The sequence below is a fragment of the Macrobrachium rosenbergii genome, chromosome 3 (assembly GCF_040412425.1).
Source record: "Macrobrachium rosenbergii isolate ZJJX-2024 chromosome 3, ASM4041242v1, whole genome shotgun sequence".
NCBI lineage: Eukaryota > Metazoa > Arthropoda > Malacostraca > Decapoda > Palaemonidae > Macrobrachium > Macrobrachium rosenbergii.
In genome coordinates, this window is record NC_089743.1 from 10,476,518 (window position 1) to 10,540,227 (window position 63,710).

At 40.4% G+C, this 63,710-nt stretch overlaps 1 protein-coding gene across 1 annotated transcript; it reads right to left on the minus strand.

The window, feature by feature from the left end:
- Positions 1-7,342: 7,342 nt before the first annotated feature.
- LOC136852589 (solute carrier family 35 member E1 homolog) lies at positions 7,343-55,227 on the minus strand. Its single transcript, XM_067127437.1, has 6 exons — positions 54,852-55,227; positions 42,847-42,917; positions 28,121-28,258; positions 10,929-11,054; positions 10,366-10,611; positions 7,343-10,235 (listed from the first exon to the last, which is right to left on the minus strand). Exons 1-6 carry the CDS (start codon positions 55,177-55,179, stop codon positions 9,882-9,884), a joined length of 1,263 nt encoding a protein of 420 aa, XP_066983538.1. The 5' UTR covers positions 55,180-55,227; the 3' UTR covers positions 7,343-9,881.
- Positions 55,228-63,710: the final 8,483 nt, after the last annotated feature.

A 63,710-nucleotide genomic window follows, 5' to 3' on the forward strand; every position in this document is an offset into this window, starting at 1 on the left:
AAATGAAACTTTTTTTCATGTTGTTAACTAAAAAGGTATAGTACATAAAAATATGAAACTTGCAAGGATGAAATTTTAAATTATTCTTCCAAGAACTTAGATTCTTTCAGATTGTTGGTGGTAACACTGAAATAAGAGGGAGAAAGGAAAGAGCAAGCAATATCATTCAAAAAAATCATGTAAATTGAAAAAGCCAATTATACAATAGTTTAATGAGACCACTGAGTCAATATACAGACACACAGGAGGCTAACAGGTATATAACTTGATCAGTAAGCTTCCATGTAACAGAATGCTCATATGTGAAAAGGAAAGAACAAAGCCAAGCGAAGTGAGGTCAGATGAATATTACATAAAAAATATATGCATATAAATCAAATAAACTCATTAAAAATGAGCAGGGGAGAAATAAATGCCCAGTAACCAAATATGAAGGCCTAAGAGCATGGCACTTTCAAGATCTATTGTCTACAACCTCCCAGCATCAGCAATCATAACACTGTCAGGAAGATTGTTCCAGATTTTATGCTAAAGAAACAAAGATCTCTGGCATGAGCAGTGTGACTTTGTGGCACTTCAACAAAATGTAAAAGATCTGTGAAAGTGATGTTTAAGTACATTTATTTTCACTCGTACACAAAAAAAGTCATTTGAAAAGTAAAACACGCTCTAGTTTCAAATGGAAGTGTCCCATATTTTTTAAATACTGTACTAGGAAAACTGAATGAAACCTTCTACAATCCCTGTAAAACGTTTGGGATTAGTTTTAAACCTCTAGCAACAAACAGCAGATTTGGTGAGAGATGACTCAGAATAACAGATAACAGCATGGGGAATATCAGCAAAAGATTATTTATCCTCAGAGGCCTTGTGAAGCTTCTCTGCTTTTTCTTTGGGTTGATCAGAAATTTCCCCATTAGCTAACAAGGAGGAAAGATATACGGCTCATTTCCAAAAAGATATTTCGACTTACAAGTAGTCCACTCTAGGAGAGCTGATGCAGATTTTTTTATTATTATTCATAAGATCCTAAGAGACAACTTCAGCAGTGCACAAAAGATACAAAGCCTTGAATCCTCAACCCTTAAAAGCCAAAAAAATATACTTTGCAGTGTTCTTACTGCATCAGAAATGTTAACCAGACATGTACTTATGGCATTATATTTTCAATTCTTGTAATGATATGAATGAGTGAATATTCATGATAATTCTTGTGATAAAAATCCTAATGCAAAGAAGGAATAATTATATGACAATAAATATGGCAAGGATGGAGTTCGATGCCCTGTTGACGTTTTTTTACTTCGGCTTTTATTGCTGACCATACACAAAATGTTGAAATCCACTGGAAAGTTATATCCACTTTATGAAAAAGGAGCTTGACCCTGTATGAGGTTGCATGAGTGACTACTAGTATGTGTTAATTGTTTCTACATAAAAATTAAAAGATGAAATTATTTTATTTTAATCTTATCTGTTATGCAATTATGGTTTTACTATACAGTAATTAGATCATGTGCTTGAATAGTTTATGCTGATAACAATGAAAGGAAAATGATTGTACATGTGAGCAATTTTCTGGTAAAACAAAAATAATTTCCAACTAAAAATCATACTTTCAGTAGTACTTTATGATAATTATAATGCCATTTCACAATCAAATTTGTAAAAAATTTAATAAAAATTTCTAAAATATTTAGTTTATTGCAGTTATTTACCCAAAATGTTAACAAAATAAAAAAAAGGTAATCACAACATCTATTATTATTAATATTATTCAAATAATTAACTGTATATATGTGGAACAAGCCCACAGGGGCCAATGACTTGAAATTCAAGCTTCCAAAGAATAAGGTGTTCATTTGAAAGTTAACAAGAAATACAGAAAGAAGAGACCAGTTATTAGAAAAGAAAAAGTGAATTTACAAATTAATAAATGAATAGATAAAAATGTAAGTAAATGATTAAAATACAAGATTTGCTTTAGCGTAGTAATGCATTGCATTTTTGCTTGAACTTTTGGGGTTCCAGTTGCACAACATCTCCAGGGAGATTGTTCCACAGTCCAACAGTATAAGGAACAAAAGACCTCTGAAACTGAGAAGTCTGACAGCAAGGCACATTTACTGCATATTGATGCTGCTGTTTAGCAAATCTGGTTGCTCTCAGCAGGAAAATAGGATCAGGGATCAGTTGTGAATGTGAAAGATATCTGTATATATTAACTTATGAAAAACTGACAAACAAGAGACCATCTATCAATAGTCCAAGTCATAATTGCTAATGTTGGTAAACAGAAACCTACCACCAAGAACCACTCTATCTAAAAGTTATAAAGGAAGGGCAAATTACCTAAAACACATTGCACCAATTTTATCACTTTTATAAATATATGATGCCTTACATACAATACCTAACTTCCAATTGGCATTTGCTGGCACTTTTATTAGATGTTTCTCAAAAGCAAGATGTAAGTCAAAAGTTACATGAAGTACTGTATAGTTACAGCTTTAGATTCATTCAGCAGAGTCCCATCCACCTGAAATGGAGGATGTGGTGGAAAATCTGTACAAGATCTACTAATCAATAGTGTTTTGATTTTAAAGGGGTTCAGCTTCTTACCCCACCAACTACACCATTCACTAATCAAGGCCATGCCACGACTGAGACTACGGCCAGCTTCATTCCTCATAAGTGGAGACTTTACTAAACCTACAAGAGTTGCATCATCGGCATACTGAATAATCTTGTTTTCCAGAACAGTAACCATATCACTAATACACTAAAAATAACAGCAGACCAAGAACACTATCCTGTTGAACTCCAGATACAATAGGTCTTGGCTCACTAAAGATCCCTTCAACAGCAACTTGCTGTTGGCTACCTGTAAGGAAATCTTGAAATAATCTTAAAATATATTCACCCACTCCAAGATTCTGAAGTTTATAAATAAGTTTTTATGCAGCTTGGATAAGCACAGGGAGAATAGAAATTGGCCTGTCGTTACTGCAGTTTGCAGATATGCCACTCTTTGGAACAGACACTGTATTACTCAGCTTGCGCTCGTCTGCAAAGATAGTATGTCGACCTAAAAATCTATAGAATCTACTAATCTTGGGTGAGACAGCACACTAGAGACCTTTTTAAAATACAGAGGGAAGGAACCATAAGATCTTCCCAAAACCCAAGATTATCAGAATTTTCCTAACATTGCTATTCTCCTTGCATTTTAATACATTTTTATCTATTTATTAATTTATATTTTCTTTTTAGTAAGTGAGATCTCTTCTTTCTGTATCTCCCTTTACCTTCTCTTACTTTCTAACGAGCACCATAATCTTTAGAAGCTTGAATTTCAAGTCAATGGCCTCTGTGGGTTTGTTCCACATGAATAGGGCTAATAATAATAATAATAATAATAAAAGGATTTTGACAAAGGAAAAATCTATTTCTGGAGAGGGGCCCGTGTCACCCGGTGAAATAGTCCATTCAGCACTTATTTCTAGGTAATTCCGTTGCTAGATACCAGAGAAAGCTAAATGAAATGCTGGAGTTACTACCCCCAGAGCGAGCTCCACTAGATGGAGTCGTGTATGGAAAAGGGTGAACTACAAAAACACGGAACCTTATCCTATAGAGATTCCCAATGTCAAAAGTCCCAACGAGAGAGGTGCCGATACAAGCCCATGCACTACTCGCGGACTGTATACAAGGCAACACTAGCCGCATTCCATGTTAGCACCCACCTCACTAGAATGAAGTTTATCAAGGGAGGGAGAGAATGAAAAACAGGGGTGGGTCACCGGGTGACACGGGCCCCTCTCCAGAAATAGATTTTTCCTTTGTCAAAATCCTTTTTCTGGATCGGGGTCCCGTGTCACCTGGTGAAATAGTAACAGAGAAATAAACATCATTCTTATGCTATTAAAGACTTAAATAGAAACGTTGAAAACTAGGAGAATTCTACCCTGAACATTAGTAAGGTCCTCTAAGTTCATGTAATGAAAATAATGTAAGTGGTCACCGTCTAAGATCATGAGCTTAGAATAGCACCTGAATAGGCTTGTATTAAGAAAATACTTCCTGCCTAATAGCAGACCCAATGACAGTATAATTATTATTATTATTATTATTATTATTATTATTAAAATAAAATAATAATAATAATTAATAATAAAATAATGATAATAATAGAGCAAAATACAAATTTTGTGAGATTAGGTTCAGGATGACAGTTATCAGGGAGAGGGACATCCTCAGCTTAATGCTTAGCTTCAAAAGCTCAATGAAGCAGTTCAGCCTTTTCCCTAGGGCCAGTAACCAACCTGCCATCATGTGGTGGAATGGGAGACGAGCCTGACCCAAAGATGGGTGATGCCAATTTGGTCCACCAAAGATGAGGCCGTGTAATTCTGTACTGGAATTATTGTAATTTCTCTCAGCTATATGGTAAATTCTATTCGCAGCACAGCAAGACTCAACGAAAGTCAGTATTAGTACTAGTATTATTTAATCAAGCCGCTGTATGCACTTAATCGGTTACTGGGTAATGCTATACATGCTCGTGACCATTCCACACCTGTTGGTTGAGTGCTCCAGTCTTGGGGCCTGAGAATGCATTTTTTTTGGTCTACTGGGACGAAGAGGATAGTTACCTTCCATCCAGAGTTTTTGGAGAGGATTCTTGCCTATGAATACAGTGATATATTTTGGTTTACCAAGGAGATGGCTTTCTCCAAGATGTGAATTACCATGAATTTGAGCATTTTCACAGTATCTCAAAATTGACTCAGTGGTCTGGTTGAACTTACCAATAATATAATTTTTAAATTTTTACCAAAAAAAAACTACAATGTAAGGTACGGAAGATTATACACCACTATGTGAAGTTTGCATAGAATGAAAGAATGGTTTGTTAAACATTATCAAAATTCAAATTCATTTCAAATTAGTTATAGCAAATAACTATTTTTGGACACTGACAACCACTTTTGTACCATGCTAGTCTACAGAAACCAGTCACAATAAATCATTTTAAAACCCTATGGCTGATAAGGTCTGGTAATCAGCCCTTGCTCTGTACTTAGAGGTTGATCCCAATGAGCACTGTCATGTGTTGAATAGCTAGTGGTTCGCTGGGTTCTCGTGGGCTTTGGTAGCTTTCCTTTTATTTTACCTCATCAAATTGAAACATTAGATTTTCCTTCTTTTCTTAATAGTGCAAATTTACCATCAATGTCTTCACTGGTGTACTGAACACACGGAAAAGAATTTTAAAGATTATGGATGAATGCAAAATTGTCTTTCATGCTGAGCTTCAAGTTTTATCTAACATATCCTTCAGCCTGACTTATGCCATATCACTGCTGGGTACCTAAGTCTAAGATCATATTTAGTGCATTAAAATTCTGTAAAAATTTATAATTGCATAAACTGAAAAATTTCTCTATGGGGATTTGTTTCCAAAATGATACTTGTTAGCTGAAAATTAACCAGTCATAATCAACTTTTTTAACTGTAATTGTTGATTTGCATTTTGGAACTGGGAAATGTGGGTTACTCATTAAATACATGTGGGTCAAATTAGTCTAATCCCTCTGAAGCCAAGATAAAATTACTTCAATGCTGTGCTTTTATAAAATGAATGCCAAACTGCAGCATTAGGTATATAACAGTAGGTTTTCAATCCATAAGTCATTATTCCACAAACCTTGTCATATATTAAAAATGATGGAATAGTTATACTGTATTTAATCTGGTAATAACAGCTGCAGCTTATACTGTACTTATGTTTTGTAAACTGTAAGCTGCATTTCCTCATGCACTTTACAAGCTTTCTTCTGTTCCTATTTTTGTTTTTTCCATCCTTTTGTCTCTATTTCTTTAGCTAGTTTGCCATTTTGCTTGTAGTGATAACAATTTTGTTCTAATTTTGCCATGTCTGTTGTATTTCCTTTAGTCTTAGTTGTTTTACTTTCGTATTTTGTTTTATTATTACACTGAAATATTTTATATATATAAGCATACACAGTTTATGTTTATTAAGAACAGCTCTGCATCTGCCTGAGTTGGAAGCCTCTAGATTCAAAAACATTTCCAAAGCGTGTTGATTTAGCCATAAATTTTTAAAACACGAATCCTAATTGGGTGTGCACTCCAATGCTTTAGATAAAAGAAAATAATGAACAGGAAAAAAAAAGAGTATGGCCTAGTTCCAATGGCAAAAATTCAATAGCTGTGTGGCACTGGGACAGAAACAGTTACTGAGCTAAGAAACACTAAGATTGCTGTCTACTAAGGACAAATGTGAGAACTCAAGGCTTGGGAGGTGGTATGAAATCACCTAAAATTAACATGATGTTTTCTTTTCTCTCAATGGAACAGTGGCCAAAACAGTACAGGCAGTCCCCGGTTAACGGCGGGTTCATTTAACAGCGATCCGGTTTTATGGGGCTTGTCTAGCGACGAAAATCGGCAAGTTTCGGTGCCGAAAATCGCCGATTTCCGCTTATCGGCGCCAATAATTGGGTATTGGCGCCGATACATACCTAACAGAGGCGCCGATAACCCCCGAAGATCACTGAAAAAGTGCCGAAATCGCCGATTTTCAGTTAGCGGCGATTTTCGGTTATCATCACACCCTAGGAAACGGAACCCCACCGATAACCAGGGACTGCCTGTAACTGTAAAAGACAGCCAAGCAACCTTGCTCATTAGAATCTTGATTATTGGCAGTCTTGTCCAGATGGAAAATCAAACATGAAGTACCCTAAATACGAGAGCAGTATTCCTGACAAGGGAAGATAATGCCAATGTAGAGCTTTTGTAATTGGGATGAGGTAATCTTGAATGCTGAAGTGTAGTTTCTGGTTTGTTTTGGAGCATTTTTGATCTCCTGAATTGCAATATCTCTACATGACAAATTTCAAGCTACTTCTGCTCCTAAAACTGTAAATGAAGAAAAGGTTCAGTTAAGCTGTTCAACAGGAGAGCAGGATTTGTGGATGTGCTCTGTGGAGTATCATATGATGAAGCATTCTCACTGATAACATATGCTGTATCCGACTTTCTAAATCTCTTTTGTTATTTGTTATGGAGCACCACAATGTACGATGACTTTCGATTTTCTTGTATTTCTTATCAGAAATAATCATAATATACAAGAACAATAATACACAAAATAAGAATCAAATTAAGGAAATTATGAGAATGTCAGTAAAGAGAAAAAGTCAATGTTAATAATTTGGACTGACATATAGTAGTTGAAATTTTTTACCAAATATCCATCATTATGCACCATCAACAGCTTTTAAAAAAGGGAAGCCTACACGGAAGTACATCATTAAATAAAATCTTTGTATTATTACTTATAATACAATCACAGTTGAAAAATCTCTAAAATAGAAAGATTAACAAAATGGCAATTCTATAAATAAAAATACGAACTTAAATTAAAATAAATAACTGCTAAACATACTGCTTTCAGCAGCTGCATGGTGGGCTATCATAGGCGCCATAGTGTACATACATGTGAATATACATGCTATATATAACCAAAATCCTTTCAATAATACCTAGTGCCAAAGACAAGTATGAATTGTAACAACAATACCAAGATTTACTCATATGGCAATGGTTTATGCAGCAAGGTATTGTATGGGAGAAACTTCCTAAGAATAACCTGTAGACTAATAAAAGACAATACAGCATAATGAATAATGCATTTATAATGCAATGCAATAATTTCAAATGTTGTATGTTGTGCAGTCTGACAATCATGCACTTAGTAGGGTTTCTGAACATCAAAGAGGATGTAAAGAAACTGTGACTCTTAGATGACACTTCTTTACGGATATTAATAAAAAACAGCTGAAGCCCTGTATCTATGGTTATCCAGTTTTTTTTTTATACTACCTGTACTATCATTATACTAATCATTATGCTATTGGATTCAATTTGAATCTTCATAGAAGAAATATGAAAAATATGGTCTTCATTGTCTAAATCTGAATGCCATTTATCCAAGTATCTTTTTAAAGTTAAACCTGGACACAGTTTTGACAATAATTTTATGATTAACGAAGCATAAGTAACTTTCAGTCTCCTAACAGACAGAACATTCACCATTATTTTTTCAAACGCATTCTTAAAAGATCACAACACCTTTTTTATGTTGCTACAAAACTATTACCACTGCCACATACTAAAATTATATGAAAAATAATCACAACTGTACACTAACATGAAAACATATGAGAAAGAGCAAATATCTCATAAAAATAGCACAGATATAATACAACATAGTATGAGGTAAAATTAAGATTCGATACCACCTGTCATTATCAAACTGAGTTGGGTAAATCAACGCAATAAAAAATCAGAGATTAGAAAAGTTCTTTGTTTTGCATATAAATAAACTTGCACAGTCCTTCGTCAGAGTAAAGTTACTGAAGCCCACTTAACCCCCACCAAAATGTCAGTGACAAAAGCGTTTCAGAGAGCTTTACCAAGACAAAAAGGGTGAAGGTTCAGCAAAAATTCTAAATTCATTCATTCTAACCGATATCGGCTAAATTACTTAACAACTTGAAGACTGTAAGGTCCAACTGATAACTTCTTAAAAATACTAACACTGCTAAGCCTAACTGTGCTACCAACTCTAATACTGATGTTTAATGGCTTGCAAGAAAGGTTTAAAATCATGTTTGAATACAGTACATTTCAAAAAACATTTCAACGTGATCCTGCAAACAAAAAATTCAAATTAGTTCATTTTTGGCAAAATTGTTGGAATACAATGAACCTATTTGCACCCTTCACAAGGTATAGTGTTCTTTATTACTTTATGAGGCTAGATTACACTGGCTGTGTCTGCACCTGTATCAGACAAAAACTTTGTAAAAATGATACTAAAAGTACATATAGGCAAAATTCCATAATACTTCTTGCCTAGAAATACCATATTCTATTAATGTGGAAGTTTGTAGTTAAATTTTCCTAATCAGTCCTACCTAATACCTATACACACTAAAGAAAAACACAGGCATAAGTACCTGAAATTTAATCAGTGTCATTAATTGTCCTCAGTGTAATACACTATTTTATATAATGTTAATAAGCCATATAATGCACAGTGGGTTTATTTCATAAGATGATAAACTAGCAGAACCAACTCTCAGCTATGACCAGGTGGACCGACTTCCAAAGTTTGGTATTCGTCTTAGAATAAAGTCATATACTTTAAACCAAATAAAGAACTGTACACCTTATATACTGAAGTGTTTGGGGCACTGCCAACGACTGATTAAATTGATATTGTATTGTACTTTGTCACAGACAGAAGTAACATTTGTTCAAACCAAAAATGCAGTAAGGAAGTTCTAAAAGCATGAATAAAGTTCTAAAAAATGAAGCACAAGTTTACCTAATAAAAGCTGAAGGGCAATAAAACAGTAAGCTTTGTCTCAGAAAAATCATTCTGGACCAGAAGACTAAAGGACTAAACCGTGTGAGAGATAGTTTACTGAAAAGGGATTTCCACATTATGTGTCACTTACTGGCCTTGAAACTTTAGGCAATGGCCACCTAAAGAGATCAAACCATCAAGCAAGCAATTACTGTTTAAGGTAACTGTAAATATTTCTTTTTATAATGTCTAAGAGCGCATCTTGCTACTTGCCTGACTTTATTGAGGCTTGATTATATATGACAGGTCTTGAAAACTTTTATGTTACAAACTCTTCCAGATCTGGAAGCAAATATTACACTACCCATAAACCACCAAGGTGAAGTTCCTAAATTTCTATCAAGTAAACTAATATCACTATTCATTATAAATCAGTATAAAAATAGACCATTTTTCCTAAAAACAGTTTAAAATTTCATATAGAATCTATTCTTCCATAAGATCTAGTTGTATGTCCATTACTAGTAATGCTGTTAGCATTGGAAGAAAGAACACCATTTTGTGTGCTATAAGTACTACTCTGTGAAATACCATTGGCACCTTCATGTATCCTAGGATACGGACCAACTCTGGATGAGGTGATGTGATTAAAGGCATATGCTGGATGAAATGGAGGAAGCTGGAGAGGACTAATGTCATACTGTGAGTTGTACATGGGAACCACAGTTCCATTGGCTTCAGGAGCATAGCTAGAAGCCCTGGTGCTCATCACTTGACTCAGTGGTGCCATTGCTGCCCTCTTCCTGGCCACATTAGCATCATATTTGGCCTGAAAATGAAACTCCTATATTTAGATCAAGATATAATTGAACATTAAACCCAAACAAAATTCAAATGACATTCTAATATTTCAAAAATAAAATCTAGAAATTACAACAAATGCAGTATACAGTACTTACTTTGTTATAACCAAGGACCCCAATCACTGCTAAAAACATCCCCAAAACATTTGAAAACGTAATTGGATTACGCAAAAACAAGAGTGATATGGAAATGATGCAGATCCTCTTTGTTGCACTCGCAACTGCATAAGTGAGTGGTGTGACATGATGCAGAATTGTAAAAGCTACGAAGTTCTGTAGCCAGTTTAGAAACCCATCCAAGAGGAGAAGTAAAATAGTATCAGTTGGGGCTCTCCTAACAAACTGAAAATACAATAAGATTTTAAAATTAATAAGTGTAAACTAAACATAGAAATGAAATTCCACTGGCAAAACACTGTAACTCAAAAGGCTTATACATAAAACACTGATGTGCAATGAATTTTGGATGAGAAACATTGCATTTCTACATTCACATAAATATGGCAAGTTGCTACCAAAGAGAGAAAATATCCTATTACTGACTTGCATAGAAATTAAAATGTATACTTTCTCATAAATCGCACAAGAAATAACTGTATACAGAAATATATCATGTATGTGAAGTGAGCTTTCTCATAAAACTTTGAAAATATGCTTACCACGGCTTCATCATTAATAATATCATAACCTTCGGTAAATACCCACACAGGTGTAAACATAATGAGGGCGAGAAATCCCAGGAGATGAAGAAGACGTAAATGGTGAAGTCCAGTATCATTTAAAGCCTGCAAGAAAATTTGAAAGCTCTGCTATAAGCATGGAATGAAAAATAAAACTATCAGACAATACCTAACAGATTTCTAAAAATTGTTTTCAAAATAAAACACATTTTCCTCCATACCCTTGATTCATACAATAACTTTACTCTGTATGAATGGTTCCCTGCCACACCAGCTTCAAAGATCTTGCAAAGAGAAAAGTCCCACTGTACATGCCCAGCTCATGCTTTAGCTGTGGCTGCAGTAACAAGATGAAATCACCAAGTGCAAAGCCTTATGCAAAACAATCATACACTTGCTTCTGAATACAGAGGAACCACTGATTCCCCCCACTACAATCTCTCTGTAGGACCCATCACCTTTGCTCTTACTAATACATTTAGGTAAGATACGGCTGAAATTCCCTGAACACTAACATACTTAATGGGAAGTATGTATACCTTAAGCAAAACAGAAAATACCTTACTACTAAGGAAGTAAAAGTAATATATAGTAATGAACAGTTGAGACAAATAGTGAACCAAATTTAACCATTAGTATGCACATTACTAGTAAAAACAGAAAAATATTCAGCAAGTAAACAAACAAACCTTCATAAGCTAAAGAGGAGCAAAATATTCTACATAGCTCCTAGATTAAACTAATGCAAAAACTGAGAAAACCTAGCAAAAATTACATAATGGATTAAAATGAATATTATGAGCCAGCAAAGGGTGATTGGAAATGCACATACAGACTTTTCTCCTTCCAAGGTCTTTCAAGTTGGTGTGACTAGGAACCATACAATAGATTTTGGGCTATTTTATCATTAGTGGGTTCATCAAAATGAAGTTTTCACAATATAAAACTAATATTTTGTCTATTTTATCATTAGTGGGTTCATCAAAATGAAGTTTTCACAATAAAACTAATATTGTAATACTTACCTGAACACCTGAATTAGCCCTGGTCACTGACCAGCCCAAACTATACCCCCATAATTTTACCCACAAATGGGTAATTAACTGGCAGTGTTACCAACGCTACCGGAAAAATCTTGTCAAATGAGTTACTTGAGGTGCTGTTGACAACGCAACGCTGCTGCAAATACCGGCTGACAGAGGCCGACGTCCCCAACTGAGTCACTCACTATCAAAAATTGAAGTGGGGAGGAGGGTGGGAATCATTCAGGTGTTCAGTTAAGTATTACAATATTAGTTTTATTATGAAAACTTCATATAGCAATACACTCCCTAAACACATGAATTAGCCCAATTAACAAAATTTTAATGGAGGTGGGATCAATCTAATTCAGCCCAACCTGTCAACAGAGAATAAGCAGGCAACTCATTACCAACCTACTATGTGTAAATGTATGTCACCATATCAATCAATGTTTTCGGTGAAGAGACTTGCTGGAGGGAGACCCATCTAGGTTGCGGCGCCCCCCTTTTTAAAACCACAGAGATGGTAGCTCACTGATCTGCTCTGCATAGGATATGGCTCACTGATCTGCTCTGCATAGGATATCTGTTTAGTCATACACTCACTATACCAATCAATGCTCTCGGTGAAGAGACATGCTGGGGAGTACTTTGATCGTCAGTCAGGTCAGTACTGTCTCGGTCCGTCGACCTCCCATGTGGCTCTTCAGAACCTCTCATGTATGGAGGAGTACAATGAACCTCCCATGTGGCTACTCAGAGCCTCTCATGTATGGAGGAGTATGATGAACCTCCCATGTGGCTATTCAGAGCCTCTCATGTATGGAGGGGAATGAAGCAGTGTGCCAAGCCACTGATCCTCCGAATAAGGCCCGAAGATCGACGAGTGAAGAAGTATCTCAACGCCGACGAAAGAGCCTAGCCTACTAGAGAATCTCCTTGGACTCTCGTAGGGAAATTATCAAAGACTAAGATACTTAAAATCATACTAAATCTAGTTTCGCGTGATTACACTATTACAGCACTGCTGCCTAAGATTCTAAAGGCTAAAAGGAATTCCTCCATCTGGTTAACCTAAGAACCTCCGCACTAAGAGAATACCACCTCAGCTAAATGAACACACCCTAGATAATAGAGTTAGCCACTATGCATGGACTAAGAGAATAGCCCTCCGATGAGGCGAATTGAACGTCTCTTAAGTAAAAGGAAGTAAACATTGAGATGGACTTCCAAGTAGCCGCCTCCAGAATGGAAGACATTGAACCATTCCTTAGAAAGGAAGAGGAAGATGAAGTGGCCATACTCTGAATACTGTGCGCCGGGGTAAACAGAGCTTGAAGACAACGACAAAGAACCCAGAGAAGCCTGGGAAATCATATTTCTCAGAAAGTAACTAATTGTATTTTTTGACAGCGGACAGGAAGGATTCTGTGGAGAGACGAGAAGTGTACGCACACACGGATGGAGCTTCTCAGCCTTTGATTAATAGACTTTTAATGCTCGCACCGGACATAAGGACATCTCCGCTGGATCACGGTAACGAACTCTTGCCAATAAAGAACCCTAAACAAATGAGGCAGAGGGTTAACCTCTGACTCTGACTTTGCCACAAATTCTGAAAGAAGAGACCAATACATATCATTTCCCACCTAGGAGACCAGCCTAGAAACTGCCTGAAGCTCGCCCACCTTTCTAGCTGTAGTTATAGCCGTAAGAAAAAAAAAACACCTTAATCAGTTGTCTTAATGTTAGAACTTCTGACAAATCCCACGGAGGAGCCCAAATCGGCAAGACAGGACGTTTAATCTTAAAGGAACGTAATAAATCATGGATGATCTTACTACTAGAAATTTTTGGGAAGATGGAAACTACATATACTGCTAAGCATTGAGTGGTAGCCAGCAATCACCAACCACGAAAGAACCTTGACTTTCCGAAGGAATAAAAGAAAATCAGCTATTGTGGCTATGGAAGGTCTAGAGATGGAATGACCTTCCTTACAACACCAACTTCTTACGGGTTGATACATTGTCCAGCTGACCTGGTAAAAGATAATGGTACGGGTTGACTTTCTCAAGGAGCTGAAAGAAAGCTGTCTAGACACAGCTTTAAAGAGTCCAGAAAGCATACACCTGCATGTGATTCCAATTTTGTAACGTCGCAACGGTGCCTATCGACATGGGGTCCACCACTGGTGAGAAATAAACCGGAAGACGATGGTCTAATCACGTTGCGAAAAAGTCCACAGATGCTGGCCACTTCCGGAGAACCTGACATACTACTTCCAGAGCCAAAGTCCACTCTCCCCCCAATACCTGACAAGAGCGACTTAACGACTCGGCCAGTACCCTGAGATTCCTCAATGCAAGTTGGGGAAGAAGAGACACCTTCCATTCTTCGCACCTTCTCAGAACTCTGTGTGTTATAGTATTGAGTTCTGTTGATCTTGATCTCCCCTGAGTTTTTCATATACGGAGTTACGTTGTCACAAAACAGAGCCACTACTCTGTTGCACACTAGGACTGAAAAACACCAGAGGGCTTCCTTTACAGTCCTGAGTTCCCAAAGATTATTGACTCCTCTCATTCCTGATTCCTCCAGAGGCCTGAAGCCTGGGTTTCCTCCAAGGACGCTCCCCAACCTTGACCTGAGGCATCTGAGTACAGATGAACATCAGGAATAGGGGAGCTGATAGACCTTCCAGTGTCAGAAGCACTTCTTCTGAACACCACAGAAGGTCCGACAGGCATGAATCACTCCAGACTATAAGTGTGTTCTCGTTGTGGAAGTCCCAGCGATTCTTGAGACATACCTGAAGAGAAACGCATCGGAGACGAGGCCCTGGAATTAAAAGAGACAGAGAAGACATTCTCCCTAAGAGGCTTCTCCAAACTGGTAACGGCTGTTCCCTGTTGGACAGGAACACCTCTACTCCCTGAAGGACCGACTGGATCCTCTCCAGGGTTGGGAAAAAAAACCTCAAAGGAAGAGAGAGAATCCTCATCCCTGAAAGGTCATAGATTGTGTTGGGACCAGGCAACTCATGGCAAAGATTAGATGAATTCCTAGTATCTTGCATAGATTCAATAAGAAGTCCCTTGCCCTTACTAGCCCCTCTAAAGATGAGGCAAGGATCAGCCAAGGGTTAGATACTTCAACATTCTGTACCCTCGACGATGCATAATTGCCGGCATTGGAGACATGAGTTAGAAGCAACAAAGCTCGTCATACTGGCCACATCACCTGAACCATGAACAGCCACACGAATCATAGCCTCCTGTGACACTACTGCTGATGACGACAACATGAAATTGACCATGGAGGAGACATCTTCCTCTCTAAAAAGACTGTTGCAGAGCGCAAAAAGGCTCCCCCAACAGAACCCTCTTATGTATGTCCGGATAGTGAGGCAGAAGAATTTTTAAAAAGAAGTCCCTCCTTTTCTTGCCAAAGAACGTTGTACAGCCAGCTGAAATGTTAGTCTGGTATGCCAACCCCATCGAAACCAAAGTGATGAGGTTGTCAAAAGTACAGGATCGGAGGATGTATATCCAACTTGTTTGAGAAACCCCCATCAACCCAGACAACATCCACAGAGAGTGGGACAAGGCCTCAGACTGGCTGCGAAAAATGTCCTCCAAAATACAAGCCTCACGAGATGTAACTGCTACCAAACGATTTGACGAAGGAACCCGAGAGAGAAGAGCCTCAACAGATTCGTTGAGAGGAACTCTGACACTGGCAAAAGGGTTACCCGCTACCCTATAGAACCCCTTCCAATTAGGAAGCAAGGTTGAATCCTGTCTACCTGACCCAATAAGAGAAGATAACCTAGAGTCCGCCTCCCTCAACACCCGCCCGACTCGGCCAAACCAGACCGGTTTACTTGATGTTTGGGAGACTACTGGTTTAGTTGTATACAACAATTCAAACATTGCTTGGTTTGGTTGTATAGGTTCCTCAGGAGCCTGGACTGTGAATAGAGAGAATGGATAAAGACCACCATCCGCTTATACTCGCTTTCATTCGCTGGAGAAAAAAAAAATCTATATCTGGTACCGGCTCCTCTTATTCAAAAGAGCATTCTCTGTCAGACTGGTCTAACTGAACCAGGACAGGAAAAGAGACAGACTGACTACCTGCAAGAGCTGCATCTGATACCTGGAACTCGCTACACCAGGATGTGTGAGACCAACACCTGACATACCTGACCCCGTCATACCTGAGCCAACCGTAACCCAGTTGTGCAAACCCTGTACCAACTACAGCCGATGACAAAACTCTTGAGTCAGACACTTTCGACAGCACAAACCCCGCATCACCCAGCGACGATGACGTAACACCTGGGCCGACCACACCTGGGCGACAAACGCCCACCCCTGCGAGCAGAGAGGCTGCAACACCCGATCCACCCAACGCCAGATGAACCAATGCTGCACCAGGATGGGTATCTGGAGCTGAAGTCACACTGATTAAGGGAGAGGGAGGAAGAACTCTCTGATGACCCGGAACCAAAGCTGAACCCACGAACACCTTAGGAGGAGGAACAGATATAGCCGCAGGAAAAGTTGAGAAAGAAGTAGAAGAAGGAGAGAAAAGTAAGCAGCCACACTCGGAATAACCACTGGAGCACCTACAGCCGACGTTGGACAGGTGGAGAACACACCAACTGGTCCAGTACTCAAAGGCATTTCTCAGGACAAGCTACAAGCTGCGGAACCAATGGGGACCGAAGAAAGAAAATTACCAGCCACTCTAGTGAAAAGGAGAGGCCGAGGACACCATCGCTACTGATACACTCAACGATGACGCAGATGAAACGCCAAATGCTGTAGCATCCACAAGAACTGCGGTGGACACATTACGTTTTAAATCCAGTAAAGGAAGAAAATACGGAGTTGTGGGAGACTCCACAACCCCATGTGAAGCATCTAGACCAGAAGCCTGAGAAAACTACAGGACCTGTGTAAGGTGCTAAAGGAGACAGCCCGCAAAGAAGGCAAGAGCACAAAAAAGTTCTTAATTTAGCGACGCAGAATAACTGCCCACGAAATTTTGCATCATGAGAAGAATAGCAGCTGTGTTGTGATCCCAGAAGACTGATATTTAGGAATTAGGAAGTGCTTTGCCAGGGATTTATTGCATGTGTTAGACGTGAACAGTTAGGTAAGTGTGTTGTTCAAAAACAGTTACGGCAGAGGAAGTGTACAATTCCTGTGTTAGTGAAATGTAGTTTGAAAATTTGTTTGTTAAAATACGTGTGACAACATCTAGCAGCTCGGAGCATGCGCCTGCCATCGTCTCACTCCCACAATTCAAAGACCGTAATATCCAGTTCAGATTTACTTTTAATGTAAATCTGCTGGCTGTACACCTTACCTCAAACCCGAAGAGAGAGAGAGCTGCTGAAAACTCCAGCATTACAGGATTGCACCAATGAAAATTCTTTGCTCTGCTGACTTAACAGCAAAGAAAACAGGATGAGCAAAAGAAGACTCCGAAGAGAGACCCGATAAAGAAGATTGTGTAAAGACATTGGAAGAAAGCTAAGAAGAAATTGAAAAAAAAAAAAAAGGAAAACTCAGAAGCAGAAGAGGCCATGGTTTTTTTTTTTTTTTTTTTTTTTAGAAAGAAAACTAGACCGACTCTGTTCCCCCTTAATAATCCTGACAGACATCACTAGCAAACTCAGGAAAATTCTTCAAGACGTGATCTGAATATTGGTCCCTGGGAGGGCAAGACCTTTAGAAGCTTCTCATCAGCAACAAAATCTCCAGAGATGCTGGTGAAGAGACAGGAACTGCAAACATATCGTGTGGTTGATGGCCAGAAGCTCCCTCAGACAGCAGAGCTAGCACAACTCAAACAACCTCTCCTGAGATGTCTGAGAATCAGACAAAACAGAGGGAAGGAGGGAGATCTGTCCTTCTATCACTTCATTCTGGAATGTATCTGGCTACAACTCAAACAATTCTGAGTTAAGGGACCAATCTGTCTCTATCACTTCATTCTGGAATGTATCTGGCTGACAGCTCTATTGAGTGAGCTACTGCTCACTCGTGCACCTGCATTGTCAACTGATGCAGTGGGAGGGATACCAGACCCCCTGCTTGTTGACATATGCCACTACTGTAGTGTTGTCGCCCATCAACACCAACGAGTGTCCCATCACTCGATCCTGGAACTCTTGGAGGGCCAGGCCAGGAAGGCCACTTTGAGTTCCAGGATGTAGATGTGAAGGTGCTTGTTGTCTCGGTTCCACACACCCGAAGTCAGCAACTCCTCCAGGTGTACGCCCCATCCCTCAGTCGATGCATCTGAGAACAGAAGCATGTCGGGAGGGGGAATATATAGGGATAGTCCTATTACAAGGTTCCTGTCATCCATCCACCAGTCTAAGTCCTGTCTCTCTTCTTCCGATAGAGGAATGACAAGGACTGAGGATCTCGAGACTGGGACCAGAACTCCGTTCTCCACTGGACAGAACAAAGGTGAAGGCGCCCATGAGGGACCAGCTTCTCCAAGGACAACAGGTGACCAAAGATGACTTGCCAATGCCGAGCTGGCTGCTCCCATCAAGACAGGAACAGCTGTGTTGCTTTCCTGAACCTGCTAATACTAGAGTCTGAGTGAAAGACTCTTGCTGCTATCATGTCTACCAGGATGCCCAGGTACTTTATCCTCTGCTTGGGGATTAGATCGGGCTTCTCGAGATTTAGTACAATCCGTAGACTGTAGCAAAACTCGAGAAGTCGATCCCTGTCCTGGAGCAACAGCGAGCAGGAGCCCACCAGGATGAGCCAATCGACGAGATACCTCAAAAGATGTATCCTGTGCGAATGGGCCCAAGCTGACACTGATGCGTGAACACTTGCGTGAACACCTGGGGAGCAGTCAAGAGCCCAAAGCAGAGTACCCTGAACTGGAATACTGCTTCCCTAAGGATAAAGTGTAGGTACTTGGTGCGAGAGGATGGATGATGGGTATTTGAAAATACGTATCCTTCAGGTCCACCATAAGCATGAAGTTGTTCTTCCTGATGGAAGTGAGCACTGAGCATGCTGCTTCCATCGTGAACCGAATCTGGCGAACGAATCGGTTCAAGGGAGAGAGGTCTATGACCAGTCTCCAACCCCCCGAGGCTTTCTCTACAAGAAAGATGCAGCCTGGGGACCGATCCAACATGACTTCTACAGCATTCTTCTTCAGCAGTGCTTGCACCTCTTCCCTGAGTGCAAGATCCTTCAGTGAGCCGGGAACATAGGTAAGGAGACGGACCGGGTTGTTGGTAAGGGGTAGTCGAAACTGAAAGGGAAGTAGATAGCACTCCCGAAGGACATCTACTACCCAGGTCTTGCTGCATGTAGCTGCCATGATGCCCAATGGCTCAACAGGCAACCCCCCCCCGCAAAACCAATGGTGGCAGCTGGAGGAAATCCACCCTTAGTGTCCTCCCTTCCCCTTCTTCTTACCTTTGCCCTCTTTTCCTGACTGGAAAGAGGGTTGAAAGGGGCACAGCTGCGAACCCTTCTTGGCAAAGTAGAAGAAGGCTGGGTGTTCCTGCCAGTGCCCTTCAAAGCCTGGCTCTTCACAGGGGCTAAGGAAGTGCTAGCCTGACCCGAGGGTCTAGCCACAGTGGCACACAAAGGCCCGAAGATGCCTGGTGGACAAGGCGGTCATTGTCTTCAGCATGTCTCTTGTCCACCACAGTGTCTACCAACTCTGGGAAAGAGAGAGGCAGAACCCAGCCACAGTCTGTTCCTGAGGGTCAGTGTCAACTCAGGATCAGGTTTGCTGTCTGGTGGGCCAGGTAGGAGACAGCCCTACCTCCAGGCTGGCACAGTCTCCCGAACACTGAGTCCTCTTCAGGGATGATCGGACCCAAAGAGGCGGCAACCTTGGATGCTGTGAACGACCACAGATCCAGCCAGGAGACTGCCTGGAGAGCTGCCATAGTGGTGGCCTCCAGGTATACTGCCTCTTGCTGCGAGAGGGAGACCCCTTCTGTGCTGCAGCAAGAGACCCTGGCCTAGATGAACCAGGTCCAGGTCAACCTATTTAGTCAGCAGAGACCCTTCCGAGGGCATGTACAAGCGTTTCTGTCGAGGCAGAGGAGGAGGAGGAAAGAGCTTCTCTGAGCGGTCTGATCAAAGTGAATTCTCCTGCCCAGAGACCAGGTTATTCACTTGATCGAGTATCCCCTCAGCAAGAGCAGACCATGGCAGCCCCACCAAAGCTTTTGGTTCCTTTTTTGGACCCCAAAAAGATTCGAGGTGCAAAGGACGACCCACAGAAGAGGCCATGGTCCCTTCCCCAAGATCACTGTGCTGACGAATCAACATGATGGCCACTACAAAAGTCCTCTGTATCTCAGGGTGTCCACATCCTGGGGAAGAGGACCCTTGAGTCCTTCCAGGGTGCAGTCCTCCTGATCTACTCTCTCCCCAGGAGGGAGAACCCAGCAGACCACTTGGGCGTTCAACCGAGTTGGTCAGAGAGCCAAACCCAGGATGTAGGCCTTCATAGCAGGACTCCAATTAGAAGGGGTATTATCAGATTCCCTCCTGTCTGACTCACGCCTCCCGGTGAAACACCAGGAGATTGAGGGGACAAGTGAGGGGGATCAAGCACTCCTACCTGTCCTAGCGAAAGAACCAGCAGGAGAGGCAGGCTGTGGGCGGTCACCAACCCACAGTGGCGATGGCGGCATGGGTCTAGGAGAGCACCTACGTCTTGGCGAGGTGTTGTCCCAAAGAGAGCAGAGAGGTTTGCACGAGCATACCCAATCACCTTCCTCCAGCGAGTGGGGCTGATCACGCGAACGTGAGGGGGGCTGGCCGGAGTCAAGTGCTCGAGCACTATCTGACGTGAACTTGAGCAGTCCTCCTGATGAGAAGAAGACCGAACAGGGGACCTCCTCGCTGCATCTCTGAGGGCTCAGACTCTTGAGTCTGAAGCACCGGGTTGGGAACCTGTCCAAGCACTCAAAGCAGTACTGGCAGGAAGTGTCGAGACACCTGCATGCTTCAGCACTTTCTCTCGCTCTGTGCCTAAACCAGACCGGAGCACCCCCTCGAGTAGGACGCTTTGACAAGGTGAGGGGTTAAGGGACCCTGGCCTTTGGGCCCAGGTCCTGACGAATCATCCTTCATAGTTTTTTGGTTTGAATGGCGTGAACATTTCCACATTCGCAAAATTTTACTGCTTGGGTGATTCCCGCTGTACGTCCATTTTTTGCCATTATCGGTGCTTTAACGGAGCTTATGGTGCCGTAACTTGAGTTTTGGCGCTGTAGCTTGATGCTGCATCAAGTTACAGCGCCGTAAGCACCAACTTGATGTCTATTCTTGCCGTTAGCGCCATCAACGGCACTTATGCAACCATATTGTAAAACGCCGCTAACAGCACTGACAAAGCACCGTAAGATCTAATCGCTACTAACTTTCTCTACCAAGAACATCACCTTGCAAGGCCTCTTAGAAATAGAGGATGACGATTATGAAGCATTTGGTAGACACTTTGCACAAAAAGCTAACACAAATCATTACATTATGGCAATTCAACACCATCTAAACCCTCTTGCTTTTTGCTGTAGGCTGCTAGCAAATGTAGAGCATTATAAAAACTGCTGCACAAATTTTAAGTGAAGAATCTGCCTAGATTTTAGTTCTTAAAAGGGTCACATAATTTGTCACCAAAATTTTCATTTGAAATCATGTGTTGTATTTTTCAGTTCAAAAATTTTCAGATCAAATTAAGTGCTTTTGCACTGTACCAAATTCATTTATAAATCATGTAGACAACAAGATGTAGCTGAAGTATTAAGCATGACTCCTGTACAAGTTCATGTTAGTAAAAAAGCACAGATGCTAACAGATATTCCAGTGTATGGCATCACAAGAGCAAAAGTTTAGATGAATACAGCACAGTCCTCCCAACATGTGAAATATCCCAACAAGGTTTCCAAAGATGGAGAACTTTAATCGAAGTGATGAACCACATTCCTCCTCAACCTAACAAGAGCTTAATTTTGTACACACATTCCAAGATATAAGCTCTTCCACACTGCATATATCAGGGTACAGAGAGCTAACTCAAAAAGTACTGTATAATTTAATAACATACTAAATGTAGAGGCACCCTAAATGCAAACCTCAATGAGGGTAACACCAAAAGGTTCTGGAAACTCGAAGGTTAATCATACATTACATCACCATAGTGCCTTTCACTATAATACTACAATCCAGCTTAATGAGGGGTCTTACAAAACTTATGTAAGAAGTATGTCATAACTAGAATTTAGGAAAACTAACAAGAATTTAGGAAAACTTAAGTTATTACAAACACCACTACAAATCAAGAAAAGGTTACCAATAATACACTTATGTTTGATGCTAATGAAAAAATAAGCAGAGTGAAAAGATACATGAACTTCATGGAAACTAAACACTCAAATGTAATATTTTCAAAAAATAATTAAATACTATACCCTACAATAATAAGGATATAAGCTAGAAATGAAAACAATGAAATTAAATTCACCAAAACACTATGAAGATACCTTCAACCAAATGATGTAGATATTAACCATCAACAGCAGTCGTATAAGGGATAACATGTGCACTTACAAAAAATAACTATAGTGTCATGGCATTCACAGCAATTCCAGTCAGCAGAGAAATCGGTCCAGTACAAAATAAATATGGATACAGAGAAATTAAGACACCAGCCATTAATGTGGGGCAAATAAATAAACCCAGGGGAAAATTGTTAGTAAATAAGTGAATCTGAAATCCTTTGTAGTGCCCACATGTGCAGGCCTACAAACACCTGCAATCAAAATCTCCCCTAACTAACCCACAAGAGAAACCATGAGGTTGAGAGAAACACAACTTCTCTCGTACGTCTTTTGTACATATATCTCCATTGTCATTATTGTCACGATCTACGTATTATTACCATTGTATATAATGTTATGCCACCTTTCCAACCATATATGTATGACCTTCAGTCAAATGTTCTGTATCAGTTCGTATGTATATTTCTGTCTGTGAACAAACACAGATCCTTGAATTTAGTCCCTTTCTCGACCTGTCAGAGGTCGGGAACTACATTACGGCTCGCACAAGCTATTGACTTGTGTGAAAGTTTTGTAAATAAATCAGTATAACTGTATTCTCCACATCTTACTCATACCTCGCCTCACATTGGTGACCCCAGAGAAAGGCCCGACCAAGCAAGCAGCAACAATCCCAATGTCATCAGCGAAAACCACGCAGCCGCCTCCATACGCCTACCGCCCTTCACGTCCCACAACCCAGAGGCATGGTTCTTCAGGGCAGAAAAGATTTTTTGCACAAAGAAAATCACCTCAGTGACACGCAGAGCAGACACCATCCTCGAATTCCTGCCGGACGACATCTTAAGAGCAGACAGCAGGATGGCTCGAAGAACTGGATGCCCCAGTCACCTATGACCTACTGAAGGACCAGCTAGTCATCCTTCAGCATGCTGCCTGCCCAGAGAGCCAAGAAGTTCCTAAACCACATGGAGGCCCCAGCAGGAGACAAGTGGCCGTCGCACGTGTACAGTACAGGCAACTATGGCGGTTAATCATACTGCCCACCAAGGGCGGCCAACCCTAGTCATCCTTGGACCTCATGAGGGAGGTACTCCTCACAGAACTACCCTGCCAGACAGTAGCAGCCATGCCAAAAGCCCCCACCATGCCCATAGAAGAGCTCCTGATCATGGTCGATGAAATACATATGGCCCACAGAGCAGCGGACCCCTCACAACCACCAGCAGCAGCAGCAGTAGCAGCACCACATTGGACCAAACAGACAGACAAGGAATCAGTCAGTGAAACAGAAGAACAAGCCATTCCCATATACAAAAGAAGCTTCCCCAAACAATTCAGCAAAGGGAAGCGTGACCAGAAGAAACAAGAACCTCCAGAGGGCATGTGTTTTTTCAACTGGAGGTTTGGAAACAAGGCCCGAAAATGTAACAATAGCTGCCTATTCTCAAAAAACATGCAGTAGGGTCAGACACGCGACCCATCCATACTAACGTCAGTGGTGAGCAGACTGGTTGCCTCGTAAGAGAAGCTGCACTGCTCACCGCTGTCTTTCTTCCGGTACAAAAGAAAAGGATCAACATGCTTCTTTCTACAAGGCGAAAGACCTGACACGGAGTTCTCAGTGGACATCGGAGCATGCAGATCATTCATCCCAGCCAGCCCGAATGAACGACTCAACCCCTCCCCCCAACCTCCACATATCACTGACCAGTGGAGCACCACTGACAATGTACAGAAGGCAGGAGATGAAAATTGCTTTCAACAGGAAAGAATACGACTGGTCCTTCACCATGGCAGACGTGACGATGGCATTATTAGGAGCGGGTTTCCTAACAGCACACAACCTACTTGTCGATGTAGAAGCTAAACAGCTGACCCCAAGAACAGCACCAATATCATCTCCTCAAAAGCCAAGCAGACATACCACAACCAAACCATCAACAAGTCAACGAGACCAACAAATATGCCCCATCACAACCCACGTCCCACCACCAGAAATGCAAGAACTTCTATGTGAATACGAAGATGTATTCAAGGAAGACCTGAAGCACGACTTAATAAAACCAGCAAAACATAGCATCCAGCACTACATAGAGACTGAAGGTCCCCCGATCCACTCAAGGTTCACACGGCTGGTCCCAGAGAAGCTCACCTATGCGAAGAAGGTATTCAAAGAAATGGAAGAACCAGGATTATGCCAAAAAGCCCCCAGCCCATGAGCATCACCCCCTACACATGGCACCGAAGTCGGAAAGAACATGGCGCCCCTGCAAAGACTACCAACGGCTAAACATCAAAACAAAACCAGACTGATACCCACTACCAAATATAGCAGACATAACCAACCAGATGAACAGAGCAAAAATCTTCACAAAAATAGATCTGCTAAAAGGGTATTTCCAAGTCCCGGTGGCAAAAGAAGATATCAAGAAAACTGCAATCATTACCCCCTTCGGCACCTAAACATTCAATTATAGCTGTTTCAGCCTCCGTAACTCGAGACTGATGGAGGAACTGTTCAGGGATCTTCCATTCTGCATGGTCTATGTCGACGACATACTAATCTTCAGCCCAAACTTAAAACAATTTCTCAAAGATGTTAAGAAAGTGCTACAAAGGCTAAAAGAAAACGGACTCAGTACAGGAAGACAAGTGTGAATGGGCAAAGAAAACAGAGTTTCTGGGACACCAGAAACCCTACCAGAAAAAGTGAAAGCAATATCAGACCTCCCAAACCAACAACAGTGAAATCAGTACAAGAATTCTCAGGCTTAACAAATTATTACCATCACTTTACTCCTAACATTGCCGAAATAATGAGCCCCATATATGAACATCTTAAAGGAAATAAAAACTAACTTAGGCAGGAAATCAAGATAAAACATTTATTCTAGCAAAAGAAGCAATACCCCCTGCAACAACACTAATCTTCCCTTTACCCCATAGGTCCCTCACTCTGAGAACCGACACAAGCAATATGGCAGTGGGAGCCATGCTCAAGCAGGACACTGATGATGGTCATTGCCTGCTGGCCTTCTTCAGCAAAAAGCTAACAGCAGCGGAAAAGAAGTATTCAACGCCTGGCAGGGAGCTCCTTGCAGTCTACAAAGCAGTCCGTCACTTCCGCCACATGCCCAAGGGACGACAGCTCGTGGTGCAGATGGACCATCAACCACAGGTGCATGCTTTCACAAAGTCAGCAGACACATGGTCAGTGCGACAACAATGGCACCTGTCAGCGATAGCTGAGCACTCCTGCACCATCAAGTACCTGAAGGGTTCAGCGAACACCATGGCAGACGCACTATCAAGAAACTGCGCCAACACCATCCAGCTTGGGATAGCCTATCTTGAGATAGCAAAAGCGCAGATGGACAACGTGGGCCTGCAGCAACTGTGGCGGATCAACCCTGCCCTCATATGGAGTGACCTGTCAATCAACAGCAGAACGACGACCATCACCAGCAAAATGAGTACTGGGCGCCCTTATCCATACTCGCCAAAAGGTCTAAGAAGGAGAGCCTTCAACTTCGCTCACAACGGACCAATCAACTGCCCGAACCATAGCAGACCAATACATCTGGCAAGGAATGAGGAAAGATGTAAAAATGTGGACAAGGGAATGCAGCCCATGCCAGATGTCAAAAGTCACAAGACATCGAAAGAGGGATAGAATAGTTCAAAACAACAAACTGCAGGACTCACCCACATACACGTCGATATAGTGGAACCCCTACCCTCCTCAGAGAGGTACAGATATTACCATTATAGACAGGAACACCAGGTGGCCAGAAGCAATACCAATACAACAGCACACGGCAGAGAGCTGTGTAAAAGCCCTCGTAGATTAGGTCAGTGGGCACGGAGTCCCCCCAGATCATCACCAGCGACAGAGGAGCCAACTTCACTCCCGCCCTGTGGAATGCCCTCGCCAACAGTCTGGGGACAAAAATAACGCATATGACAGTCTACAACCCCGAAGCAAATGGCATCATCATTGGGAGGCTGCACCAGTTGCTAAAAACATCACTCACTGCAAGATGCCAGGGCAAAAGTTGGAGGAAGGAACTACCTTGGGTCCTACTGAGGCTGCAAACGATGCCACACACAGCGTTCAATGGATCTCCAGCAGAAGTCCTGTACAGCCAAGCACTGACGTTGCCAGCAGACGTCCTCCAAGAACAAACAAATCCAACATTGCCATCCAAGACCCAAAAAATGACAGAATAATGCCAGCAAAGACAACCTACCATGCAAACAGAAAGGTGTACATCTCCAATGATCTGCAGAATGTAAAATGCATTCATATGGGTAAATGCACACAACCTACTCAGGACCACACTGCATTCTCCAGAGATGACCCAAGGCATACCATATGATAGCAGACAGAGGAACAATGTGGGCTTTCATTGGTCATCTGAAACCCGCATACTGTACACATAAGACACCGTCCTACGGCCATAAGCCTCTCCTTGGGGGATAGTCCTGTGGCACCCACATGTGAGGGCCTACACACACCTACAATCAAAATCTCCTTTATCCCACAATGATTAACCTGTGAGAGAAACCATGTGGTCAAGAAAAACACAACTTCTCTCATATGTCTTTTGTACATATATCTCCATTCTCATTATTGTCACGATCTATTTACAGTAGTAGTACTGTATTACCATTGCACAGTATTTTATGCCTTGCACAGTATTTTATGCCAGCTTTCCAACCATGTATGTATGGTCTTGAGTCAAATGTTCTGCATCAGTTCATATGTATATTTCTGTCTGTAAACAAACACAGATGCTTGAATTTAATCCCTTTCTTAACCTGTCAGAGGTCAGGAGCTACACTGCGGCTCACACGAGCTACTGACCTGTGTGAAAGTTTTGTAAATAAATCAGTAACACTGTATTCTCCGTATCTTACTCATACCTCTCCTCGCAACTTTATAGCAAAATTTAGAAGTGAAGACACCAACTGCTTACCAGATAGACAGGGAGTGAGGTAAACCATTACTGTACTATAAGCACTAATCTAAATGAATGCATACCTGATTAAGTGAGTTCTTTTTGGAGTAAGCTCAATGTACCTGCTGAATCACAGATAGGCTAATGTAAACTGATTGGTTTGTATCAAAGCAATATTTCAAGATTAACAACCCCAATTTTGGATTATTTTCAACAATAGTCCAAACTACAGGCAGGCAGTCCCTGGTTATTGGTGGGCTCAGTTATTGGCGATCCGGTTTTACAGGGCTTGTCTAGCGACGAAAACCACCGATTTCCACTTATCAGTGCCAATCTCCAGTTATCAGTGCCGATACCCGGTTATTGGCGCCGACAAGTGCCAAAAATTGCCGATTTTCAGTTATCCGCAATTTTCGCTTATCGTCACGCCGTCTGAATGGAACCCCCGCCAATAACCGGGGACTGCCTGTTTATGTACTTCAAATCCATGATCTGTATAAGAGAAATCCTGAGTCATGAAATAAAAAACGTATTGTAAATACTTATATGCAAATACATTTAGTTTAACAATAAACATACCTTAGCAGTACAGTTCTGTTATCTTACCTTTTTTGAAAATATATGTTGTAATGAAAACCCACAAGTAGCTACCAGTGCAGCAACGAGTCCAATAACGTCGAAAGAAAGCTCAGTTATGGTCGCAATAGCAACTCCCAAGATGATAGGGACTAATGAAAAATAAACCTGAAATTATCCATATACAATTTATTAAATACATACTGTAGTATGACAGACTCTAAAATTCAAGAAAAATAACAAACTGCCGCTATTCCTTTCTATTGGACAAAAATATTTTACTCATTTTCATGAAACAAACTAAAACAACAAATGCTAATTATAATATTATGTGACATCATTTGAAAATCCCCAACAATATTTTCAGTAATATATAAGAATATAATAAATAAGCAGAGAAAACATATTGAGTGATGAACTCATATAAATCAACTTACAATAACACATTCCAAAAAGTTGCAAATACTTATTATACCTTGTAAAGCACAAACCACTGTAGAACTTACTCCCCTAACAAATGTTGAAACAGGCTACTGTACTCTAAAACTATATACAGTAGTTAGAACACAAAAGTGTTTTCATGAACACCCAATACATACATATTGTATATGCCTAATATTCATGTCTAGAATGTTCCCAAGTTCACAGTCTCTTGTCTGTCAGGCGAAGAAGGCAGTCTCACTATGCATGCACTATCTGGACTCTAAACTATATCTCAATCACTTTTCTTGCATTTCATGCATGCTAAACTGTATGTGAGGAGATTTGTGGGGCTGGGAGGAGGGCACTTTTTACATGGTTGATAGGTAAAAACTTTAATGATATAAAGACACTGTTCATATTTTATCACATTCATAAGTCATACAGTTCCCTGGATACCTGTTTAGGCAGGAGGCCAAGATGCTGAATACTGTATCCAAGAATGTTTGCATATACCTGTAGGACCCAGTAGAGCACTCAGGAAATGGAAAGTCAGGAAACAAGTTTCTTGTAACTCAAAGGTTTGTATGTATTAAGGCTGCAATCCATGTCGTGTAAAGAAATTCACTTGTATCTGGTAAATCTTTCAGACTTGGGCATTGTAGCCATTACCCCAAGAAGTATGCATATCTAGAAGTACTGTGAACGAGAAGTAAGATACTTTAAGAGGAGCTGAAAGACGATGACTGCCAAATTCTTCCCCCAAAGGTCAAATGGGCCAATGCAGCTACTTGTCCTAGCAAATACCTTTGAGAGAATGCTTTGACCCTCATGAGTTTGCATCTTTACTTGGCCCTGTAGAAAGGATGATTCTGGGAGGGTCACCCCTGGAGTCTATAGTACACTGCAGGCAAAGCCTGACAGCCAAAAACTAGAGAGTAGGAGATCCCCTTTGTTATTTGTGACAAAAGAAATGGAAGGATTAGCAAAGAGTGCTCTCAAAGGATCCTGGCTACTTGTCAACTGAATCTGCTATGAAGCCAGGTGCAACAGCAGCCCCACTGTGACAACTTCTAGCTTGCATACACTTTTTTAAGGAGTAGGTATATACAGTATTTTGCTGACCTACCCCAAAAATCCAAATGCCAGTAGAAAGGCTGTCTTCAGTGTGAAGTCCAGCAAAAGAGCTTCCTAAAGTGGCTCAGATATGAGCCACTTTATGACTTAAGGACATAGGCCTGATACCAATGAAGATATCTGAGTAACCCATGAGGAATCTTTCTTTTGACTAGCTGGATAAGCCTCTTCAACTCAACTCAAAAACTCAACAAGCTCAAATACCAGTAAGAAGGAAGTTCTTTATCCTTTGATGGCAAAGATAGTCATCTTCCTATACTGATGAAAGGAATTGGGAAGTTTGCAAAGATACAGTAGGAGTAAACCAAATCAACACCCCTCTTACTACACCAATTACAGAAATAGCTCCATTTGGCTTGGTAGAGGTTGTTAGTCAAGACTCAGCAAGATTTTATGATGGCTACAATAGCCTCCTCTGAAAAACCTCAACCTCTGCAGCCTTGCTGGATACACCTCATGTATGAATACAAAAGGCATCAAAGTTGCTGTGGTACCTCTAGTGTGGCTGCTCAAGAATTTTTTCACAGGTTAGGAGACTCCTGGGGCTGTCCTGCCCAATGGACATTAGATCCATGAACCACTCCTAATAGGGGAAGCCATCAGAGTCATCTTCATATTCCTGCAGGCTCAGAGCTTCTCTAACACCAACCTAATGACACAAACAAGGAAAAGGTGTAAATGTCCAACTCATCTCAATTATGCACTTTCATGATTGTCATGAACAGATCTACTAACATGTGCCATACAAATGCCAAAAAGCCTTGCAGATCTTGGAGATCGGTGACACTTCAATAATAGGACCTGCTTTCCCTTGGTGAGACTGTCATCTACTGGGTGTCTTTCCAAGAACCAGGTTTGATTTTTTCCAACTGACAAGGAGTCTCATAACTTAACAATCTTGACAAAACAGGGCCAGACGTCGTCACCAGGATATCTCCAAAGTCTTGTGCCAATTCAATGGGCCCTGGCTGTCACTAGTTCCAGGTTTGGTATAGATCACAAAACACATGCCAGTCAGTGACACAACTCAAAACTGGAATACCTTCCCCTCTCATATGAAACAAAGGTATTTCAACAAGGCCAGGTGAACGGGGACCAAGAGATAAGCATCACCGGCTGAGTAAGGACATAAAAATATGCATCACTGAGGCCCATAGATGCTGGAAAGTCCATATTCTTGATGAATCACTTCACTGAGTCAACCTTCTCCATCCTCCTGGGTTATGTTGCATAAACTGCTCAGAAGGCTGATGCTGATGATCAGTGACAATTTTTCAGTTGCCTTCAACACCAAGAACAAACAAATGAAGAAACCAGGTGATCTGTTTTGCACCTCCTTAACACTTATTTCTGCAAAACTGACCTCATCTTGTCTAAAGCCTAAAACCTCTCAGAGTTGCAGCATGTTCACAGAAATGGGTCAGTAAACTGACTCTAATGACCTCTACTACCAATGGCTCTGAACAAATCTGCCACAATGTTCATGAGATCCTAAACATCAAAGGGAGGGAAGAGATGAGTGCAAGATTTGGTCTCCACATTCTGCTTATTCATAGGCACAACATCCATAACACAACCAGTCTGACGTGCAATATGGATGCAAGACTGAGAAAAAGCAAAATTCCCCTAGCCCGTGCAATACCTCCTATTGAAGCGCTCCGTGAGAAACTTTTCTATCATGTCTATCTTGTTTGTGAAAAGGTGACAAGGAACCGAGAGAGAGAGAGAGAGAGAAAACATATGCTTGGCTATCACCTCCATAGCCAAAGAGGGATGACAAGCTTGCAGGAACAGCCTTAGATTTTATACAAGTGCAAGAGCCACTGATCAGGAAACTAACAGGTGAGCAGCCAAGGGTTGGTAATACCCTTGCCAATTCCTCATCTCTCCATCCTAAATCTTACTTCTGTGACACTATCTGAGATAGCTGTGGTCATAGGCGGGGTGAACACGCAGTTGGTGGAGTCATCTCTACTGGACTTGCTCAGTGTTAGGCAGCTGAGGCTTGTTTCTTGGACACTGAGATCTGAGGTCCTTAGGAATCTCACAACAGATTTCTGAGAACAAGGCCTCAACCTCCAAAACTAAAGTTGCCTCTTTGTCCTCTGCATAGATGGCCGGAGAGAAACTGTTTTCCTCTCCAGTGCTGCAAGTGCCAAACTGATCTCTAGTGTCATGATTATCTCCTCGATATCAAATCAGACATTTGGTAAAAATGTCATTGGAGGTAAGCAATCCAGGAGAGATGACACTTGATAGCCATCCCTAAAGCAATGAACTAGTTATCTGCTTCTTATTGGCAGGACAACAGACAAAGAATTGTTCTCCCTCAATAAATCAAGTCAAACTAGTGGACTACTTCTAATACATCTCGAGGATCAAAGGCAGTATCACACTCTGGTCACTGTCTTCTCTAGTGTGTGAGCGCAATTGGTTACTGTCAGTGGTGTTTCAAGTCAGATGCTAGGAATCAAGATCTCTCTATGGATGAGAGGAACTGCTGCTGGTCTTTTCACTAGAAGATGACAGCTGGATAGGATGCCTGTTAAGATCACTACAGGCAGTTCCTGCTTACCAGTGGCACCGGTGTTAACGGCTATCTGGTTTTACAGCGCTAGTCTAGCGACACTGTTAACTGGGTTTTGGCGCTGATCTCCGGTTAGCGGTGCCCAATCTACAGTTAGCGGTGCCCGATCTCCAGTTAACGGTGCTGATATCCGGTTAACAGCGCTGTTAAGCGGGTTATAATTGCTACTATCGCTGATTTCCGATTAGCGGCGCTCAGCCGGGAATGGAACCCCCACCGTTAACCAGGGACTACCTGTACTAGCATTATTCTCGGCAGAAGGTCAGGCAAGACTCAGTTCTGATGAATCTTTCAAAGTCAAAGAGGCTGAAGATAAATCTCCTAACAATATTTCCAAATAATGGTGATAATTTTTTTGATGGTATCAAATTGTGTCCTCTTCTTTGCATAGCAAAACTTTAATCTGATAACTGCTCACCATACTTTTCACGGGTAAGGGCAGGCAAAAACACCTAGCTACTACAACAGTTGCTGCAAGAAGTGAAGATCTCTGTCAAGAGAGCATAAAAGCATGACAGTCCTTACCTATGAGACCTTCACAAAAATGCTGAATTATAAAGAAGGATACAGTGAATACACACAACAAATAAGACGCATCAATTCACAGAACATACAAAAGTAACAACAATATCACTACTGCACAGGAAAAAGCTTTTAGAAACAGGAGTATCATAACTCACTGGACCATACAAAAATAATAAGTGCTATATAATTATGCTCAGCAACCAATGTAAATGGTACACTTAGTTCAGGTAGTGTACAGTAAAACAAAAATGAAAGCAAAAAATACAAAAACATACCACCTAAAATAATGAAACAGATCATTAATTCTAGGAAGCCAAGCCTTGAAAATGCTGGTAAAATAAAAGTAAATTTAAGTACCAATATCATCACAAACTGACCAAAATTCCCAAAAATACAGCAGTAAAAACACACTAAAATTATTCTTTGGCACAGTATAGTAAACAAAAATGGGGTACAGAAAGCAGTTAGCCCAAACAACTCACTCCAGAGAGCTGAGTAGTAGTTAACAGTTTAGCTAGTTAGCAGCAACACAGAACTTATAAAACCTTCACCAAAAAAGTACCGGAGGATGGAAACATAAGAAATTATGAACAGACACTCTAAAATTGAGCAAACACTAACAAAAAAAGCTGAATTCCCAGATGACTGCTACATTTCATATGAGGAAAAAATGGAAAATGATTAGTGACAAGCACTGGTATAGTGATCCTGCTGCACACTAAATACCTGGGGAAAAGTGAACAGAGCTACTACTGTAATAGCATTGCAGCTTCACAAAAAATTATGTAGGTAATTGACCTACCTGAAGCTCCATAGGGTGCTTGCATAGTGACACTACCTTCTTCTAACACACAGAAAAAAAAAAAGACTGTAAACCTGGGTATATTCAGGATATGAATATCAGTATTATACATAAAGAGGGTTGTGATGAAAACCGAATTGCTTGTTTGTGATGTAATTTCAGCACTGCCAAAATACAACAGTTATCACAATAACTCGCTTTCCTTCTACTGTTTTGTTAATATCTGAGAGGAGCTACATTATTCTGCATATTAAATAATAATATTATTTAATAATATTAAATAATAGTGTGGTATATACATTCTAAAACTGTACATCTCTTTTATATTCTCAATACAAGCAGTAGGAAAGGAAGAGAAAGTCTTAGTAATACTGCTCAACTAAGGAAACAAAAGTGAACCATAACCTGATGGGCATCATTACTTGATAAAAATATGAATATCAAAATAATAATGATAAAAAATTGGAAACTTTTTGAACTCTTAAGTACTGTATTTTCATAATATGTAATGAAACTAATTTTTCATAATATGTAATGATACTAATCAAGTGAAATATATAAACTTTTTAAAACACTGATGTTGCAATAGTAAGTTCCTCATACCAGTCAAGTCTTACTGGTTAAAGGACTGAGAAGAAAACCAAAACTACCATGTACTTGTGACTTTCTACACTCACTGCAGCTACCCCATCAAATAGTAGTTAGACAGAAATGAAAAGTTAAATCAGTAATTATGAACATTTGCCTTGAAACAACCAAATTTGCACTTCATGCATTATGGATAGCTTTTTTCTCTGGTATATTTAGCAATATTTATACCTAGAAATGTGTGCTATTGGAACCATTTCACTGGGTGACACAGGTCTTCCCCCAGAAATAGATTTTTCCTTTGTCAAAATCCCTTTTGTGTGCCATTTCATGTGTAGGGGAGGTAGAGGAATTAGTAAGTATCTACAGCCCTCTTATATATTATGAAAAGAGAACCATTAAATCACTGTAAGCAAAAGAATTAACACAATCAAAGAATGAGTTCAATACAGTACTGTACATGAGTGAGGATATTGCAATTAATGTACTTGCAATAAGTTAATTCTACAGTCACATATGATTTTCACTACAATCTGATTATGAAAATCATCATAAAATCTTTATCACCAATGTAATTTTATCTTATGACTAACAATTAAATTACAAATTAAAAAAATTGTTTCATTGTTTATAGTTTATGCAGTATACAGTATAACTCTTCAGCGGTAGTAAAATAAAGCAAATGAGAGAGAGAGAGAGAGAGAGAGAGAGAGAGAGAGAGAGAGAGAGAGGGGGTTGGACACAACACCTTACCAGATATAGACAGTTAACACCAAATTCAATTTTACTAACATTTTGTGTTACCATGATATTACCATCTGTTACATAATTATTAACAACAGCTTAATCTATCATTGATTAAAATGTCATAAAACTATACATATATTCAGAAAATAATTATAAAAAATTATGATTACAAATATATCATTCAGTTTAACTTTCTGGTTACTGTTAACCCTAAAATTTCTTCTATGACTTTCTCCATATTTGCTTAATCTAATAAGGATACTAAAAAGTTAAAAGCTGGATCAAGACAATAGCCCCACAGGGAAACATACATATGCGTTCAAGATTTCACGCCACACAATTTGAACAAATTTTGTGGGAAAAGTGCTGAGATCACTTCCGTGGGCCATAAATGAATGACGGCAACTCTTACCCCAACTCTAATAGCTAGTTGGTACATCAGAGAGGGATCAGTTTGCCTTGAGATGTCATAGGGGAATGTTGTCCAAAATTCCCATCCAATGACGTCTCGTAAATACTTTACAATAAATATACTTAGATTTGTTACTGCTTTTAATTCTTATCTGTTACAATATTGTGTGAGCTGTAATTATAATTTTACAAAACAAGATAAAAAGAAATGCTGTATCAGAAAAAATACATATACCCTGGTAAAATTAGCATATTTTCACGACTGTCTTTTGGAAAAGAGGCCCTGCACTGGGTTGGAAATATTCACTTTCAACTTCCCCTGGAAGCTACAGAAAATTTTTTAGAATTTTTTTTTCTCATACCTTGTGCATATGCATATCTTCCTCTTTTAATGGATAAGTTTTTTTAAATCAGCCTTCCTTAAATTTAGCCCAGTCTAGGGGTGTGCTTAATATATATTTAGCCTGGATTGTGAGGGTTAAACACTTGCAATCCCCCTTTTATGACACACTATACACAGTGCTTAAGTTTTTTCACAGCAACATTTTGTCCCAAGTTGCAGTGGCCTCTGCCTTTTATTTTTCGTTTGCTACTTTTGGTCTCTTACCACTGGCTGTCAAACCACTTTCAACTTCACCTTCCTCCAATTTTCACTTAATATTTAAGAAAAATTCTTTGGGAGATTACTATAAGAGGCTAGAAATATGATTCAGTTGTATCTAAAACTAATAATACCAATAAAAACATTTGTCAAGTCTTCACTCCAAGCTTTCACAACCTAATACAGTATAGCATTCTACATCTGTTGAAGTGTTTACTGTAAATGCCAGATAATATCCACCATATTATAGCACTACAAGGAAAACAAAACTATTACTGTATCATGCTTGAAAAAAACACACTGTACTTTAACAAGAATCTAACTGAATGAAAATGATATTTTTATGATAAAATAAAGTTTTGTACATACTTACCCGGCAGATATATACTTAGCTATAGTCTCCGACGTTCCCGACAGAAATTCAAATTTCGCGGCACACGCGACAGGTAGGTCAGGTGATCTACCATTCCCGCCGCTGGGTGGCGGGAATAGGAACCATTCCCGTTTTCATGTCAGATTTTCTCTTCCACCTGTCTCCTGAGGGGAGGCTGGGCGGGCCGTATCGTATATATCTGCCGGGTAAGTATGTACAAAACTTTATTTTATCATAAAAATATCATTTTTGTACATGAAACTTACCCGTCAGATATATACTTAGCTGATTGGCACCCTTGGAGGAGGGCAAGAGACAGCTAAGAACTAAAACGGGAAAACAACATATGTTGTAGGAATAAACAAAAACCATGGTTCTTACCTGATTGGGCAGAAGACTTCATGGATACTGTCTATGAGTCTGCATGCCTCAAGAGCTTCAGCGAGGAAGTGACCTAAGACTGACAGCCCTTCTGGATCATATCAATGGGGATAAAACCCACTTACATGACAGAGCCTGTTATGGATCATGTCAAAGGGGATTAACCCACTTACAAGACAGAGCCCTCTACCTGAATCATATCAATGGGGGCTATCCCTCTTACATGACAGAGCTAGGTAATAAAAATACAAGGAGCTAACAACCAAAACCGACCACCTGACCAAGCCTAACCTTGTTAGTAATATGAGATGAAAAAGAGAGAGACCTGCAACACTCTTTTTCAACCAACCATAAAAACACAACAAACAATTAAAAATAACACTAAATTAAATAGGATTAGCTTCAGCTCCTTGACCCAGCACCGAATCCGCGGATACGTAAGCTCCTAGAGAGAAGCACTTCTCATAAGTCACACGAACATCTCTCAAATAATGAGAAGCAAACACTGAGTTACATCTCCAGTATGTAGAGTCCACAATAGACTGGAGGGACCAAGACTTGTGGAAAGCTAGAGAAGTAGCTATTGCTCTCACCTCATGAGCATTAACTCTTAGGAGCTGAAGATGTTCTTCTTTACATGAAAGATGAGCCTCTTTAATAATGTCCTTAATGAAGAAAGCCTGGGCATTCTTGGAAATTGCTCTTGAAGGATCCTTGACAGAACACCAAAGACTTTCGGTGTTGCCTCTGAGCTGTTTCTTTCTCTCCAAATAAAGTTTAAGGCTTCTTACTGGACAGAGTGTGTGTTCCAGCTCCTGTCCTGAAAGATCGGAGAGTCCTTTGACCTCAAAACTCCTAGGCCAAGGTTTTGAAGGGTTCTCATTCTTTGCTAAGAAGAGAGGCTGAAAGGAGCAGATTGCAGAGTCCTTCTTAAAGCCTACAGAACCTTCTAAGGCTTGTAATTCGCTAACTCTTTTGGCCGAAGCAAGAGCGAAAAGAAACAGAGATTTTCTGGTCAAGTCCCTGAACGAGGCAGATCGAGGAGGCTCAAACTTGCTAGACATCAAAAACTTTAGGACCACGTCCAAATTCCAGCTGGGAGGTCTAGGGGACTTATTTTTTGAAGTTTCAAAAGACCTTATAAGGTCGTGAAGGTCTCTATTATCCGAGATGTTCAGACCTCTGTGTCGAAAGATTGAAGACAGCATGCTCCTATACCCCTTTATGGTGGAAACGGCCAGGTTACATTGCTCCCTTAGGTAGAGAAGGAAATCCGCAATCTCCATTACAGAGGTACTGGAAGAGGAAATTTTCTTAGATCGGCACCATCTCCGAAAGACTTCCCACTTCGACTGGTAGAGCGCAAGGTAGAAGATCTTCTAGCTCTGGCGATAGCCTTAGCAGCCTTGTGCGAAAATCCCTTCGCTCTAACCAGTCCTTCGACAGTCTGAAGGCAGTTAGGTTTAGAGCGGGAAGATTCTTGTGAAATCTGTCGAAGTGGGGCTGTTTGAGAAGATCGCTCCTGAGAGGGAGCGACCTGGGAAAATCTATCATCCATTCCAGTACCTCTGTGAACCAGTCTCTGGATGGCCAAAAGGGAGCGATCAGGGTGAGCTTGGTGCCCTCTGACGAACTGAACTTCCTGATTACCTCCCTATTATCTTGAACGGGGAAAAGCGAGCCGTCCAGACCGTTCCAATCTAGGAGAAGGCCGTCTATAGCTACTGCTCTGGGGTCCGAGATTGGGGAGCAGTAGTTCTCCAACCTCTTGTTCCAATGGGTTGCGAAGAGGTCTATATGAGGTCTCCCCCATAGGAACCATAGCCTTTCAAACAAACCTCCTGATGAAGGGACCACTCCGTGGGAAGAACTTGATCTTTTCTGCTGAGCAGATCCGCCCTCACATTCCTTTCTCCCTGAACAAATCTGGTGAGGAGAACGATGTTTCTCTCCCCGCCCACAACAGAAGGTTCCTTGCTGCAATGTACAGGGAGAAGGAATGTGTCCTCCTGCTTCCTGATATAAGCCAGGGCTGTGGTGTTGTCGGAGTTGACTAGAACTACTGATCCCTTGACCAGAAGTTCGAATCTGGAAAGAGCTAGGTGAATGGCTACCAGCTCTTTTCATATTGATGTGCCAGGCCTTCTGATCCGTGTCCCAGGTACCTGACACTTCTTCCGAGCCTAGTGTCGCTCCCCAGCCCGACTCCCACGCGTCTGAGAACAACACTAGGCGAGGGCTCGGCGGTTGTAGAGGAATTCCTAGACCCAGCTTCTTTGGGTCTAACCACCAACGGAGTTGTTCCTTTACCAGAGATGATATTTGGAAGGAATCCGACAAGTCTTGGGACTTCCGATCCCAAGATTCTTTCAGGAAGAACTGAAGAGGTCTGAGGTGAAGCCTTCCCAGAGAAACGAACTGTTCCAGCGAGGAAATGGTCCCCAGCAGACTCATCCATTCCTCGCCGAACAACTGTCTTTCTCCAGAAAGTCTGTCACCTTTTGAAGGCAGCGTTCCCTTCTTTCCAGGGAGGGAAACGCCGAAAACCCCGAGAATCCATCCGAATCCCCAGGTAGACAATTTCCTGCTGAGGAATCATCTGAGACTTCTCGAGGTTCACAAGAAGTCCTAGAGATTGGACCAGGTTTAAAGTCCGAGAAAGGTCCTCCAGACAACGGTTCTTTGAACTGGACCGAATTAGCCAATCGTCGAGATACAAGGAAATCCTCACCCCCTCCAAGTGCAACCAGTGAGCCACATTCCTGAGAATGGTCGTGAAAACTTGGGGAGCTGTGGAGAGTCCGAAGCAAAGAGCCCTGAACTGAAAGGTTCTGCCGTCTACCATGAACCTTAGGAACTTCCTGGAGGAGGGATGGATGGGGACGTGGAAGTAAGCATCCTGAAGGTCCAGGGACACCATCCAATCTCCTTGACGAAGAGACGACAGAACTGAAGACGTCGTCTCCATAGAGAACTTCTTCTTTACGACGAAAGTGTTCAGGGAGCTCACGTCCAAGACCGGTCTCCACCCGCCCGAGGATTTTGGAACAAGAAAAAGACGGTTGTAAAATCCCGGGGAGTGAAGATCTTGCACCGGTTCTATTGCAGACTTTTCTAGCATTTGATCGACGGCTAGAAGAAGGGCTTGTCTCCAAGACAGGATCCTTGTATCTCGCCGATAACTCCCTCGGAGTTGTAGTCAAGGGAGGTTTTGAAAAAGAAGGGAATGAGGTACCCTTCCTCAAAACAGAGAGGGACCATTCGTCCGCTCCCTTTTGTGCCCAGGCTTGGCGAATTTGAGAAGTCTGGCACCTACTGGAGTCTGGAGGACTTGATCTTCACTTGGACTTCCTGGAAGGGAGTCCTGAAGGCCTGGATCTTCTCTCAGGTCTACGCCTCCTAATAGACCTGGATGAACGAAAGGGCTCCTGAAAAGGGGGCTTCTCCTTCTTAGTAATAGGCGCAGCAGGTCTCAACCTCTTCGACGATTGAGCCAGAAGGTCTTGAGAAGCCTTTTCCGACAAGGAACGAGAGACTTCCTTTACAGTTTCTTGCGGGAACAGATGGCTCGAGAGAGGAGCGTACAAGAGGGAAGACCTCTGGGAAGGGGAGACCGATTTAGAAAGGAAAGCGCTGAAGACTGACCTCTTCTTAAGAAGGCCAGTGCCGAACAGGGAAGCGATCTCCATCGAGCCGTCCTTAACAGCTTTGTCCAGGCAAGACAACACACTGCTGAGGTCCTCCATACTAACTGAATCCTCTTGAAGACTTCTCTTGGCTAAGGCTCCAAGAGACCAGTCCATGAAGTTGAACACTTCCAGCACGCGGAAAAGGCCCTTGAGGAAATGGTCCAGTTCACACAGTCCCAAGCCTTGGCCGAATTAAGGGAGAGCCTCCTGGACGAATCCACCAGCGAAGAAAAATCCGAGCCAGCAGAAGAGGGGAGAGCTAACCCCATAGGCTCCCTAGTCTCGTACCACATTCCTGCTCTTCCCGAAAGTCTAGAGGGAGGCAAGGAGAAGACAGTCTTGCCTGCATCCTTCTTTGAGGAGAGCCACTCTCCGAAACCTTTAAGAGCTTTCCTCATGGAGATCGTAGGACGCATTTTCACAAGAGAGGAAGATTTCGAAGCCTTGGTGCTCGAGAGCATAGAACCAGGGGAAGGAGGAGAAGCAGGCTTGAGGGAATCTCCATACTCCTGGACTAGTAGAGCTGTCAACCTCTTGTAATCAGAGATTGTGATGTCCTTAGGAGAATCGTCCTCCGATAACGCCTCCAGGCCAGAAGGAGGAGGAGAACGTCTAGAAGTAGCAGGGCATTTAACAGAAGAAGAGCGCCTAGAAGGAGAAGAGCCTATGTCCACTGGAGAACGATGATCCGGAGAGAAGCGCCTCGAAGCTGACTGGCGCCTGACCGAAGAGGAGCCCTTGCTGGGAGAGGGGCGCCTAACAGACGAAAGGGAGGCTGGAGAGGAACTTCTACGAGGCGAACGAGCAGGGCGTCTGACTGAGGAGAAAGTATCTCCAACAGGAGAAGACCGACGACGACGATGGCGCGAGCGCCTGGGTGGAGGCGCTATTCGAGAAGAGCGCCGAGGAGAGAGGCGCCTACCAGGAGAGAGGCGCCTACCAGGAGAGGAGCGCCTACCAGGAGAAGAGCGCCTATCGGGAGAGGAGCGCCTACCAGGAGAAGAGCGCCTATCAGGAGAAGAGCGCCTACGAGGAGAGGAGCGCCTGGACGGAGAGGAGCGCCTGCAAGGAGAGGAGCGCCTACCAGGAGAGGAGAGCCTGGAAGGAGAGGAGCGCCTGCTGCTGGAGGGGCGCTTAACAGGAGAAGTACGCTTCCTAGAGGACGACTTGCTGGGAGAAGAGAGTCTCTTGAGGACTTAATCGGAAGAGAGGCATCCTTCCGACGAGAGGAGCTCTTTGATAAAGAGCCAGCAAGAGCAGCGAGTTGAGCCTGGAGGCCTACCAGGATCTGCTTGGTGGACTCCTGAACACCAGAAGAAGAGGAGGAAGATCTACGAGATCTCTTCTTGAAACAGGAGAGCCTTCAGGAAGCGCTCAGGGCTAGAGTCCAAGGCGTCTCCTCTAGGAGCCTTCCAAGTCCTCTTCAAAGGACGCGATTCCTCAGCCGAACTCCAACCACGTTTAGGAGACGAAGAAGCAGAAGAAGAGAAACACTTCTTTAAGATCCCTTTTCTGCGGCGATCTAAGGCAGCCTGGGACGCGTCAACAGGCGCTGCCGAAGGGACGCCTGACCGTTGGGAGCGCTCTTCATCCCCCTTGCGGCTGTCGACATTCCTCCTCCACTGGGTCTGGGAGTTTGGAAGAGGTCTAGGCCTAGGAGCGATGCGGAGCCGGTCAGACGCCCCCTCCACTACACTGGGGACACTGCACAAATCACTATCACTTCTCACTTTCTTTTCCTCCATAGCTCGCATCTGCAACTGCATCTTGCGGATCGTAGCCTTCATAGCAGCCATCTCCGACGGCTAATCCACAGGTTCGACGAAGGGTGAAGGAGCTGAAACAACTGGAGTGACAGGAGAATCTGGAAGAGTGTTAGGTTCTAAATCTACCTCCTTGGAAAGAGACCTACTAGCGCTTCTAGAAGAAGCCTTCCTAACTCTGTCCTTCTCCAACTTGCGTACATAAGAGTTTAACGCCTTCCATTCCAGTTCAGTGAGATTCTCACATTCAACACACGTATTCTCAAAAGAGCATTCATTCTCCCTACACCTAGAACATACAGAATGAGGATCTACCGAAGCTTTGGTAGTCTCACCTTACAATCAGACCTCACACACACGGAACACCGGTGCAACACTCTGATCAGACATTCTATAAGAAAATACCAAAGCCGAAATCAAAACAGTCCACAAAAGCGTATGCCAAGCCAAAGATCCAATACGTCACCAAAGGTCAGTCCAAAATAATCCTCAGCAAGCGAAAAATGAAAATCCAAGCAGAAGGAACCAACAACAGATGTTGCGGAACCAGCGACAGAGAAAATCTGACATGAAAACGGAATGGTTCCTATTCCCGCCACCCAGCGGCGGAATGGTAGATCACCTGACCTACCTGTCGCGTGTGCCGCTTGAAATTTGAATTTCTGTCGGGAACGCCGGAGACTATAGCTAAGTATATATCTGACGGGTAAGTTTCATGTACAAAAATCTTACCTTAGTTGTTTGTTTTTCACTAAAAAGGACCCTTGCAAGTAGAACTGTGAAGAAAGGCATCGTTGCTTTTACTGAAAAAAAAAATTAGTTTAAAACACAGCAACATATGAGAGACAAGTAAATCAGAAACATAAATGACCATGCTATACGTGTGACCATGTACATAGACAAACCATTTTCTTACATAGCCTTCTGCTTTGTTCTAAGAGTGCAACTGGACACATTTTGCAAAAACACAGTCCTGCACTCTGGGAATGAGAAACCATGTCCTTCTTTCCACCCTCTAGCATACTTCAGCATTCTCCCATGGCTACTTTTCTTCCACTGTGCTTTGTTTTGAAATATTTGATTTTTGTCTCTACTGTTGCTTACTAAATTCTGGCACCTGAGGAAATCCTTAAAGTTGTTGTGTAAGTACTGTAAAATCACAATTTTTTATCTTATGCTTTGTCTCCGAAGAAATGAGGGTTTATTCCATTTCTAGGATTTCTAAAATCATGAGCTCTTGTCTGGACTAGACAATCAGCCTCCTCTTCAGAAAAGTCACATGTCCACTTCATCACTTCACAAAACCAGAAGAAAAGAGTGCTCTTAGACACCTCCTCATACTTGTTGCACTACATTGCACTACCCAGCCCTCTGAGAGCCAGACAAGGTATAAAAGGTTGTCAAATCAGTCATTAAGTTACAGTAGAATAATAGGCTTCACCATAGGGACTGAGAGGAACTTGTCTCGGCTAAGGTGGACGAGTAAGTCAGCGATCTGCAGCACAGTAGCTTAACTCTAACCAAAGGGCCCCCATCTAAGACACCAATCAGAGAAGATGGTCCACTCCCTGTGCACATTAGTTGGGGCTACCTCAAAACACAACTGAGAGAGAATATAGTGGGCCAAAGGGGAATCTCTGGTTGCCTCAACAAGAAAAACTAGCAGATTAAGAGCACTCTGAGACCTGGAGTGACAAACAGTTGGTCATTCAGTGTTACAGTCTGGAGTGATTGCCTACACCTTCCAATACATTTTTTTCCAGTATCACCTTGGAGGGTAGGCCAGAAATGGGACTGTTAACTTAGGATAGAGGAAAGGCATCGGCTCTTCAAAGTTCATCCGTTACTGTCCCAGAGGATACAGACTAGCCAGGGATCAGCCCACTGTCTTTACCATATTGTCCAACGGCAAGACAAGCATCCCTTATTTGTGGCAGCTGGAGGAGAAATCTGCTTACCTCAGCATCCACCTCCCATCTTTCCCTGAAGGGGATGGCAAAAAATGCTGGGATGGCTCCTGGCCCTTTCTAGAGCAAGAAGAAGCCTGGGGTCCTTGTCTCATTTTTAAAGAAGGAAGACCTTCTCAACACAGCACAAATATTGTGGCTGCCCTCGAAGGCTTGGGAGCAATTTCCTTTGAAGCCCCTCAGGACTTGAAGGAGACTACAAAGTGGATTAGATCAGAAGAACACCTATCTTTCCACAGCCACCTCTACTCTACTATCTGAAAAGAGTAAATATAGCAAAATCAGCAAGTGTGTTCCAACAAAGGTTGAGCCACAATCTCTGCATTTCCCAGTACATAAAACTTTCTCTGCTGGGTCAGCAGTGGAGGGAAAAACAAATGTGGTCTGCTGGACTGCAGGGAACCTTCTGATCTAGAGACCAGACCTTTCACCTAGTCAAAAACACTACATGCAAGCTGAGAATGCAACAGTCTGCACAAAGGTCTCAGCTCCAGAGTAATGCTGACAGTGAACTCTAACAGGTTTTGTGGAAAAGGACCCCCTCACTGGTTAGTGGTTACACCACTGGCATAACCACTACACAGTTTCAGGGCTTTACCTTTTACTTTTCTACTGCTGTTTGTTCAGATTCCTTTGATGGTTTAGTGTTAAAAGTTGTGTGGGTGTCTTGTTAATCATGACTCATTCCAGAAAGAAAAGACTGTTGCCTTCTGGTTATTTCACCAATAAAGTTACCCTCCATCAGTGAAGAGAACTGAAAATAATCAGGCAACACCTGCAGAACCCTCTCACCTGCTGTCCCCCTCCATCCTCCACCTCCTCACAAGCCTCCCTTCCTCATCCTCCAACATCTTCAGACCTTCCCCCTCCTCACCTTCCTCCCCCTCAGTGTTCATCCCTACTTCCTCCAGTCTTGGACACAAGTGAATACCCTCCACTGCCAAAGTTTAGAGCACTTCCAGCTGAAGGACAAACCTCTTCTGCTGCAGTGGTTGCCCATGGGAGGAATAACACTGGTATCAACATCACTGCAAAATCAAATCACAGGGGAGAATTTACCATCCACCTGAGGACAGTGCTACAATCTACCTCCTGATGGCCAACATTAATTTTAAACAACTAAATCTGAATGAAAACCTTACCAAAGCCAAAATCTGCAATTACTCAATTTAGCTCCCTGTAGATCCTCTTCTGCTCATATCATCAGAGGCCAAAGGTGTGAAACAAAACATATAGCTCCTTCAAGAAAAATTACAGTGACCTTCAAAGAACCAGTTCTGAGCCAAGTATAACTTATTGTATCATATATTTACCCAAAGAGGGATACAATGCAGAGAGTCGCATGTGCTTCCACTTTCAGCATTATGGCCATCACCAGAACAGTTGCAAGGGCCTTATAATGTGTCATACTCAGCAAGAGACACAAGACCAAGAAATGTCCACAAAGATTTAAAAAGGGAGGACCTATTACTGTACTCTAAAGTGCCCCAACTATTCTGACCTCATCATGTATGGTTTACCTGCACCAGCACTCAGGCTAATTACAGCTCAAGAGAAACAGGAAGAAACAGCAGAACCACCTCTGGAAGCAGCACCAGTTTCATGTCAAAAGAAAGTTACACAAACCAAGCAGCCAACACCCACAACCCCTCTTCCTCATCCTACTTCTAACCCCTGCATTCCTCAGCAGCCTAGTACCTGCATTCCTCAGTACAAGTTCACTTCTGGACTGGCATAAGATCAATTGAAAGTACGAATGAATCGCAGTGAGCTTAGGTACTTTATGTGGAAATTCATGGAGATCATCAGTAATATAACAGAAAGAGAGTATTCATCACTGGAACTCATTCAGCCTTTGACAGAATTTCTTGAAAAAGCTCAACAGCAGTAAGACACTTTTGTCCATGACATTTTTCTTGGTGAGCAGCACTACGGTGGTAATTCATTTCTTTGACTAACAGTTATCCTTTTTCTCCCACTAATGTACTTCCTTTATCTGTTGGCCACCTGATATCTACCAAACGAATTCTTCAACTATACTCTGTCTTCTACCTAAGCTATTACCTCTTTCCTTTCATTGCCTTACTAAGGGGGAATAAGAAAAACAATTACATTCTACTGTCCTCCTTTGAGAAGCAAACACAAGTCAAGTGCAATTAAATACGCACACAGTTCTCCTTGGAAGACTTACAGAACCTCTAGTCTTCCCCTCAGTCACGGTCAAAAACACTGCTTTTTCTCTTATTAAAGATTTTCCTTTTCCTAAATCAATCCCTACTCTGAAAGATTAATGCCCTTTACTTAACTTTTATTTTTACCGCAGTATGGAATCTGTAGATTTTTCATATTTCTGCTTTTTCTCTTATGATAATTTTTTTTAGTTTTCCTTACTGGCCATCTATGACTTCCCAGAACTCACTGCTATCACTCTTTCACTCCTACTGACAGGCACCTGGGAGTTTAAAAGGTTGTGTAATCCTTATTGATGAAATTTTCATTCACCATATTTCACTTCATACCATCAGAGCATGACCTCATGCTGGCATAAAAGCAACTCAGTCATAAAAACCAACAAGCACACTATCAATGAGATTGGGTTCAGCAATGGTGCTGGGTTCTCCTACCCATGATCACTGCACTCAAAAATGACTTAATTACTTAATGACCTCTCAACCCTCTGGTCCTATCAGATCCCCCAAGAAAGAAGTTGCATCCTCTTCCAAAAGAGAGAAAGACAAACTAGCATGCCCCAGTGAGTACTCCTAGGACTGAGGACACACAATCAGACATAATGGTGCCGATCACTGAATCTTAGAGAAGGCTGATTCATAACTAATTGAGACTGTGGTCTACATTCCCTTAGACTTTCATACGCTCAGCCAAAGCCAAACTAGTAATACCCATGGACAAATGCTCACAAGTAGTATTATGCATACAGCATGCATAATACCTAGCAGTATTGTAATGCAACAAACTTCACACATGTACCCTCTGTATGGAAGTGCACAATCTGGAGATTTGTGATATTGTACAGTGAGAGTTCTGGACGAACCACTCATCGCCCGAGGGTCCAAACAACATGCACATACAAATCATCATGATACCCAGAGTAATGTACAGTGGCAACCTGTCATATGTGAACCTTCTGTCAGCAAGTGCATGAGCAGAACAAGAGAGTAGCACTGACTCTATGCTGCATATCTCTGCTAAAATACAGAAGAAAGAGTCCAGCGCAGTTCTCTGGTCTTGGAAGGAGCTAGAAGAACCAAAGTCTTGGGTAAGCTCAGGAAACCTTTCTCAACTCTACCTATAGCAGATGTCTCACCCTAAGATGAGCAAACACTACCACAAAGCCTCAGAGAAAGAAGGCACTCGCAGGAAATATTACTTCTTGTTAGAAGTTTTCCTAGACCTTTTCTTCTTCTTCCTATGGGAAGAGGAAGGAGCAGAAGAAAAGGAGAGAGAAGAGGAGAAAGTCACCAAGGAGGATGAAGAACAGGTATACCTATGCTTCTTGACCTTACTCAATTGTAAAGTATGGCTTCTCCACAGCAGCAAGAAAACTAATTGAGGCAGGAATTGCAGCAGACAAGTATGACCTGTGTTAGATACCAGAGGAGCATCTTCCAAAGGTGAAAGAATCTCTAGCCATAGCTAAATGATTCAGAAAGATGGAGGACAATGGGGTTTCCAAAGTACCAAGAGAAGGCCACATCTTCTGTAAGTACTCAATGAATCTGAAATCCCTGGAAAGGCCAAGAAAGCAAGTGCAGGAGGTAGCAAACCTCAAATACACACTGCAGTCACACCTAGGTCAGCGCTGTCAGAGAGTGTGGGCTGGTTGACTGTCTGCAAGCACACAACCCTTGGTGCCAGAGGGGGGGGGAGAGAGAGAGAGAGAGAGAGAGAGAGAGAGAGAGAGAGAGAGAGAGAGAGAGAGAAGAGAAGATTGTCTTGGAGGAAGGAGTTGACAAGATCTCGCAGAATCAAAGATGACGTGATCCCCTGTGAAGAAACCAGCAAACATCTTTTGGCCTTCCTCAGCTGCCGCTGAACCTCTGTACAGCAAAAGAGACCAGTCAGTACACTCTTCACAGGACCTGCAGAACAATAAAACTGGTTACACTCACACTAAAGAAATAAAGCAGCCAAACACTTCCCTCTGTCCTTCACACCTTTCATTGTTAATTTTTCTTGTTCAAAACCAGGTTGAGAAAAATACACCAGATAGAAAAGTTAAAAGAAATGTCAACTTGATGGTCAGTTACAACACAGCAAGGCATCTTAACTCAATTGCAGCCAAAGAAAACATGCTTTTTCCTTGAGTGGGGGCGGGGAAGGAGTTCTATGACTGATCCCAGCTCAAGCTGAAGATTACTGCTTCATACAAGGTGATGGTTTGTGTTCCCACAGAAACAAGTACACATTACCTGCTTCCAATCTCTCTTTTCCCATTCTTTTGCAGAGTGATTCACAAACAGCTAAGATAGCTGGTCCATATCTCTTGAATTGACTTACTGCCTGGTCTATCTTTCCAATTTGATTCAGGGATTCCAATTTCCTATTTTCAATTTACACTTAGTATTCATGAACTTGGAGATTCTCAGCAACCCTCATGCCTGGGTGGGTCAGGGGCAATTTCTAAAATGTGCCCATCCATTTCCAATGCAGAATCCACAGAGGATTCACTGGCTATATACACTAAAGAATAGACAGTTCCTTGTAGCAAGCTGTTCCCAGCTCACTTAAGCCAATGACTCCTGCTGTTTCCTATGAGTTTTAACCATGGTCATTTGCTATGCACCCAGGCTTAAAACTGAGGAGAAAAAGCACTCAACACTTTAACCTTATCCCTTATCCCACTGCTAATGATTTCTAGTGCTCCTAAGCAAGGCAATAAATTTCAATTGCAAATCTAGCCTTTACCTAAACAAATGACAACCTACAAGGCAACAGGTGCTCATACACTGAGTATGAAGTCCTTATTCAGATACCACTAAATGGTCAGCTGGACCTGATGTTCACCAGGGGGCAGATGCCAAACTTCTTAAAACAGGTTGCAGCCCTGGCATTGCTGACTTTAAAAGATCAGTATCCAAAACGATAAGGATAACCATATCATACCTTTAGCAAAGGCACAACAATTTTCCAGGACAGACTGAATTAGAATCCCCCTTCTTTTGACAAGCTCTTACTCTGGGACAAAGAAAAGTGGTAATGTAAAGCAACAGACAAGCACTTTATGACAGTATGTCTATGGAAGAAGGAGGCAGTTAAAAACCCGCAATGGCTATTTGCCTAAATGGGCAACACCCCTCAGAAAAGGTTGCATGTAAGCAGTCTTATACAGTAAACCCCCCGTATTCGCGTTCTCATGGTTCGCGGACTCACGCATTCGCGGGTTTCTCTGTGGAACATATCTAGCCATTTTTCGCGGAAAATTTGCTCATTCGCAGTATTTTTCACTGAGAAATACTCACTAATTACTGTATTTTCATATAATTTTCATGAATAAATGCACTTTTTGTGAAAAAACCATTAAAATACTCAGGTATAAGCATTTTTACAGAGTTTTTCTTTGTTTAAGCTATCAAAATGGGCAGTTCTAAGTGTTTTTAGAGGGTTTTTTTTTTAAGTATTCGCGGATTTTAGCTATTCACGGGGGGGTGTGGTACGCATCCCCCGCGAATATGGGGGGTTCACTGTACTGCTGTTTTACTGGAACTGCTCTCTCCTGTTGATAAAATTTCTGTTAAAAATGAGCCCGCCACATAAAATATTCCCTATGAGTGAAAGGACTGTAAATTGTGCCAGAAAATAACCACAGAGTTAGGACTATTATTGTCACTGTACTACTAAAGTACATACAACAAATACAAATAATTATTGATGCTGTTGTTGTGGTATTATTGTACTAATTATGACTACAGTAGCAATTCAACTTAACTGATGCCTAGGGGGTCTGGCTTTGTGATCAGCAATAGTCAGTTAAGTATGAAAGACTATATTATTGCCCCCACTTGAATATTTTCTAGAAGTCTTACAGCTTACAGTAATTCCACATACAGTAGTTCCTAACCTGAACTAACCTCTACTTGTCACTTAACATGAAATTTAAGATTTTTGCTTAAATAGTAGCATGGCAAAAAATAATGATAATATAGCTGATAAATACAAAATTCCACAAGTTGAGATGTTACTTATCATTATCACCATCACAAGTGCTATTATTATTATTATTACTATTATTATTATTATTATTATTACTAATACTAGTATTATGATCATTACTATTAATATTATTATCACCATTACTGTACCATCATTATTGATAACATTACCCTTTTGTACTGAACACTATATGACTCACCTCTTCCACTGCTAAATATAGAAAATCCACTCAGCAGAGAATTTAATCTCACAAATGCAGTATAGCAAACTACAATTTAACTTGGGCTTAGGCTAGTTTTTCCAATCCAAATATCAGCCAGATGAAAAATACAAAAGGCAACTTTATCGCAGCAACTAACCACTTTTGTAGAAATACACCACACCAGATTGTTACTAATTTTTGCATTAAGATGATATGGAGCCACAGTCCCCCTTCCAAGAGGGATTGCAAAGAGAATAAACCCAGGCTACTAGAGCTATATGGTCAAGATATGTCTGAACATAAAATAATTTATTAAAAATAATTTATTAACAAACAATAAGAAAAGGGCAAGGTACTAAAAAATTTCAAACCTATGACTCTGGACCTGGTGGTGGCTTAGGGGCTTTGCAAGCTCACCTTCACCACCCCACAGATTTTAATAAGAGTATCAGCCTCTACACAAACTGGTAATGTGTACCATGTATGTATATGTATGTATATATATATATATATATATATATATATATATATATATATATATATATATATATATATATATATATATATATATATATATATATATATATATATATATATATATATATATATATATATATATATACTGTATTCCTTTATTTTGTAGGGAGCAACCAGTATTTAGAGAGAGAAAATGCAGTAAAGGTGAGTGTAGAACACTTAAGACATCATACCTGTGAAAGTAACAACACACCAGTGCAGAGGATATATAAGGTAGAATAATATATGGAATACATAGACATGAGAGTTCAATCAAAGGAAACCTGCTGAAGGTAAATGATATCAAGCTGGGGTAAATAGTTAAAAGAATGGAAGTATAAGATAAATAATATCAACCTAGTAAAGAATAAAGCAACATAAAGTTACAAACAATACAGTTAACAATCAGAAAGAGCAAGGTTGACAACAATTCAGACCTAAGAGCAAGGTTGACAACAATTCAGACCTACGATAACTTGGACTTTGGACCAAGTAGTGGCTTAAGGCCTTTGAGAGCTCAATCACCATCCCTTAAATTTCAATACTGTACCAGTGTTAGCCCATACATGAACAGATGGTGAAAGTGAAAGGATATAGTACAATATGGGCAAAAGAGAGAGAGAGAAATGATGCATGTTGTGAAGTAAAATTATATATAAGATTAAAATGAGTCTCGAAAAAACAGGTCTAGATTATTAATCTAAGAAAATTAGGATTATGATTTTTCAGCCAATTATATAACTAATGTTTTGTCCAATAGGTGATGTAAGTCTCACAGAATTTTAGATCCATGCAGTTACGGGACCACCAAGTTTGACTATTATCTCTTTAACTGTGCATCAGCAGGCGATACTAGATTTTACATGCCAAATATTTTCAGAATAACTCTGATTCATTGGAACTGTTTACTAATCATACTGCCTATGGGCAGTATTTGGAGGTGCACAGGAGTGAAAATGATGATTACTGTACTTTCTTTCATTGCAAAACGTAAGTTTTAATTAAAAAAAAAAATTTTTTTTTTCATCAATTTAACGTTCATTTCTGTGGGAAAAGTGTCTTATGCCTCAGGGCCACATTTGTTTGGGGAGGGCCAGGGGCTGCACATTTTCTTTGGAAATACCAATGATAACAAATCAGCAAATAGATGTTATGATTTATAACCACCTATGTTAGGTTAGCTGGTGAGGGAGGGCCCAGTCAGGTAGGATGCAGCATCATATGGTACCCTATAAAAAAAAATAGGTAAGGGGCCACCATGTCTAGTAGGACCTGGCACCATAAGTTAAGGTACGACACATTCCTTTACGTCAATAGTTTTCATTTTTCTACCAAATCCCCAGTTACCCCCAGTGGTCACATATCATTATTAGACATAATGGGATTTTATTGGTTAACAAAGCATTTCCAATTGGAAATAACTATATAATTCACCACAATCACAACAAAGCTACCAGATGAGCACAACTACCTTTTTTACTTTTTTTCTGGACTTAATTACAGGTTTTAAAGTAACAATAGGTCTATGCTAACCAACTGTCATTCAAAAAAATTACTGACCAGCAGCACATTGATGCCTATGTCAGTGTAGATCTACCATAGGCCTAACTACAAAAATAAGTACAGTAACCTCTACATCATTCTCTTTTCCCCCCCTACCTGCCCTACATCCTTTATCGGAAATTTCCCAGTGCGATTGAGTATGTATACCAAAACACACTAAATGGCAAAAATTCAAATAAAATCACACAGGTGCAAATGGATGTGCAGAACTAGGATCGAACTGCATGCCACTAACCACATGGAATGCTGCCTGCAAGTAAGCACACAGAGATGATGTTTAAAATTCCTTTTCTAGGGGGACCATACTGAAAAAATGTATGAGAGAGAGGCAGATGAATTTTGTACAGTACAATCTTTCAAGTTTTACTTTAGCCTATGTAGCCTTTTGTATGACTGCTGCTTTTCAGTCATTGTGCTAAGATAAACTATACAATATGTACAGCGCTGTTCATACAATGGCGAATGATATACAGTATACCGTACCATAATGATATATACTGTACTGTGCATAAAAAATGGAAGTCATGCAAGATGTAACTAAGTCATACAAGATGTAACTAACAGGAGAGTCTAATAAATATGAAGTGTACTAACATTGTGCTAGCACTACCGATTAACAGGATAGGTAATCTGGCCATTGTATTGTCATTTTCTGTTCCATACACAATATTTATTACAGTATATACATTAGATAAAACACCTCTGGATGGCTTGCAACTGATAACAATACCCTAGTTACTTGATCATGAACCAATAGTTGTGGTGGTGTAGGCTACTGTGATGTTTTTGAATACGCATTTTGCTTACTGCATTCAGTTTCCTAATTTTTTATTTTGCACTCAATATAGTATGCTTATTATCAAAAGACATTATAATTAACTATTCACTTAGGTAAATGTAAAGGAGACAGCCATTAAAAGATAGCCAAATTTACCATTTCCGTTTATGTTTTAACGTTCATCCCCAGGGGACTGGTACTAAACATGGCAGAAGCTCCTCAGGACACCATGTTTAGGAACAGCTCCTCAAGGTTGAAAGTAAAAGTTTAAATAAATGATACATTTCTCTAATAATCTCACCTGTACTGTATTATATACACCCTTTTCTATATTCTTCAGTCAAAAAATTACATTAAAAAGCAAAAGTCTATCGCAGATTATCTCAACTGTAATGCATTTTATACAGCCTTTTCTAAAACTTTAAGCAAAATATATTAATAAATTATATCTTTGTGTGGTCGTGCACTTTAAATTTACCTTCATTTAGATTCTATACAGTTTTTCAAGGTAATGTAAGCTTATCGACTTATTTTCACAGGCTCACCAAGGTTACAGTAAGATTTTCAAGTACCAAGAGGTGGCATGTCAGTAATGAATGTTAAAACATTAAAACAAAAGATTGTGAATGAATGTTAAAACATTAAAACAAAAGACTGTAAATACCTCAGTAACAGTAAATTTGCAACAGAGTTTTCAAGTCTACAATTGCTGTATCAAGCATAAGCTACTAAGGAGACTTTAAGAGCATAGCATAAAAAGGTATTTCTTTATAAGAGCACAGCACAAAAGGGTATTTCTAAGTAACAGCTCCGCACAGACTGTATGGAATGGTTCCAGAATACGAAAGTCATTAGGGAGCCATATGTTCAAGAAGGAATTGGCTAATGAAATCTAATATAAAAGGAACCATACTAACCTAACGCACCCTAACCTAACCTAACCTAGTAGGCCGCGTTACTTAACCGGGGCTCTGCCCCTGGACCCCCTCGTAAAGGAAACCACTTTTTACCGAAAGTTCCCCTATAATATTGTGCATACAAAAACATAATCAGTTCTGAGGTTAATTACAGTTGACTGGCAAAAAATAACGGTAAATTCTTGATAAGCAACCATAATATTATGGGAAAAGTAAATTTTAAAGGAAATACCTGACGCAGAGCTAATGCTTAGTTGGACCCACAAAAACTCCAGTATGAAGATGTGATATTAACAATGATAATAGCATAGGCTATCCTAGGCTGGCCTAATCGCTATTCTGTTCTATACACTTTGAATGTTTTTTTTTTTTTATCCCCCACGGATAGGCTATACTTGGCTAATGCGAATGATCAAAAGGTTAACGTAATTTGGTTGATCTCTGGTTCACAGGCATAGGCTACGTGAATACCGGGGTTAACTGTTGCTTTGATCGAGTTGAAAAAAAATTAGACTGGGCTGCATTAGGCCATACCTAATCCTGTAGGGTAGGCTATTCTGGGGTGTTCGGGGAACACTGGGCAGCCCTTTCCTCGCTTCCCCAGACCACCCAACCAGCCTTACCTGTGTGGGCGTAGGAGACGGGCACCTTCCAGATGCTGATGTGAGAGAAGACGGAGGAGAAAAATTTCCCGAAAGCCAGGGGAAATATCATACGTTTGTAATAACTCCAACTTATATCGGCTCTTTTCCGAACACCCATCCACCTTAAGGTAGGACTGCTGTACACGGCGATGGAGAGCAACTGTACCATTGTCACTGTTATGGGGTATGGGAATTCATTGAGTAATGTCTTGCCGACCACATTGTTAGTGGAACTCACTAAATACCATCCCCCACAGAGTAATAGAACATGCACTACGGAGTCATTGTTGTGATCCTTCTCAGCCATGTTGGCAGAATGACATTGACATCACAGCCTCAGGCTCACTGATGCCACATCCAGGCAGACTACAGTTACCAGATACTCTACATGAAAATTTTACTTTTTCAAGGGTGTAATCCTGCTTTAAAATGTTCGGTTAAAAGGTATATTTACGTATCGAAAGATTCATCATATAACTGAGTGACAAGTGAGATAGAATAACTATCTTTACTGGTTATTACTTGGAATAATACCAGCCTATCCTCCAATGAACTGCCTGGTAACGTTGGTCTTATTACGTCATAGATTGTTGACATCATCACTAACAGCTGATTGCTCCGGAACGAATTTCCCTCTAATTCATTCTTCCACGAACCTTATTGTTCATTTTGCATATATAATGCCCGGGCATCCCTATACACTTTAATTTAAATAAATAAAATAAATAAATAAATAAATAAATATATGTAAATAAATAAATGAATGAATGAATATATATATATATATATATATATATATATATATATATATATATATATATATATATATATATATATATATATATATATATATATATATATATGGGAAAATGGAACACTGGGTATAAATCCCAACCAGTTTTGCCTTACAGTATATGTAAGACACTTCAAGAGTATATATATATATATATATATATATATATATATATATATATATATATATATATATATGTGTGTAGCTGTATATGTATGCGTGCACGTTTACACTTGTGTGCTTCAGAGTGTCTTGCTTCCATATACTCACCTTATATTTATATAAGGCTATAATTCCTGTAATAGTATATATATATATATATATATATATATATATATATATATATATGGGAAAATGAAACACTGAGTATAAATCCTAACAGTTTTACCTTGTATGTAAGTCACTTCCAGAGTATTTATTTATATATATATATATATATGGGAAAATGAAACACTAGTATAAATATAACCAGTTTTATATGTATATAGATATATATATATATATATATATATATATATATATATATATATATGTGTGTGTGTGTGTGTGTGTGTGTGTGTGTGTCTGTGTATATTTGTATATATACCCTGTATATGAATATTAGTATATATATATATATATATATATATATATATATATATATATATATATATGCATGTGTGTACCTGTATATGTATGTGTGGTTACGCTTGCGTGCTTCCGAGTGCCTTGCTTCCGTATACGGTACTCACCTTATATTTTATATAAGGCTATAATTCCGTAATAGAATATGTATATATAATATATATATATATATATATATATATATATATATATATATATATATATATATATATATATATATATATATATATATATATATATGTGTGTGTGTGTGTGTGTGTGTGTGTGTGTGTGTTTTACACAGCACACACATATAACAATATATATATATATATATATATATATAAATATATATATATATATATATATATATATATATATATATATATATATATATATACATATATATATATATATATGCATATATAAATATATTTACATATATATATCTATATTAGTGAGGAGAGAGACGGACACACTTGTGTCAGCTCCATGTAGCAAAACAACCTGTTTCCACGTAACAGGGTCAGTAGTGGAATCGATCCAGTGCAGGTAGGAACAGGTGTAATCTCAGATTACAAAGGAACAAGTCAAAGAAAGAACACCAATAACTTTAACTATGAAATGAGCTCTTCCTAACGTTAAGTGTTTCACTGAAATATTTAGGGCGTTTAATCTCTCTCTCTCTCTCTCTCTCTCTCTCTCTCTCTCTCTCTCTCTCTCTCTCTCTCTCTCTCTCTCTCTCTCTAATTGAATTATAAACATTCACATCTATTAGTATTTGAGTTATTTAACCATGCCAAGTTTTTGTTGGGTAACCATACACGTTACCGAACATGCGGTCTACTTGATAATGAATATAAAATGCTGGTGAACACTTGGTTGGCTCCACTGGAGTACTGTAGCATGACAAATCATTTATCATTTAACGCGTTGAATCTTCCGTCCCGTCGGCCTTCTGGTGAAGGAGCAAAAACTTAGGCTTTGATTACGTTTGATGTCATGAACGCCCATTTGATAGACAAATTAACAACTCTAAAACTCACAATAGATATTTTCTGTACCTGGTATAAGGGGAAGAGGCTTATAAATGATATTGATGAGGTGATGCTGCATAGGTTAATTGAAGCGATTCAGTAAAGCGAATTGATATAGGATGGCATTTAGTGGAGACAGTCTTGAGAAACCTCACAAAAAAAATGTTAGGCCTATATGTTAGTATTAACGACCAAACGTCTCATAGGAAATAAGGCTGAAATATGACCAGAGAGCTTGGAGGTCATCAGCGCCGCAGTCGGTTCAGGAGAACAAGCGACAACATTTTCATGACAAATCTAGGAAATGATTAATTTCTGGTGATAGAAATTCATTTCTCGGTATAATGTGGTTCGGATTCTACAATGAGCTGTAGGTCCCGTTGCTAGGTAACCAATTGGTTCTTAGCCACGTAAAATAAGTCTAATCCTTTGGGCCAGCCTTAGGAGAGCTGTTAATCAGCTCAGTGGTCTAGTTAAACTAAGGTATACTTAATTTTAAATGACTAAATTTGAAATTAGAATAACACAAGTGTAAATGGCCATTACCTCCTTGAAGACACACCAAAATATATAAATTTGATCCTGATTGAGCAATTAGAATCATTTGGCCACTGGAATACTTTGGAACTATCTTCCAGACAGAGTAATTATGGGCACTGATGCTTGTAAGTTCAAGTCTAAGAGAAGCATCAATGTCTTTTAAGAGTTCCGAATACAGTAGTCTTACCTCTTCTCGACAACTTTAGAGGCATTTCTTTTTCCTCATTTATTTATTTATTTAAAATTAACTTCCCTTTTAAGTATACGGTACTGGAAAGAGACTGGACACGTATATATATATATATATATATATATATATATATATATATATATATATATATATATATATATATATATATATATATATATAAACAAGATAAACCGAACTTTCTTTGGGTACAGCTATGATAGATCAGGAGTATAAGATTCTCTCTCTCTCTCTCTCTCTCTCTCTCTCTCTCTCTCTCTCTCTCTCTCTCTCTCTCTCTCCATTTTTGCGTTGATTTTTTTGTTCATAAAAGTGCACACGGCAATGTTATAACGGTATTTCCAAGTGTGTTTCCCATGACTATGATGAACACGTATTTTGGCAATGCCAAGAGACTCAGACCTAGTTCTTGTACTTATTCAGAATCACTTAATCTCTACCAAACGTTCCGGTATTCTCAGGTGAAGACTGGTGCATCATTGTAATGTAACTATTTTTTTTCGTGAAGATTTGTAAAACTTAAGTTTTTATCGGCAGGAGGTTATAGATTTTTTAAAGACATAACGTATTTTGGATACTTCCTAGATAGTGACCCCCAAGGGTTTTAACCCAGTATGTATCCACCTTTGCGGCGTGTTTAGTAGGCTACGAGCCCGCTGGAGGATTACCGTAAAAACACAAACAAAAGACTGTAAATATCAGAACGATAATGACCCCAAAGAAACATTAGTCCTAGATAACGACCCCCGAACTTTGTTCGGGTCACTGTCTCGGAAAGATCTCGTATTTTTTAATGGTTTATAAGCACAATTTCGATTTTCACGGACTATTTTGAATTGCCATCTTTTAGGAGACTTGTGCTTCTTTCAGAGTTTAGTCCCGTTTTTTCCTTCCTTGCCTTTTATCCATCGGGCCAGGGCTAATTAATGATATTAGATTGTTTATCCCGTCTGGTCATGCAGCTGAGAAATCACAACGATTTCATTTGAATAATGACAGTTAACCCTTTTAAGTCTCTTCCAGCCACTTACAGTTATCCATATTATGTCTATAGAGATGATAAGGGCCTCTTCACTCTTATCACAACTGGTGCTTCAGATTCAGAGTATGAAGTTGTAGTCGTGATTATTTTTGTCGTTGCATGCTCGAAATGCAGGGGAGAAATGAGAGTGATTAAATGCGAAGTGGTTTCTCAAATCAGCTGTGGGAGAGTTACTCGGAGAGATGGTTGTCTAAACATCTTGTAAGCAAAATTGTGGAAGAGTAGCTAGAGTAATGAAGATGAGGTGACCGTGGGTGAGTCAGGCATGGGAGTGTACACGTTTCCTGTCAGTTTTGTTCGGAAGAACCAGGACCCACTTATAGATCCTGGGAAGAACGTACGAAAGAATTATTTGTTCTTGCCAAATCACGAAATACCGCAGAAATTGCAGTTGCACCTGCTTATAAGAAAAATGCCTTTGGTAAATAACCATCGCCCCAGACTTTTCTTCAGCAGACCTGACCACGTTTGTAATAGTGTTTTAAAATCCATTATTTCATATCAAATAAAGAAAGTCTGAAGGAGAACTAGGTGGTAGAGATGAAGAAAAATATTGACGCGATAACTTTATTTTATAAAAAGTTTCAGTCTCCAGTCATGATTTGATTTTATGAATTTAGGCTGTCAAGCCAAGCACTGGGGCAGTTTTTTCACTCAGCGCTTAAAACTGGAGTGGTTGGACAGCAAGATAAAGAGATCCAGAAAATAAAGGCGACGAAGCACAAGGAGCTAAAGATGGAACTGGGAGAAAGCCCAACAGTTGCACAAGCAAATAATAGTTAGAGAGGTGTTGGGCAACAAGAATGAAGAAAGGAAGTGGGAATGGAGGCAAAGTTAATGGCTAAAAGGTGGGTGTGCAGTTAGGGGCCAAGGGGACACTGCAAACATCCTTTAGTAATGCCTACAGTGCACCACGTGAGGTACATTGAGGGCACTACGGTGATCTCCAGTCATAGGATTGTGTATACCCGTATCATTAGTTCGGCCAGATATAGACATTACAAGAAAATTATTCTGAAAAAAAAAGTATATCTTAGTTTAACCAGACCACTGAGCTGATTAACAGCTCTCCTTGGGCTGGCCCGAAGGATTAGATTTATTTTACGTGGCTAAGAACCAACTGATTACCTAGCAACGGGACCTACTGCTTATTGTGGAATCCGAACCACATTATGACGAGGAATGAATTTCCATCACCAGAAATAAATTCCTCTAATTCTTCACTGGCCGCTCGGAGAGTCGAACGCTGGGCCAGCAGCGTGCTAGCCGAAAGCTCTACTCAGGTCAGAAGGAAAAGAAGTGGATTTTCCAATCAGAACACAACAATATCACAGGGAGTCTGTCTTCAGGGGAAAAGAGGAAAGGTTGAAGGAAACAGACACACTCTCTACCCCGAAGGCAATTGGTAACAGGCAAAGGAGGACACAGTCACAGTACTGTACCTTGTAACACAGTTGACCAGAGCAGTTAAGTGAGATGACCAAGTTCAGTTTGCTGAATAAGGTTGATGCGTTATTCGCTTCGTCCAACTCCACAAAGGGAAAAGCTGACGAGAGAACTCCATGATGATGACGGTGGTGACTCCTTGGAGTTGCTTTCCCTACTGGAGCCCTTTGGGCGAGTAGCAGCCATCCCCTTTTGCAAGGAGATAGCTACTTGGTTGATAATAGTAATAATAATCATGTATTATCACCGACGCATAATCTGACTGTTAGAAAATATGGTTTCACAGTCCTCACTCGAAATCTAATGAAACGTCTGTTATGAATGCAACAGAAGAAAATGTACAAATTTCCTCAACTTTTTGAGCCCTAGAACCATTTTGGCCTTTTGAACCTTTCTAACAGAATATTAACAAACACCAAACAAACATTTATTGCTCGTCAGATGAGCTCAGCGGTCACTTAATAACCCATGAGAAAACAATAATGGCGTTGATTGTGCTTTAATATAAATATCTCCATCATATGCATTATGAGAACGGACTAGAGGAAACGTCCAATTTTCAGTGCAATCGTTTACGCTCATCTTGCAACCTCCCCAGTTCTTTTTCTCTTATCATTGTCCCCTGTTGATGTTTGGGATATATTTTAAAGCAAATTACAATTATGCTGAGCAACAAGATCTTTCACTAACGTATGTAAAAGGTTTTCGTAGGTTTAATGATTTTGTTTGATTATACGCTTACGTCACATTGTTACAAAAATATTGTTCATGTACAGACATTCATTATACAAATCAAATGACCATTGCGGTTGAGATTTTGTAAAGGTATATTTATACCAAATAATCTCTAAAAGGAAGCCCACTGGTTCATCGATACGTCATTATAAATAAAATTCACCGTAGTTTGTGCATAAAGTGGAATTAAATCTAAGTCAGCTTGGAAGCTATAGTGCCAAGAATTTCCGGTGCGGCAATGTTTGCTACAAGTCATGTTTTAAAATCTCCGTGGTGGGGCTACTTATGTGATAAACTAGTAAACGTCTCGTCGGAGCTCTTCAGAAACTAATCTTTTTCTGATAATAGGTGAGATGGTCCATAATAGTGATGAGTACACAGGCTATCTTATCTCTGGCAAAGTGTTAAAGTGCTAATACTTAATCGCAGTGCTTTCACTTCTCTCATTTCGCATGGGTATAGCTACTGCTCCTGTAATCAGATACTGCGTGGACCAGAGGCTACGACTGAATTGGAAAGTACATCTCTGACTGTGCCTGACCTTGGTACATGGCTAACGACCATCCACCCTGCCAAGGCACAATAACGACACGCATAATATTCGACAAAGAAGTCTTAGGTGCTCTCAGCGATTCAAGTTTTCTATATTTTCAATGATAGATCTATAGGAACGATTTGTCATGGGCTACAGCAGTTTAAACAAGTTTTTCAATGGCAGAAGGTTTTCTGCTGTGTTTCAAAGACCATTTCGTCTGAATGGAAAGAGCATGCAATGTTATGTAAGCCAAAAAAACGTGAAATTTCTTATTAAGCTTAAACAAAATACGATGCCCCTATTGTTAAAGATGAAGGTATGCAATTAAAGTAAGTAAATATGGTAAGGAAAGTGAATCACGCAATCTTTTCGGAGTGAAGCTGACTATTTTTCTTTCGATCATAAGTCTTTTGTCTAGCCATGATCAACGTAATTTGTTCTTGATTTGAAAATATTTATTATCTCAACGTTGTATTACAGGAAATGTGTAGTTTTTTTCTTCTGTTTTTCAAAGTATATATGATTTAAATATTTCTTTTTAAGTGTGGCGTTACTCCTGTGCCCATTTTAAAAAAAAATCATATAATTAATGAAATATTATGATGGCTGTCTGCCATGTGTATATTTTATAAAGAATTTATATTTTTCATGAATTCGACTGTTTTGCGAAGATCAGACGTTGGGTTGCACACCGTGAACATTACTTACGTCGGTACCTGGAGGATGCATCTCCATGGGCTAGTTTTTCGTCTTTTTTTGTCTATCTGGAGCTTATTTACTTCAGCCCCTGCGTAATGCATTAGCTCAGAGCCACCAACACGTTGTGCATTGTTATGCTGGTTGCTTCGGAGCGTTTTCGCCCCATGTCATTACTTTGGTTATTTCTTCTGGGCAGTCTTTTTTATGTTGGTCGTTTGCTTAAGGAGGCCAACAGATTGTCTTTCTCTTAACTGAATTTGTTATGATATTTTTCTTCTACTGTTGTATGGCTTGTTTTATTATTATTATTATTATTATTATTATTATTATTATTATTATTATTATTATTATTATTATTATTATTATTATTATTATTGAAAGAGAAACCCACAAGATTCCTGTGTATAACTTGTTTACTTGTAAATATTTACATATTACTTGAATCTCGAGTACTTTCAGGTCCTAACTGTGACCCTTTTTCAAGAGATGTGAAGGTAGCCAGGCTGGTTCAAGGTTCAGCAATCTTCTGGAACTTCTTCTCCCTTCTTTTTCAAGAGAGGGAGAAGAAGTTCCAGAAGATTGCTGGGCCTTGAACCAGCCTGACTACCTTCACATCCCTTGAAAAAGGGTCACAGCTAGGACCTGAAAGTACTCGAGATTCAAGTAATATGTAAATATTTACAAGTAAACAAGTTATACACAGGAATCTTGTGGGTTTTCTTTCCATCCTCAGAAGAAATTTGAAAGAGGTTTTTGTTTGGTTCATTATTATTATTATTATTATTATTATTATTATTATTATTATTATTATTATTATTATTATTATTATTATTATTATTATTATTTCACTCAGTTTTTTACGTCTGTTTCTTCTTTAGATCCTGCATCCAGGTAATTCTACTTCTGATCTAATATTTCTCGAAAGCGGCTTATACATGTTTCCTGTACAGTTTGTCATTCACACTGGCTCTGATTCATTGTGATGTATAGCTGATCGCATTCCGGCTGCTGTGCTCTCTCTCTCTCTCTCTCTCTCTCTCTCTCTCTCTCTCTCTCTCTCTCTCTCTCTGTATTTTACTCTATCCGTTCCAGTCATGTGCGTTTTAATGCGTGGCCTGAGATTTTGTTAAAAGGTTAAATCTTATTTATGATCCATTTTATAGTTCTTGAATTTTTATTATTATTTATTTATTTTTTTTT

Coding starts and splice junctions, on each gene's coding strand:
- LOC136852589 (XM_067127437.1), bottom strand. CDS start 55,179: ATGGCTGAGAAGGATCACAACAATGACTCCGTAGTGCATGTTCTATTA. Junction 28,259..42,846: donor GTGAAAAACAAACAACTAAG/GTAAGATTTTTG, acceptor GGATAATTTCAG/GTTTATTTTTCATTAGTCCC. Junction 11,055..28,120: donor AACATATATTTTCAAAAAAG/GTAAGATAACAG, acceptor ATTTTCTTGCAG/GCTTTAAATGATACTGGACT.